Source organism: Glycine soja, chromosome 9 (genome assembly GCF_004193775.1).
Source record: "Glycine soja cultivar W05 chromosome 9, ASM419377v2, whole genome shotgun sequence".
In the NCBI taxonomy this organism is placed as follows: Eukaryota; Viridiplantae; Streptophyta; class Magnoliopsida; order Fabales; family Fabaceae; genus Glycine; species Glycine soja.
In genome coordinates this window covers 16,575,074-16,647,162 of record NC_041010.1, presented here as the reverse complement: position 1 = coordinate 16,647,162, position 72,089 = coordinate 16,575,074, and the positions used below count along the sequence as shown (strand labels likewise).

The 72,089-nt window shown below is 36.0% G+C and overlaps 2 protein-coding genes across 3 annotated transcripts; one reads left to right on the top strand and one right to left on the bottom strand.

Annotated features, from left to right (window-relative positions):
* The first annotated feature begins 32,695 nt into the window (after positions 1 to 32,695).
* Positions 32,696 to 37,186, top strand: LOC114367871 (calmodulin-binding protein 60 E-like). Of its 2 annotated transcripts, XM_028325104.1 has the most exons (7): positions 32,696 to 33,127; positions 33,596 to 33,671; positions 34,094 to 34,152; positions 34,402 to 34,895; positions 35,368 to 35,528; positions 35,638 to 35,841; positions 35,962 to 37,186. In XM_028325104.1, the coding sequence occupies exons 1-7, from the start codon at positions 33,009 to 33,011 to the stop codon at positions 36,688 to 36,690; spliced, it is 1,842 nt and encodes a 613-aa protein (XP_028180905.1). In that variant the 5' UTR covers positions 32,696 to 33,008; the 3' UTR covers positions 36,691 to 37,186. The 2 variants fall into 2 exon arrangements, with proteins under 2 accessions (XP_028180905.1, XP_028180906.1); XM_028325105.1 differs by lacking the exon at positions 34,094 to 34,152 and having other exon boundaries at positions 33,075 to 33,127; positions 35,962 to 37,114.
* Positions 37,187 to 38,742: 1,556 nt separating this feature from the next.
* Positions 38,743 to 43,650, bottom strand: LOC114367870 (two-component response regulator ARR12-like). The gene is made up of 6 exons (XM_028325103.1): positions 43,263 to 43,650; positions 42,667 to 42,819; positions 41,996 to 42,397; positions 41,798 to 41,874; positions 40,146 to 41,405; positions 38,743 to 39,083 (listed from the first exon to the last, which is right to left on the bottom strand). Exons 1-6 carry the CDS (start codon positions 43,393 to 43,395, stop codon positions 39,012 to 39,014), a joined length of 2,097 nt encoding a protein of 698 aa, XP_028180904.1. The 5' UTR covers positions 43,396 to 43,650; the 3' UTR covers positions 38,743 to 39,011.
* Positions 43,651 to 72,089: the final 28,439 nt, after the last annotated feature.

Genomic DNA, 72,089 nt, shown 5'->3' with positions numbered 1-72,089 from the left:
AAAGTACAGGGTGGTACACAGGGTATCCACACCATACCACCCCCAGACCAATGGACAGGCAGAAATTTCTAACCGAGAAATCAAGCGAATTTTAGAGAAGATTGTGCAGCCAAGCAGGAAAGATTGGAGTACCAGGCTTGATGATGCTCTCTGGGCACATCGGACTGCCTACAAAGCACCTATAGGAATGTCTCCTTATCGGGTTGTCTTTGGAAAAGCATGTCATCTTCCAGTAGAAATTGAGCACAAAGCATACTGGGCAGTGAAGACTTGCAACTTCTCTATGGATCAAGCTGGCGAGGAAAGGAAGTTGCAACTGAGTGAGTTAGATGAAATCCGCCTAGAAGCCTACGAGAATGCCAAGTTCTACAAAGAAAAGACCAAGAAGTTCCATGATAGTATGATAGTTAAAAAAGACTTCGTGGTTGGGCAAAAAGTGTTATTGTATAATTCTAGGCTTGGACTCATGAGTGGTAAGTTGAGGTCTAAGTGGATTGGTCCTTTTGTTGTTACTAATGTTTTTCCTTATAGTACAGTTGAGATCAAAAGCGACTCCACAAACAAGAGCTTCAAGGTCAACGGACATCGACTTAAGCCATTCCTCACGAACCCTTCTTTAGTGGACGTAGTGGTGGAAGAGACTTCCTTACTCCACCCTACTCTTCCTCCACCATGACTTCGGGAGTTTTTCTTTTCCTATCTCCTTCTTTGCTTTTATTACACTTGTCCGATTCTCTTTGATGATTTAATTGTTTTTAATCTTTTAATTGTGCTACATTGAGGACAATGTGTTGTTTAAGTATGGGGGGGGAGTGTTCTTTGGTTTTGCTAGTTTTGTTGGTTTTGTTAATTTGTTACTTGTGTTAATTTGTTAATGTTGTTAGTTTCGTCGGATTTTTAGTTTAATATTTTGGGTCAATTTTGTGTGCACGTACGACTTTGCATGTTTTTCTTTGAATTATAGGATATGTTCAAGAAATGGGTAATTGTTTTGAAAATAAAAGTTCTTGACATTTTGTGACTTGAAATCCTTGATTCTTCTCTACATGTCATGATAGTTTTGAAAGCTCAATTTGAAAGTGATGATTTTACCTTTGTGAGAATTTGAGCCATCCATCATCATAATCATTTGGTGTGTTTTGCCCCATTGATTGCTTGCACAATAGCCTTGGCATGATTCTTGTTGATGCGTCCTAATTCACATGCATATTTGGAAATGATTGAGGCAATTTTGTTCTTATAAGCTTCTAGCCAAATGGACTTACCTTGAATTAATTCCTTTGATAGCCCTTTTGAGCCTTGTTTCCCTTTCCTTGTTTTGAAGCTCACTACAAGCCTTAAGTGAAAAACCATGATATCACCATATCCTTAAGGAATTTTGGAGCTTTGGAATTGTTTTGGGAATAAGTATGGGGGGTTTTGTTTCATTGGACAACTTGTTTTGTTGGCTATGCTTCATGATGTATTTTGGGCCATACTTGATGTACATTGTATATTGGTTAAATGTTGGACATGCTGAATGAAATGTTGTTTCTCAAAGGCTATAGAGTAAAAAAAAAAAATATTCGAAAAAAAAAATTCGAAAAAAGAAAAAGAAAAGCAATAAAGTTGAGTGAATAAGATCTTAAATGGCACAAGAATGATGAAACTCTTGGTTCTACTCTTCATGTTTAATTTTTATCTTTACTTCTTTTTATTTTCTTATTTTTTTTCTTAATATGCACTTATTCTCCTTTGCTCCTCTATTCCTTTGGGATTTAGCCACTTATTCCATATTTATCCATACCTTGTCCTTGGCCCCATTACAACCTTAAAAGACCTTTTGATCCTCATGTGCTTGTGTTTGTAGGTTGATTGTCAATTTTAGAATCTTGCCAAGTCTATGTGGTGATTGCTTTCATGGGTGCTTTGAGGGTAAATAGTAGCCTAGACACTTGAGAGATAGAGTGTATATCTTGTGAGGCTTTATCATTTTTCATTCTTGAGCTGATTAACTATTTTGCCATGATTGGGTTGCTTGGATGATTTTCATGAATGTCTTGACTTTTTGGATCTCCTTATGTTAGATGTTACCCATTCCTTTCATTCCTTGATGTTCATTGAGAAATATATGAATGTGTTTGTTTGTCTCTCTTTGATATCCTTGGATTTTGTTCTTTGTTTCATTTTGCCCAGGAGTGCTAAAGGCTAAGTATGGGGGGTTTTGATGTGCCATCATTTTCTTCTATTTTCTAAACCCTTTTTGCACCATTTTAATTACTGATTGGTCTTAATTGTCAATTAATCAGGCAGTTTTATTATTTGGGCTCATTTAGCTAATTTGATGTTTTTAATCTAATTTCAGGAATTAATGAAACATTGGGCTTAATCCGGATTTTGGTTATGGACTTGAAGAGGGAAAATTAAGCAGCGCTTACCTTAGTTAATTTCTAATTAGGAAATTTCGCAATTTTATTTTATGTTGTTCAGTGTTTATTTCGTTTTGGGTCAGAGTATTGTAATAGGGCCCAGTGACTTTGAGTGACTCTTTTTAAATAGCAGCCTTGGGATTCGTGCAAGGCATTCTGTGATGCTATTCATTATTCAGAGCTTTTGTTTTAGGATTTTCGTTTTTCTGCTTAATGTTACTGTTCACGTAATACAATTTTACGTTTTCTGTTCCTAATTACAATTTCGTTCTTGCTTCTTCTTCTACTCTCATTTACGTTTCTGTTTCATCTACGTTTTTGTTCATTTACGTTTTTGTTCATTTACGTTTCTGCTTCATGTTTCATTTTCATTTTCTGTTTGAATCCATGGAAGGCTAGATTTTCTGGTGTTGTTTCCTTTTGAGGACGAAGCCCAACTCTCTTTGAGGTTTCGCTTGAAATATGGTTCCCTGGCAGTTTTCCCTTCACCAGTTATCCCAAATTCGTGAATATTAATCAGTGCACGCTTCGTGTTCGGTTAATTGCCTCTGAGCCTAACTTGCGTTCATGCTTAATGGACGAAGGGCTAACTGGTGTATGTGGTGCCTAATCACGTATTGACAACCCTAAGTTGATTTTCGCTTAGTAAATTGAAATAGGGTTGGATTAAGTGGTTGACTATTAGGGACGAATTCTCCATAACCCAGGATAAGAGAATGGCTTCTGAATCAAAGGAAACAACCCGTTTTTAATATTAGTAATTTCGTATTCCAGTTTACTTGTTCTGCTCTTTAATCATAAAACAAACAAACCCCCCCCCCCAATCGTTACTGTTACTGCAAGTATATTATGAACATTTGGTTTGTCACTGCTCGTTGGGAAACGACCTAGGATCACTTCCTAGTTACTGCATTTTCATGTTTATTTGATTCGGGTACGGCCTCGATCATGTTGTCAAAGAGAAAAACTTTAGATGAGGGTTCACTATAATCAAGCAAGTCGGAGACCTAGCATGATCACAGATTCACCTCCACTCCTTAAGTTCCCATGAAACCGGGTATAGGGCCCTTTTTTCAACTCACCGTGTGTGCTAATAGTGTTGGTGTTTGTGTGCATCACATGAATAAATATTTACCTCATGCATACATTTTAAAACACATTAAAAGCATCAAAAGAGTTTATATACACAAGAATATAAGAAAGAAAGAAGAAAAGACAAAGAACAAGAACAAAAAGGGAAGTCATAGTAAAGAAAGCGCACTGATTGATTGGCCTAACTCTCTAAAAAACAGTCCCTAGTGGAGTCGCCAACTGTCGCTACCTACCCTTTGGTGGGAGGGCGACGCGAGACTTACAGGAGCATCTTCCAATGAAGGAAAACGCGTGGAGTCGCCACCAATGTTTATTTGAGGAAAACGTCGGAAAAAACCGGAAAAGACGTGGTCTATGAACTTTAAGTGAAAGGTTCGGGAGTTGTATTTACGCACGGGGAAGGTATTAGCACCCCACGCGTCCGTCACAAAGGACGGCAACCTTTAATCAAGTGTGTGAATATAACTTCAATTTGTGTTATCTTCCCCTTTTTTTGCGTTCTTATGTCTTTTTATGCCTTTTTATATTTTTTATCTTTTTGTGGTCGACAAGGGTGTTTCCCTTGCTCCTACGTAACAATTGTGATAAGGAAATCAGACCTATATAGTTCTTTGAGAACTAAGCGTTGGTTAATTTGTTTTCATCCTTTTTTACAAGATATATTTTGGTTGAATGAAAGGTCATTTAAGGCGTTGAACCATTAAACAGTCTTTCGGTTCTTTCGAAAGGAGAGAAAACATTAAGGCATTGGACCATTAATGATCTCTTATTATTATTTTTTTTGAAAAAGGTGACAAAGCTACGTGTTGATTTTTGGCTTTAGAAATCCACGTTTATCCAATAAAAGCGGAAATGACCATTTCAAGGCGTTGGACCTTAAAAATGGCTTTCTAGGTGATGCCAAAAGTTTCATTTATGAATTGATTTTAGCCTTAGTTTCACTTTGGTTATTAGTCAATTCGATTAAGAAAGAAAAACCCCAAAGAAAAACGTCCAATTGATTTTTTTGATTGGTTTATTAAAAGATATTTCTTTATTATTATATTATTTTTTTTGCCTCTTTTTTTGGTTTTAAACGTGGTTACGGCATGGCCGAACGGTCGGATTTGATTTTAACAGAAATTAAAAGATGTTACAATTCAAATGTTGGGTTAGGCTATAAACCCACACAAGCGGACATAAGAAAAAGTGTTGTGGGAAGGAAGAGCGGAAGCCAAGGCTCGCAACTGGGATGAAAAGTCGAAGGGGGCCTGCCCTGCCACATCAGTAGGAGCTTTATAAGCGCGGGTCTAGGACACAAAGGCCAAGTCATTGCGATATGCGAAGATGACTCTCTGAGTGGATCGAATTTGGTACGACCATGCCCTCCTGGTTTCCGACTAGGAAATTGGCGAGTGGAGGAGCGCCCGGACATTTATGCGACAAGCATAATGTAACCCTTGGCTTTTAATCTCTATGGTTGGGCCTAGGCTTTAGAGTTTCCTTTTGTTAAGGCATTATGTCTTTTGTTCCTGAATTTATAATATAAAGATCTTTCTTCATCTGTTCCTACGTCTCTACCCATTCTCATTCATTTGCATGTTTATTTCTTTACGTTTAAAACGCCAGATCCGACGACGAGTCCCTCGAAGGTACTAATACCTGGGACCCGACCATCGATTTCAAGCAAGAAACAGATCAGACGGAGGGTGAAGAGGACGAAGATGTGGGACTTCCCCCGGAGTTGGAGAAGATATTCGCCCATGAGGACCAAGAGATGGGGCCTCATCAAGAAGAGACAGAACTAGTGGACTTAGGTGTAGAAGCAAAGCTTCATGGTGAATCAAAGATGATTCAAAAGTGTTTTGATGATAACAATGATGATAACAAAAGGTGACGACAAAAAGCTCAAAGATCAATCAAAGAACAACTCAAGTGAATCAAGAACAAGTCAAGAGTTCAAGATAAGAATCAAGAAGAATTCAAGACTCAAGAAGAAAGTCTAGAGTCAAGAATCAAGATTCAAGGTTTAAGATCTCAAGAATCAAGATCAAGATTCAAGACTCAAGATTCAAGAATAAAGAGAAGACTCAATCAAGATAAGTATTAAAAAGTTTTTCAAAACTTTGAATAGCACATGAGTTTTTGACAAAACCTTTTACCAAAGAGTTTTTACTCTCTGGTAATCGATTACCATATTGTTGTAATCGATTACCAGTAGCAAAATGAGTTTGAAAAAGTTTTCAAACTGAATTTACAACATTCCAATTATTTTCAAAAAGCTGTAATCGATTACAATGTTTTGGTAATCGATTACCAGTGCCTTTGAATGTTGAAATTCAAATTCAAATGTGAAGAGTCACATCCTTTCACTTAAAAGCCTTGTGTAATCGATTACACTAATTTGGTAATCGATTACCAGTGACTATTTCTGAATAAATCAAAAGTTGTAACTCTTCAAAAAGATTTTTGACTTTTTCAAATTGGTTTTAAGTTTTTCTAAAAGTTATAACTCTTCTAAATGGTCTTCTTGACCAGACATGAAGAGTCTATAAAAGTAAGACTTTGTTTTGCATTTCAAGTATCTTGAATACTTTTCCAATCATTTCATTACAATCCTTTACAAGCCTTGAATCTCTTTGAACTTCTTCTTCTTCTTTGTACCAAAAGCTTTCTGAAGTTTTCTGGTTTTCCAAACCTTGAAAACTTGTGCTATTCATCTTTTCATGCTCTTCTCCCTTTGCCAAAAAGAATTCGCCAAGGACTAACCACCTGAATTCTTTTTGTGTCTCTCTTCTCCCTTTTCCAAAAGAACAAAGGACTAACCGCCTGAATTCTTTTGTGTCTCCCTTCTCCCTTGTCAAAGAATTCAAAACAACATAGTCTGAGAATTCTTTTGATTCTTCCTATTCCCTAATACAAAAGTGTTCAAAGGACTAACCGCCTAAGAATTATTTTGCATCCCCATTCACAAAGTATCAAAGGTTTAATAGCCTGAGATCTTTGTCTCAACACATTGGAGGATACATCCTTTGTGGTACAAGTAGAGGGTACATCTACTTGGGTTTGACTGAGAACAAGAGAGGGTACATCTCTTGTGGATCAGTTCTAGTGGAGGGTACATCCACTAGGTTCAAAGAGAACAAGGGAGGGTACATCCCTTGTGGATCTTTTCTTGTAAAAGGATTTTTACAAGGTTGAAAGAAATCTCAAGGACCGCAGGTCGCTTGGGGACTGGATGTAGGCATGGGTTGTTTCCGAACCAGTATAAAAACTCTTGTGCATTTGTTTCCTTCTTCCCTACTCTTTTACTTTCCGCTGTGCATTTAATTTCCGCTTTTACTTTCTGTTAAGTTTCTCTTCTACTCCTCATTCTCTTAACAATTTAGTAAAAGCCTTAAAAGAGTAATTTTTAATTAGTAAAGGTTTAGGAATAATTAATTCAACCCCCCCTTCTTAATTATTCTGAGGCCACTCAATCCAATATTAGGAACCGGCAGTGGTAAAAAAGAAGTAAAGATAGGCACGGGTATGACCACACGCATCCATGAAGAATTGACAGCCCTTCTAAAAGACTACCAAGACATCTTTGCTTGGTCGTACCAAGACATGCCCGGTTTGAGTTTTGACATCGTATAGCACAAATTACCTCTAAATCCTGAGTGTTCCCCGGTAAAACAAAAGCTGAGGAGGATGAAGCCCGAGACATCCTTGAAAATAAAAGAAGAGGTAAAGAAACAATTTGACGCTGGTTTTTTGGCTGTCGCTCGGTACCCAGAATGGGTTGCCAACATTGTACCAGTCCCTAAGAAGGATGGGAAGGTGCGAATGTGCGTAGATTATCGGGACCTGAATCGAGCCAGTCCCAAGGACAATTTTCCTCTACCACACATCGATATCCTCGTGCATAATATGGCCAATTTCGCTTTGTTTTCCTTCATGGATGGGTTCTCCGGTTACAATCAGATAAAAATGGCGCCGGAGGATATGGAAAAGACTACCTTCATCACCCTGTGGGGGACGTTCTGTTATAAGGTGATGTCCTTTGGACTCAAGAATGCCGGGGCAACTTATCAACGGGCTATGGTGGCTCTGTTCCACGATATGATGCATCGAGAAATTGAGGTCTATGTGGATGACATAATTGCCAAGTCTAAGACCGAAGAGGAACACCTTGTCAACCTGTGGAAGTTGTTCGAAAGGCTTAGGAAATATCAATTAAGGTTAAACCCTGTAAGTGCACCTTCGGGGTCAAATCAGGGAAATTGCTAGGTTTCATCGTGAGCCAGAAAGGGATAGAGGTGGACCCCAAAAAGGTGAAAGCCATCCTTGAGATGCCGGAACCCCGTACCGAGTGGCAGGTCCGAGGTTTCCTGGGACGTTTGAATTATATTGCCAGATTCATATCACAGCTCACCGCTATTTGTGAGTCGTTGTTCAAACTCTTACGCAAAAACCAATCCGTCCGTTGGAATGAGGATTGTCAAGAGGCGTTTGGAAGGATCAAACAGTGTCTCATGAACCCTTTCGTGCTTATGCCGCCGGTACCCAGAAGGTCTCTCATCTTGTATATGACGATTTTGGACGAGTCGGTGGGATGTATGCTGGGACAACATGACGAGTATGGGAAGAGGGAATGTGCTGTCTACTACTTGAGTAAGAAGTTCACAGCCTGTGAAATGAACTACTCCCTGCTCGAAAGAACGTGTTATGCTTTAGTCTGGGCATCCCACCGTCTAAGACAATACATGCTGAGCCATACCACCTGGTTGATATCCAAGATGGACCCAGTTAAGTACATCTTTGAAAAGCCTGCTCGCACAGGGTGGATCGCCCGGTGGCAGGTGTTGCTATCCGAGTTCGACATAGTCTACGTCACCCAAAAGGCGATAAAAGGAAGCGTCTTGGAAGATTATTTGCCTCAGCAGCCTCTCAATGACTATCAACCCATGCATCCCGAATTCCTAGATGAGGACATCATGGCCTTGTTTGAGGAAAAGCTAGACGAGGACCGGGACAAGTGGATCGTATGGTTTGATGGAGCGTCAAACATTCTAGGCCATGGCATTGGAGCAGTATTGGTCTCTCTAGACAATCAATGGATACCTTTCACAGCCAGGCTGGGGTTTGACTGCACCAACAATATGGCTGAGTATAAAGCGTGCGCCCTGGCCGTTCAGGCGGCAATTGACTCCAATGTCAAGCTACTCAAAGTGTACGGGGACTCAGCACTGGTGATCCACCAGCTGAGAGGGGAATGGGAAACTAGAGACCCCAAGTTGATACCCTACCAAGCCTATATCAAGGAATTGGCTGGTTCTTTTGATGAGATCTCCTTCCATCACGTTCCCCGAGAGGAAAATCAAATGGCGGATGCGCTCGCCACTTTGGCATCCATGTTCCAGCTAACACCGCACGGGGACCTGCCGTACATTAAGTTCTAGTGTCGTGGCAGACCCGCACATTGTTGTTAGGTGGAAGAGGAGTGGGACGGTAAGCCTTGGTATTTCGATATCAAGCGATACGTTGAAAGCAAAGAGTACCCATCGGAGGCTTCCGACAACGACAAAAGGATATTGAGGAGATTGACGGCCGGTTTCTTCATGAGCGGAAGCATCCTATACAAGAGAAACCATGACATGACCCTCCTGTGATGCGTGGATTCCAAGGAGGTAAACCACATGATCAAGGAAGTCCACGAGGGTTCGTTTGGAACGCACGCCAATGGGCATGCTATGGCCAGGAAGATCCTTAGAGCAGGTTATTACTGGCTCACCATGGAAAGTGATTGCTGCACCCATGTAAGGAAATGCCATAAATGTCAAGCGTTCATGGACAATGTCAATGTTCCGCCACATCCTCTGAATGTGGGGGATAGACGTCATAGGGGCCATCAAACCCAAGGCTTCAAACGGTCATCGCTTCATTCTCGTGGCGATAGATTATTTCACCAAATGGGTCGAAGCGGCTTCCTACACCAATGTCACGAGGAGTGTGGTGGTCAAATTCATAAAGAAGGAGTTGATTTGTCGGTACGGACTCCCTAGGAAGATCATTACTAACAATGGCACCAATCTGAATAATAATATGATGCAGGAAATGTGCACGGATTTCAATATCCAGGATCACAATTCCATGCCCTACCGACCAAAGATGAACGGAGTCGTGGAAGCAGTCAATAAGAATATTAAGAAAATTATTCTAAAGATGGCAGTGTCATACAAAGATTGGCATGAGATGTTGCCTTTTTCCTTGCATGGATACCGAACTTCGGTACGAACTTCTACTGGGGCAACACCGTACTCCTTGGTTTATAGGATGGAAGCGATACTCCCGTTTGAGGTAGTGGTCCCTTCCCAGAGGATACTAGCGGAATCGGGCATAGAAGAATCAGAGTGGGCTCAAACACGCTACGACCAACTCAACCTTATTGAAGGTAAGCGCTTGACGGCCATGAGCCACGGGCGCCTGTATCAACAAAGGATGAAGAACGCATTTGACAAGAAGGTGCGCTCGCACAAGTTCCATGAGGGGGACCTTGTGCTGAAAAAGATGTCCCATGCTGTTAAAGATAATCGAGGGAAGTGGGCCCCGAACTATGAAGGGCCTTTCATTGTGAAAAGGGCTTTTTCTGGAAGGGCCCTGGTGCTTACCAACGTGGATGGCGAGGAGCTAGCTTCACCCGTGAACTCTGATGTTGTCAAGCGATACTATGCTTAGGATCTGGGGCAATTGAGGAAGTCGCTGCATGTTCTTTTATTTTTGTGTGTTCTTCTTGGTTTCCCCCAGGGATTCCTGTTCGCTGTAATTTTCTCGTCATAGTCTTTTAAAAGAAGAGAACATGGGATTGAGGCTTCAGTCTCACTTTGTGCTTTAAACCATGTGCAATTTGTGATAACCTGAGCCTTTTCGCTCAGTCCATAGGATGTCCCAAGCGCTTAATTAAAACTGGACCTGACCAACTTTCACTAAAAGGATTATTGCATTTGAAAACACTCATGCATACGCATACACATGCATATTTTGTTATGACAGGAGCAGAATCGTCTTAGGCAGTGGTCAAATGTCGAGATGGGGATAAAGGCAGAAACCAATCAAGGTAAAACGGTGACGCGGCCACAGTTTGCTGCGCGATGTCGATTTCAACTTTCAGGTACTTAGGGATGGACGCAAGTAGAGGCTAGGGTCACGATCAATAGATTGTCATCTTATGCCCAACACTGGACCAATAGGAAGCGCAGCTGGGGAACAACCTAGTATCCTTTAAACTCCCAGTAATTATTATTGTTGTGTCTTTAAAGTAAATATCGGATGCCTCATCTACCCTAAAGGGGGTTCGATAAGCGAACGCCGACCTGTAGAGAGCGCATACTTGTGTCTTCTCAAAAAAAATAATAAAATAAATACAGGTTAGCTCGCCTGGGCGAGCACCCCTGCACCTGGAAACATAAAAACGAGGGAGGGGGAGTTTTTCTCCACCCAAAACTCCCCCCCCCCCCTCTCATTCAAAAAACACAAACACCCACGGGATTTGTGGATTTTCACCCCTAGGCCACCATTTTTGCACTTTTGCTTCCATTCTTAGTGTTTTTGGTCACTCCATACAAGTAAGTGCACTACCCTTTGATTTTTAGCTTTCCATTGATGCCTTTTATGCTTTGAATGATATATAATTTGGCAAAATCCGTGAGACAATTTGGGGTAAATTTGTGCTTTGTTTCTTTGAATTAGGGGGTTGTAGGGGATGACCTTAGGCCTAGGTTGTGTTCTGAAATAATGGGGCAAGCCACATTGCCCCTATTCCCTTGTTATTGGCACCCAAAAGTGCGCCCACCAAGTGCTCGGTGAAATGCCTCAATGAAATTTGGGCGTGGTTTTGTGAACTTTGGATTGTGGGGCTGATTTATGTGTGTATGGACAGCATGTAGAGGTTAGAATAAGTGCCCAAATTAAGGACTTGAACCTAGGAATCCAAGCCTTTGGTTTTGAGTGCAAGAAAGCATGAAAATGAAAGCATTGTGATAGGGATTTCCCTTTTGGCCAGCGGCTGATTTTTTGGGCTGCACCTTGATGTTTTCTTTGCGCCTAGATGGTGTGAAGATGTTATTCACCATGTACATGTATATATAGAATAGGTAGCAAGAGACGAATACCCTTCAAATAAAGCGTGTATATGTTGAATAGGTGGTCAAGCGCTTTATAAATGTACACATGTTTGAATGTGGCTCGAGAATGCTTCCCAAAATGAACGTATGATGTGGAATTGCCTTTCAAAGTGTAGATAGATGGCATGAAAATTCCTTTTCAAATAAATGCAAGTGTGTGCATGACATGAAATTAGCTATCAAATGTGCATATATGTATAAATAAATGTGAATGAAACAACACAAAAAACTGTATTAATTTGTTTGTTAATTTAGGTAGTAAAATACCTTGAATGTGCGTATGTAATTTTTGGTAGCAAAATACTTTGAATACGGACATATGTAATTTTGGCACAATACCTTGAGCATGCATATATGAATTCTTTTCAAAAGGATATGTGTGGGATATAAGTAGCTAGAATGTTTTGAATATCCTTGTATATTGATATAGATAGCAGGATATTTTGCGCGTATGCACGTTCATAAATGTTCTTCTTCAGGGAAATATGTGCACAAGTTTGTTCTAAGTCGAAAAGATTAGTATGCCATTTTTGCTTTAAAATAGCATTTCCTTGTAAATTAACTTTCCAAATGTTTGTCCTCGCAGGAAATGGCTCCGAAAAAGCTTTCCGCGAAGAGGTCTAGGAGAGATGTCGCGGCTGAAGGGATCAGTGCCTCCCCCGAGTTTGATAGCCACTGTTTCCGGAGCGCCGAGCACCAGCAGCGCTTCGAGGCCATCAAAGGATGGTCGTTCCACAAAGAGAGGCGCGTCCAGCTAAGGGAGGATGAGTAAACAGATTTTCAGGAGGAGATAGCTCGCCGACATTGGACGCCGCTGGTGACTCCCATGGCTAAGTTTAACCCTGAGGTAGTCCTGGAGTTTTATGCTAATGCTTGGCCCACAGAGGAGGGAGTGTGAGACATGCATTCATGGGTGAGGGGTCAGTGGATTCCTTTTGACGCAGATGCCCTCAGCCAGTTCCTGGGTGACCCGCTAGTGTTGGAGGAAGGCCAGGAGTGCGAGTTCAGTCAGAGGAGGAACAGGGCCGACGGGTTCGACGAGGAAGCCATTGCCCAGTTGTTCTGCACACCAGGGCAGGATTTCGCCCGGACCACTGTAGGGAGGCGGGTGCGGATCATGCGCACCAGCATGACCACCCTGACCCAGATGTGGATGACATTGCTGCTCAGCAATGTCTTGCCTAGCAATCATAACTCCGATCTCGCTCTGCCGCAGTGTTAGTTGGTATATGCCATCCTGACACGGATGAGCGTCCGCGTGGCCCTGGTGATTGCTGACGCCTTCTATTTGATTGCAGGTATGCCACCCACCAGGCACCCTCTAGACCCAGATAAGTCTAACAGGGCCCTGGGGTTTTCGACATTGATCATGGGCCTCTGCCAGTCATTCGGAGTTCCCGTCACCCCTGGTAAGGTGATCCGACCGCCGATCACCTGGGCCTTCATCGAGAAGTATTGCACGCCTAGGCAGGCGCAGGGTGATGCACCTCAAGCCGCAGACGCACCGCCACCACCTCATCAGGCCGATCCCGCTGGATCACTAGGCATGGAGCGTTATCTACAGCACTTGGTTCGCCAGCAGGCGGCCAACCACCGGGGACAGGTGCAGATACATGAGTGTCTCTACCAGTTCAGCCTCAGTCAGCAGGGGCAGGGTTTCGCTACTTTTGTGTGCCCTACTCCAGAGCAGTTTGGGGCTGAGGTCGCATGGCCCGGAGAATGGCTCGAGGCCCAGGCAGGGGAGGCACCTGCAGGATCCCCCTACGATGCAGAGGAGGCCCGTATGGATGAGGAGATGACGAATTTGCTCGGTTTCTTGGGAGGAAGCGGAGCCACGTGACCGAGGTCACCGCACCTTTTTATTGACATTACTGTTTTCTGTTAGTTTGCTATTGACGTTTTCTGTTATTGTTTATATTGTTGTTGACATTACTATTTTCTATTTTTGTCTATATGGTTACTAACGTTGCTGTTATTATTTTTTGTTTGGTGTTATGGCTCTCAGTTATTTCGTCACCTTTTTTTTGTGACTTACCATTTCGGGCGTTCTTTTCGTTTACCTTGTGGTTAGACGTAAGTAGGTAGTGTGTGCCCCCGTCCGAACGATCTTTTTTTAGAGAAAAGGAAAAAAGGGAGAGAAAATGAATAAATGATAATGACTTAAAAAAGAAAATGGAAAAGGAAAAAAGAGCAAGCAAGAAAAAAAAAAGGAAGGAAGAAAAGAAAAAAAAAAGTTGTCTAGCTAGAAAAAAAAAAAGGAGATAACTTCCAACTTTGCTTTGAAAAAAAAATCATTGATCATAACCAGTTTTTGAAAAAATGTGTATACATTTGAAGGGTGAATGCTGTGAAAATTTTCCCAAACACCCAAAATAGACTCAGATGAATGCATGAATTGATAAAAGAGCATATTTTGGAAACACTGGGTTGACTAAAATAGAGAAAATGAATCCTGAGCCCTAGTATCACATGACCAAAAATTCTTCGACACTTGAGTATCCGCATAGGTGCATGCATGACTAGTTTTGCATAAAATTTCCAAATCATCATTGTTGCGTGTGTCATGGAAATAATGTGGGACATCCCTTTTATCCCTGAACCGCTAGCCAAACCCACGCCCTGACATATATCATGTTCAGCCGTTCTACAAGCCTTGAGCCAAAATCCCAACTTACCGTAAACCTTGACCCAGGGTGAGAATGTCCATCCTTGCTCTCAGAAGAAAACAAAAAAAAAAAGAAAAAAAAAAGAGGAGAAAAGGAGAAAATTCCCAATCAAAGAGTGGGAGAAAGCAAAAAAAAAGGAAAGAAAATTCCCGATCAAGGATCGGAAGAAAACAGAAGAAATATGCAGAAAGGTCTTTGGACCAGACAATATCTGAACAATACAGAATTGTCACCAAGTAAACAAGAAAAGAAAGGGGATCATGACCTAAAGTGGTTCTCTCCCTTTGATTGCCAACCAAAATCCTATGCGTCGATGGCTTGTCCACCTTGCATTGAACAAAAACAAAAAAAGGAAATGGACAAGAACACTCAAAGCCAAATTTCCCACAAGAAACAAAACATTCCCAAGAAAAAAGTCCTATTGATCCATGATCACGCATGTAATCTTTGATTTGATAGGAAATAATTTGCAAAGCCAAGTCATGACATATCTATGGTTCGGAATTAGGATGAAACACTTACATGTATGAGATCGATACACTTTGAGTGATTTTCTTCTATTTTTGTTGAACCCAGTGTTTCCTCTAAATGGTCATTTAGAAGCGAAATGCTAACATCCAAAATCTCATTTATGGTTATGAGAAAATTTCATCAGCATACTCTCCTTCCCCGGTAGACACATTGTTTTTCATCCAAAAAGCATATGTTACTCTGATCAGTTGGAAGTTTTGTCTCCTTACTAAAGCATGTTCGCATTTTAGTGAAGAAAACACCGAGACTATTTTAGTCTCATAGTTATCCAGAACTACATAGGTCTGAGTTCCTCATTGAGGATACGTAGGAGCAAGAGCCTCGCTTTTGTCGGCCGCCCCACAATCTTTGTCATACTGACCCTGAGGTCATGTGACATGCAGAGACAAATTATGGTCATTCCACTCATTTTTCGCCATTCAGACACAATCGTGTCTGATGGCACGCAGAGACAAATTATGGTCATTCTGAACCTTTTGTCATCCAGAGACGGCAGGCCCGATGACATGCGAAGACAAATTATGGTCATTCCGCTCACTTTTCGCCATTCAGACACAATCGTGTTCGATGGCACGCAGAGACAAATTATGGTCATTATGCGCCTTTTGTCATCCAGAGGCGGCGGGCCCGATGGCATGCGGAGACAAATTATGGTCATTCCGCTCACCTTTTCGCCATTCAGACACAATCGTGTCCGATGGCACACAGAGACAAATTATGGTTATTCTGCGCCTTTTTTCATCCAGAGGCGGTGGGCCCGATGGCATGCGGAGACAAATTATGGTCATTCCGCTCACCTTTTCACCATTTAGACACAATCGTGTTCGATGGCACGCAGAGACAAATTATGGTCATTCTACGCCCTTTTGTCATCCAGAGGCGATCGTGCCCGATGACACGCGGAGACAAATTATGGTCATCCGCACGCTTTGGCTATCTGTAAGACTCGATGCCTGATAAATGCGCAGAGGCAAATTATGGTCATTCCGCGCCCTTTGTCATTCAGGAGCAGCGAGTCGAGTGATAAATGCGCAGAGACAAATTATGGTCATTCTGCGCCATTTTTCATTCAGGAGCAGTGAGTCGAGTGGTGGGCAGAGACAAATTATGGTCATTCCGCACACCTTTTCGCCATTCAGACACAATTGTGTCCGATGGCGCGCGGAGACAAATTATGGTCATTCCGCACACCTTTTCGCCATCCAGAGGCGATCGTCTCCGATGGTGCACAGAGACAAATTATGGTCATTATGCGCCTTTCCATCCAGGCCCGATCATGTCCGATGGCACGCAGAGACAAATTATGGTCATTCTGCGCCTTGTGTCAACCAAGAGGAACAAATTCGGCAGTATCAGGATGATGTTGGTTGTTCGGTGCTGATCATTTTCAAAATTTTTGCAGGTACCGCTGGCGGGGAGATTGACTGGTCGAATGGTATTTCGCTCGAACGAAATTAGTGTCTTATCTTTACTTCCCTTTTATCTCCAATAAAAGACAAGTAAAGAGGGGCAACTGTCATACCCTAATTTCGTCCGGGGACCATCCGTTTGTTGGGATGCGACCCTCATTTGACCACTTCGAGGTACTTGGCACCCATCGTTAGGCAATCCGTGAAGTTTCGTGACATGCCGGAAGTCAAAAGGAAGCATTGTTGCACAATCCGTGAAGTTCTGTGACATGCCGGAAGTCAAAAGGAAGCATTGTTGCACAATCTATAAAGTTCCGTAACATCCCGGAAGTCAAAGAAGGGATGATTACGTAATCTGTAGGGTTTCGTGACATTACAGAAAGAAAACAAGTATCGTTATGTAATTTGTAAAGTTCCGTAACGTTACAGAGAAAGAATCAGCAAAAAAAGGCAAAGGGTGTGTTTAGTAAACAGGGGTGTGCAAATAGCAATCAGGCCCACTTGGGCCTTCCAGGAAGTTCCACCAGAAGGCGGTGCCTTCTGGAGGAAGCAAACTAGCTCACCTGGGCAAGCTGGGTGGCAAGCTCCTCCCTCTTTTCCCCTATAAATAGGGGAAGAAGGGCAGAACAAAAATGTTCAACACTCCTGGTATCTGAGAATCACTTAAAATTAGTGAGAAAAATTGTTTCCGTGAAGAAAATCCAAGCCGAGGCGCTTCCATAATGCTTCCGAGACGTTTCCATGGGCGATTTCGCGAAGGTTTTCCACCGTTCTTCATCGTTCTTCGTTCGTTCTTCATTGTTCTTCGGCCTTCAACCGGTAAGTTTCCGAAATTGAATTTTTCAATTCATTCTATGTACCCTTAGTGGTCCCCACTTATTTCGCGTGCTTTTATTTTTATTTCATTTACTTTCCGTACCCCCTTTTGACGTGCTTTAGTCATTTATTTAAGTCATTTTCTCGCCTAATCAAAAAATAAAATAAATTTTCACCGATCATTTGAATTGTAACATCTTTTAATTTTTGTTAAAATGAAATCCGACCGTTCAGCCATGTCGTAACCACGTTTAAAACCAAAAAAAGAGGCAAAAAAATAATATAAAAATAAAAATAAATATCTTTTAATAAACCAATCAAAAAAATCAATCAGACGTTTTTCTTTGGGGTTTTTCTTTCTTAATCGAATTGACTAATAACCAAAGTGAAACTAAGGCTAAAATCAATTCATAAATCAAACTTTTGTCATCACCTAAAAAGCCATTTTTAAGGTCCAACGCCTTGAAATGGTTTTTTCCACTTTTATTGGTTAAACGTGGATTTCTAAAGCCTAAAATCAACACATAGCTTTGTCACCTCTTTCAAAAAAAAAATAATTAGAGATCATTAATGGTCCAATGCCTTAATGTTTTCTCTCCTTTCAAAAGAACCGAAAGACTGTTTAATGGTTCGACGCCTTAAATGACCTTTCATTCAACCAAAATATATCTTGCAAAAAAGGATGAAAACAACTTAACCAACCCTTAGTTCTCAAAGAACTACGTAGGTCTGCTTTCCTTATCACAATTGAGGAATACGTAGGAGCAAGGGAAACACCCTTGTCGACCACAAAAAGATAAAAAATATAAAAAGGCATAAAAAGACATAAGAACACAAAAAAAGGGGAAGATAACACAAATTGAAGTCATATTCGCACACTTGATTAAAGGTTGTTGTCCTTTGTGACGGATGTGTGGGGTGCTAATACCTTCCTCGTACGTAAATACAACTCTCAAACCTTTCACTTAAAGTTCGTAGACCACGTCTTTTTCAGTTTTTTCTGACATTTTCCTCAAATAAACGTTGGTGGTGACTCCGCGCGTTTTCCTTCCTTGGAAGATGCTCCCGTAAGTCTCGCGTCGCCCTCCCACTGAAAGGTAGGTTGCGACACCTGGCCCAATCTTCCTAGAGTCTCCTAGCCATGGCTCTGGTGATGGGTCCCCTCCTTGGGAGGATTGCATCAAAAGCTCAGAAGAAAACCAAATCCTCAAAAAGGAAGCAAGAAGAGTGCTCTTAACAAGCTAGATACGTGGTTCACTAATGAAAGTAAAAAAGGCTAACTTTAAGATGATCTATGATGTGAAGAATGTGAGAATACCCAATTTTTTGGACTTGAAATGGTTCTTTCAGTAGGGATTTAATTTTCCCAACTTGCTCAAGGCACAGGTTTGTCAAGATTCATGCAGATGAAGGGAACCTTTTACCCAAAATTGGTAAAATTTTTATATACATGTGCTAATGCTGACATGGAAGGGAATATGTACTCTACTGTCAATGTTGTAGAGATGGTCATTGACGCAGAAGTTTGGAAAGCAGTTGTAGGACTAGATATGGTTGTAGTCCGCAAATTTAAGGAATCAATGGATGGCTACAGCAAGATGAAGACATACAGAGGTATGCTTATTGACCCAACAAGGAATCTAAGAAACCTCCTTGGAGTTGGTGGTTTAACAGCTGAAGATAGAATGTTAGTGTATCTCATTACCTACATTCTAGCACCAAGGTCCAACAATCATGCTCAAGTTACTGATGATGACTTACAAATCATATATGGTTGAAATCAGGTATTCAAATGAATTAGGTACTTCTGATTGAAGATATTATGTTAAAGAGCTATCACCTAGTGGATTATGAATTTCCATATGTTGTCTTAGCCTCTAGATTCATTGATTACTTCAATATCGATGTTTCTAATAAGATAGTATATTTCACCAAAGCCTCTAATGAGATAACTGAAAGGCATCAAAAGATGCTTAGGATGAAATATGTTGATCAAGAATGGATGATGGCCGGAGAGCCACCAGCAACAGAAAACATCAATCATATGGAAGAGGAGATGGAAGAAGAAGCTCAACAAGAGCCTACTCAACAATGGAACCCTTTTGAGTCTCTTATAATTCAGAACTTGGATGCTATCCTTCATCTCCATCAAGAGCACCAAGTCAAAGTTCACAGCTCCTTAGAAAACATTACAACTAGGCTTAAGAACATAAAAACTAGCCTATCCCTTAGTAACCTTCTGAACCCAGATGAGGATGAGGCGTAGTTGTGTTCGTGTGCTTGTTTTTGTTGTTTGGTGTTTTGTTTGTTATGTCATGTTTTTACTATCTATATCTTAAGATGTTAGTTAAGTTTGCTTGTCTTTTGATTAAAAGTTTATGTAATGCTTTATGTTTAATGAAATATGGTTTTATTTCTCTTTTTACTTGTAAATTCTATTTTGTGTATAATCACACTTTTTGGCCTTGCTAACTCCAAAAGGGGGAGAATAAACACTATTGCATATTGACTACACTACATACCATTGAGCACTGCATTACTATATATGATGATGGATTGATATATATGATGATGATGATGAAATAATCTCTTCTTAAGTGTTAAGAATTTTTCAAGATAAGACTAAGGATCAAGTCTCCAATCCAATCTCAAGACTCTCCAAATGCACTCAATGTCATATTAAAGTTTGGCATCATTAAAGCCAAAAAGGGGGAGATTGTTAGAGATAGGAGGAGTGATGCAATCCTATCCCGCAAGGGCATTGGGTAGAAGACTCCAAGTAGATTGGGCTAGAGATCCAAGGGTAGGCCCTAGGGTTCTCATGAGCCTTAGGGTATATTTTGAGCCCATGGGCTAAGTATGAGCCCGCTTATCTTTGTAAATATTAGAATAGAGTTTTCCTTCGTTTAGGCCTTGTATTTTGGCCATTCTAGTAGTATAGGGTTTTAGCCTTGTATTTCGGGGCATTTTGAGTAGTCTTTGTAGTAAGGACTTTTTTTTATATTTTCATGTTTTTTGTCATGGGGGTGAGCTTAGCTATTATAGGGGGTGTGTAGCTAAGTTCTAGCTTCTCATCTCAAGGAGGTGAGCTTAGCTATTAGAGAGGTATGTGTAGCTAAGCTCTAGCTTCTTTAGGAATCTTCTTAAGGAAGCTTCTCAAGGAGGTGAGCTTAGTTATGAGAGGGGTGTGTGTAGCTAAGCTCTAGCTTCTCAAGGAAGTTTTCTCAAAGAAGCTTCTCAAGGAAGTTTTCTCAAGAAAGCTTCTCAAGGAAGCTACCTAGTCTATAAATAGAAGCATGTGTAACACTTGTTGTAACTTTGATGAATGAGAGTCTTGTGAGACACAACTCAAAGTTCAACTTCTCTCTCTTTTTCTTCCTTCAATTTCGTGCTCCCCCCTCTCTCTTTCTCTCCCACTTTCTTTTCCTCCATTGAAGCATCCTCTCCAAGCTTCTTATCCAAGGCTCATCTTGGTGGTGAAGCTCCTTCTTCCATGGCTTATTCCCTAGTGGATGGCACCGCCTCTTACCTCTTCTCCTTTGTCTTCCGCTGCATCTCCATGGTGGAAAATCACCATTAAAGGACCTCATTGAAGCTCAAAGATCCAGCCTCCATAGAAGCTCCACAAGCAAGCTTCCATCAAGTGGTATCAGAGCACAAGAGCTTCAAGTAGGTGCTCCTTAAACCTCCATTAATTTTTTTTTCTTTACCTTCTCTTCCATTGTTGTTTCTTCATTTTTCTCCATGTATCTCCTTACATGTCTTGTTCTAAATGTTGTTAACATGATTCTTTAGAATTTTCCACCGATTAAACTTGCTATAGAAACTAGATTTGATTTTCAATGCTTCAAATTTCTTGTTCTTGTTCTTGAACCATGAATTGTGTTAAGTTTAGGTTCCTTTGAGTTTTGTCTTGTTATTTTTTGTGGCTGAAACCTAAACCATAAAATTCTTACAAAAATATTAAAGTAGAAGAAAACCTCAAAAATCTAGAGTGACTTGTTCACCTATTGTAGTTTTGTCATAGAAGTCATGTCTAGTCATGAAACTTGTCACATAAGATTTCTTATGTTGTGCTGAATTTTATTTTCTTGTTTCTTTGTCTAACTCATTTGTTCATGAGTGTATGAAATTCTTTTAGCCTACTATTTGATTTGAGTCAAATCTTTCATGTTAATTAGTGCTTAACATGTTCATGCAAAATTCTTAGAGAGTCTTTGATTGTGAACCTTTTCTTGAACTTTTAGGTTTCCTTATGATTGTGTCTATTGTGAATTTGAGTTTTGGTGATTGAATTGCTGGCTGAAATGTTGATCCTAAGTGAATATTGAACTCCTAAAACAGTGTTAAACAATCCTAGTGAGTTCAACATACATAGGAAGGTTGAAAGTAAGCCCAAGGCAATCAATATACCATGCTTAAAGAAACAAATCGCTGGTGCTGGCAGCTTGAACATACAAACTTGTAAAAATTACTGAGAATTGGTTACTTTGAATTTTGAGCTAAAATTTTTACTGAATTTTCTAGACATCTGGAAAAAATTTATAAAAATAGAAACAAGTGATTTGAATAAAAATAAAAAATACGAAAAATCACACAAGTTGGCAGGAAAATCAGTATCCAGAAAAAAAAAAAGGTGAAAAGGAAGTGTGCTTGTTGTTTTGGCTCAAAATTTATTCTATAATTGGAAATTTCAATTGAAAATTAGTGTGAAGACAAGTGCCAAAGCTAGAGGTTTGTTGAGTCTTTTTTTTCAGTTTTTTTACTCTACTCTAGAGCCATTCTAAGTTTCTCTTTGAGTCCTAGCTTGCTTCTATGTCCTTTTCATTGCTTTAATTGTTGAATAATCCTTGAAAAATTGTCTTGTTAAAACTCCATTGGTTTAGCTTTCATTTCATTTTTTTGGTCTTTGGTTATTGCTTGTCTCTTTGTTTCCTTGTTTGTGGGTTGCCATATAGGGAATTGGAAGGAGGATTGGTGCCATCCCTTGAAGAATTTGAGTCCAGAAGCAAGGGGCCAACCACCTTAAGAGCTATTGGACTAAGAAGCACTCCAAATTGAGTGAATCACCAAAGAGAGAACAACCACCAAAATTGAGGACCGTTTTGTAATTTTGTAATTTCCAATTTACTTACCTTCATTGCTTTCAAGTTTTGCAACAAAAAGGCCTTTCATTGGAAGTGTGTTGGGAGCCTTCAATAGGTTACCAAACTTCCATTTGTGTGTAATAATTTTAGGCAATTTTCCTTAGGATAGTGAGTGTTTTGTTGGGAACCTTGAATGTGGTCATCCAAACACTCTAAGGATTCGCCTAGTTTACATTTCTTGCTTACTTTCATAGCTTATTTCCTTTACCTTCCATTGTCAAACCGCCTAGATAGCTTTCCTTTTACCAATTAGTTTTTTTACCTTATCTTTCACACCTCTTTTAGTGTTTATTTGGCTAGTTTCAACCATAGTTTCTTTTACCTTTTGTTTTCAAACCTCCAACAAGAAAGAACCACAACTTAGGAACCAACATGAGTCATCATTCATCTAGTGTTAATGGCAAGGGTACTAGTCATAAAGACCCTTTATCTAGAATCTTAGATGAGTTGAGTTCCCTCAAGTTATGGAAAGAAAAACAAGAGAGAAAAGAAAAAGGAAAAAAAAGAGTGGAAGAAATAAGTCAAGATGAAAGAAAGAAAATAAGAGAGGAAGAAAGAAGAAAAATAATGAAAGAAATGAAAAGAGAAAAACATGCCTCCTATAGTAGTCATAACTCTTGCAAAAGCCTAAGTGAAGAACTTCGTGACTATTACGAAGGAAGGCATAGGTCACATCTTAGACCTCACTCCCATAGAAGAGAAAAGGAAAGAAAGCCTCAAGAGGCTAACATTAAACTCTCATACTTCCATGGGAAGGATAATGCAGAGGCTAACTTAGATTGGGAAATAAGGGTAGAGCAACAACTTAAAAAGAAGTCTACTTCAAAATCTTATGGCTCTCACTCTTATCCAAAAAAAGACCAAGTTCAAGGCATCTTAGGGGTGACACCTTCTAAGCCCAAAGATGATAAGGGGAAGACAATAGAAAAGCAAGCCCCTAAGGCTAGTATGCAAGAGAAAACTAGCTCTATAAAGTGCTTTAAATGTCTTGGAAGAGGACACATTACTTCTCAATGCCCCACCACAAAAACCATGATTATGAGGGGCCAAGACATTTATAGTAGCCAAGATGAGGCTACTACTTCACCTTCCTCTAGTGAAAGTGAAAAAGCAAAAGGGGAAGAATCTAGTGAAGAAATCTACCCCCAAGAAGAAGGACAACCATTAGTGGTTAAAGAGAAGTGTAAGGAGGTAAGTGTCTCCTCCAAGAGTTTAGCTAAGAAGGAAACTCATTTTACAATAAAGACAAACATTAAAGAAGTTTTCCCTCTTAGACAACCTCCACATTTTCTCTTTTGTAAAAAGGCACTTGCTAGCATTGCCACACCTCTTGGGCTTGAGTTTATTCCTCAAGTAAAGAAGTTGTTGGATGAGGGTTTGGTTCGCAAGAGCTTAAATCCTTGTGCTTTGTTGGTGCCCAAAATAGGTATTATTACGCACCAAGTCCCTAAAATAGGTGGTATGATGAATGTTTTGAGTGGTGCAACCCTCTTTTGTAAAATCACTCGTACACCTAACATCTTCATGGTGTGTGTACATAGGGACCCATTAGGTAGGTTTGTTCTTATTTTTAGTTTCAAAACAAACTTAGGTACTCATATGGGACACCTTAGGTTTGTCATACTTTTTGGTAGGAATAATCAATATGAAAATACAGAAAAAGGTATGTTTTATTGCGTTACTTTTCTTAATTTTTCAAATATGATCAAGGGGTTCCCATGAACCCTAAGAGAATAAAGGTCATTCCTGAGTGGCCCACTCCACCAAGTATAAGAAAAATTTGGGGCTTCCATGACTTAACAAACTTTTACAAAAGGTTTGTCCCATATTTTTCTATACTTGTAGCACCACTCATTGAGTTGGTGAGAAACCATGTTCCTTCATGGGAAGATGCCCAGGAAATGGGTTTTCAGACCTTACCTTACTTCAATATACCAAACACCACTAATACATATGTTTTTGTTCTTTTTACAGGTGTTGAGGGAAGGAGCCCAGAGTATGAAGAACCTCGGGATTTGAGGTCAAATCCTTTCCAAGGTGGAGGGAATGATGCAATCCTATCCCGCAAGGGCATTGGGTAGAAGACTCCAAGTAGATTGGGCTAGAGATCCAAGGGTAGGCCCTAGGGTTCTCATGAGCCTTAGGGTAGATTTCGAGCCCATGGGCTAAGTATGAGCCCGCTTATCTTTGTAAATATTAGAATAGGTTTTTCCTTCATTTGAGCCTTGTATTTTGGCCATTCTAGTAGTATAGGGTTTTAGCCTTATATTTCGGGGCATTTTGAGTAGTCTTTGTAGTAAGGACTTTTTTTTATATTTTCATGTTTTTTGTCATGGGGGTGAGCTTAGCTATTATAGGGGGTGTGTAGCTAAGTTCTAGCTTCTCATCTCAAGGAGGTGAGCTTAGCTATTAGAGAGGTATGTGTAGCTAAGCTCTAGCTTCTTTAGGAATCTTCTTAAGGAAGCTTCTCAAGGAGGTGAGCTTAGTTATGAAAGGGGTGTGTGTAGCTAAGCTCTAGCTTCTCAAGGAAGTTTTCTCAAAGAAGCTTCTCAAGGAAGTTTTCTCAAGAAAGCTTCTCAAGGAAGCTACCTAGTCTATAAATAGAAGCATGTGTAACACTTGTTGTAACTTTGATGAATGAGAGTCTTGTGAGACACAACTCAAAGTTCAACTTCTCTCTCTTTTTCTTCCTTCAATTTCGTGCTCCCCCCTCTCTCTTTCTCTCCCTCTTTCTTTTCCTCCATTGAAGCATCCTCTCCAAGCTTTTTATCCAAGGCTCATCTTGGTGGTGAAGCTCCTTCTTCCATGGCTTATTCCCTAGTGGATGGCGTCGCCTCTTACCTCTTCTCCTTTGTCTTCTGCTGCATCTCCATGGTGGAAAATCACCATTAAAGGACCTCATTGAAGCTCAAAGATCCAGCCTCCATAGAAGCTCCACAAGCAAGCTTCCATCAGGGAGCAACATGGTGAACAACCCAAAGGCTAAAGCTTGAAGTTCAAGGAAAAAGCTTGAAGATGTTTTGAAGAAGTTTTGGCTTTTACATGCCCAATTCCCTTGAGTGGCATTTCTATTGGGTGTTATCTTGGTTGTTACATCTTAGTACATTTGATTTTTGTGTTGCATCATGCATCATCATGGTTAGTGTGAAGAAAAGTTTTTAAGTTAGAAATTTTTCTTCAAAGGCAAAAACTCTATTTTAATCGATTATAGCCTCATCATAATCGATTAAAACAAGTTGTCTGCAGCTTGTAGAGTTGAGTCTCATATCGGTTTAATCGATTACAGCTGTCTTATAATCGATTACACAGTTATTTGAGACAATGACTTATTTATTTAGGAGACTCTGCTTTAATAGATTACCAACTAGATAAATTGATTACTTCTCTTTCGTTTAGTTGTTCAAAGGTGAACAAGAACACTTTAATTGATTACTTAGAGCATCTAATTGATTACATTGTTCTTGAGTTATTTATAGATGTTGGGAATAACACTTTAATCGATTACTTCAGTGAATTAATCAATTACTTTGTAGATTTAATCGATTACAGGAGGTTATAAATGTTTTCTCTATAAATAACCAGCTTGTGTTCACATCTATACATCGAGAGATCAATAAAGATTACTTAGCACATCTCGAAAATAACCCATTAGCCTATGAATGAGTAAAATCTCGTGTTGTCATTAGTGGATAAGAGAAGAAAAGAAAATAGTTTTTTTGGTAACTCACAACTTCTTAATCGTTTGGTTATGAAGATCTTTTCTTGGAAGTGAGTTGTATCTTTTGAATTGAAGAAAATCACCTCCTCAATTCAGCAAGGCTTTTGTGGAAAGATTGATCAGGTTGTATCTCTCTTACTCGGTTCTTTTTGTGTACACAATGTTTTTGGTTATGCATGAATCGCTTAAAGCATGCTAGAATATGGTTTTCTAGTTTGGGCTAAGAGTAGGATTCTCTTAGGATTATATTCACAAAGGACCCAAGTGTTGGGTGCCTTAGTCTCTTTTTTCGGGGTGGGAATTGTAGATAGGTTGTGATTGCTTGTAAGGATTCTTGATGCATAGTGAAAATCTAATTCTGGTTGTGGATTAGATAACTGGATTAGCTTCTCTAGAAATAGAAAGTCAACCAGTATAATAAGATTATGTCTTTCTTCTCTTATTCTGATCTTTTTCTCTCATTCAAGTATTAAACAAATTTTAAGTAAAGTTGCAAGTTTTATAATTGTGAATGAAAGGATGTTAATGAAGGATCGTGTTTAAGGAAGGATTAATTATGTTTGATTAATAAATAGATTTGTTTGTGATACGATCCATACAAAAGTTCTTTTGTGTAACTCTATTTTTTTTAAGTACATTTTGTTTGAAAACTAATTCACCCCCCCCCCCCCTCTTGGTTTATTGAGTTCCATCATCTTTTTTCACATCATAAACTAAAAGAACATTGCGACTTCCATTAAAAATCTTGAAGTTCAGGTTGGACAACTTGCAACACAACTCTCTGAGCATGGAAGTGGATCTTTCTCAGCAAACACACAGGTTAACCCAAAGGAACAATATAATTCAATTACAACAAGGTGTGGGACTGTGGTTGGTTTGAAGGATAATGGTGAGAAAAAGAATAAAGGAGTTGAAAAAGAAAAAGAGAAAATTGATAAAGTGGTGACTAGTGAAAAAGTGGTAAGTGAAGAGGAGAAGAAGAAAACAAAGAAACAAGCCACTAACAAAGGCAAAGCTATAGTAAACCATCCACCAGTTTAGCATTTTCCTTATCCGCATGCTCCGTCAAAGAAAGATAAGGAAAAGTAGTACAAGCGATTCTTAGACATTTTTAAACGGCTATAGATTAACATTCCTTTTTCTGTGGTATTGGAGCAAATGCCAACATATGCTAAATTCATGAAAGATTTGCTTACAAAGAAGAAAAAACTTATGGATTATAAAATAGTGGAGCCTAAGCCATAACAAGGGCGTTTAGCTTAAAAGACATTAAAGAAGCACTCCTGGGAGGCAACCTAGTGTTTCTAAACTTTGTCTTAATTTGTGTTACTTTAATGTTATGTCTTTTATTTTTGAATTTTACTTTTGAGTCTTTATTTGTGAATTATGTTTTTGAATGGATAATCTGCTTTGTTAGAGCTATCATTGCATGGCTTGGGGACAGGCCTATTTTTCAGGAGGAGGAAGAACAGAGGAGGATGAAGACATGGTAGATCCTATTGATTATTTCATTGGAGGATATTGAACTCCTCATCCATGATCATCAACAAATTCGTGAGCTTGTCTTTATGTTCATTTATCGTTTTGTATTAAACTTCAGTACTTTATTACTTTATTTATTGTTTTAGATTTTGCTTGAAAACTTACACGAGTTTTTGTTTTTGATTGATTTACGCATGCTTTGGTATATTTTGTTTTGTTAGCATAGTTGTAGATTATATATATCTTTTTTTGGGACTTAAATAGAAAATTTTTCTTGGACATAACATGCTTTGGAAAGAATCAGCAACTGGTGTTTTTGAGACTGACTTTTGAAATTGTATCGGAACACAACAAAATTGTTTTTGAAAACATTGAGAATGAAAAACAATGAATGGTTTTCCCAAATAATCAAATGAATTAAGATGTTTTTGCATGGACTTGATAAATAACATCTTTCAAAACACTGATTTGATTTGAACATGAAATCATGCCTTCAGCTTTAGTGACTTTGTCCAACCACAGATTTTACATTGAGAGTCTCCATTGATATGTTCTACAGTTGATCTTGCTTGAATTTCTAATTGTCATAACATATGAATCATGTATATGATTTAGGAATTCTTTCTTTCTTTGCATTTTAAGCCACTGGCCAAAAAGCTATCCCGATGTATATTGTTTTATCATTTGCAAGCCCTTTGAGCCAAACACTTCATATTTTGTTGGAACACTAACCTAGAATAAAATTTTCTTGCCTTACCTTAGGTTAGGAGAGCAAAGGTGTTTTGTTAAGGATTTCTATCATTTGGTGGCTAATGTGATGTAAATACTCTGTTTTTAAATATGGGTATTGAGGGAAATTAAATATTTAACAGAAAAGAAAAGAAGAGAAAAGAAAAAGGAAAACAAGTTCTTTGTTGATAAATAAATGTCTGAATCATGTACATTTTATCATAAACTATATAGAGTTGTTGTAAATATTTGAATAGAAAGTAGTGACAACTTGGTTGAAAAGAAAAAGGATAGAAAGTGATCATTCATTTGAGTTGCTAGATGGTTTTTTTGTTTGCTCTCCTATTTTGAAGGTATGTTTGAATATCCAGAAAAACCAAGATTTCCTTCAAGCCAAGATCAACCCCAAAATCCCTAAAGATCCATGACGATTATGCACTTTATCTTTGATTTGATGGGAAATGATTTGAAAAATTGATTTATGATATATCGGTGATTGGAATTGAGATGAAACACTTACCTTGTGAGAATTATACACCTTTGAGAGGTTTTCCTCTGTTTGAATGAATCACGTGTTTTCTTTTATGTTCTTTAGAAAAAAATGTAAATTAATCTTAATCTCATTTGGTTCTGTGAATTTCATCTTTGTGTTTTCATTTCTCATTGTTGCATTTTGAAAAAAATGTTGTTCTGATCAGTTTAGAGGTTGATTCTTTACAAATCATGCTCATAGTTTATGGTGTAGAAATAGTGAAGCATTTTTATTTTTATACCTATACTATTGTTATTTGTAATTTCCTTTCAATAATTTGCTTGAGGACAAGCAAGTTCTAGGTTGTAGGGAGTTGATAAGTGCCATAATTTAGTTGTTTTTTGGATTAAAAGGTTAGCACTTATCTTTTGATTGTAATAGTTTTCTTATAAACTTCCCTTAAATCTAATTATTTTATATATTATACATTTACTAATTTTTTTGTTTAAATACGAAAGATTTATCCATGATTCTATAGGTTTTGATGGTTGTTTGTTGGATCCATAAACCAAGTTAAAAGGAAGGGCACAATGGTCATTTTTCAAGATTCAAGGCATTCATTCGCCCAGGCTAACAACCAGCTCGCCTGGGCTAATCAAGTTTCTTCAGGCATAAGCAATCAACTCGCCTAGGCTAGCTACAACTTGCCTGAGTGAGTGAGTATCTTTAGCACTAAGCAAAAAGCTTGACTGGGCGAGTTCAACTCGCCTGGGTGAGTTGGTCCACACCTCTTGGCTCTTTTTTCTATAAAAAGTCATGCAAATGAGGGATAAACATATACAGAATGAAGGAGAAACCAGAGGAAGAATGCAGAAGGAAGAAGATATACAAAGTGGAGCCCGAGCATTGCAGAGTTGTGACCGTGGATCGCATCCTTCGTCATTTCTCTTATTGACCGTGTTCTCTACACAATGATCGGCTAGTTTCTCCAAAGGATTAGATGTAATCTTCGTACCCTTACGTATCTCTTTTAATATTTTATATATGTATGAATCTTTTCTACTCATTATTGGTGATTTCATTATATTCATAATGCTTGATTCTATTTGATCACTAGTTTCATGAAATTGGATTTTATGTTTGACTGGAAAGTACTCTTAGAATTTGAATTGAATAAATGTACTCTTTATGTTAAATTGCTAGGAATAGAACATAATGTTTTGATTGCAAATAGCATGAGATTATGATTGTAATGTTGGGGTATTTACTTCATATGCAAGGGATCGATATTCGGTAAATATTCTTAGGATTCTCGAGTGCAAGGCATCGATTCAAGGTAATTTAATGTATGCATTAGTATTGTTTGCAAATGATTCATATATGTTAATCTTATTTGGATATTGAGGGTATGAACGATGAAATCCAATCTTATGTTTTTCTTGAATTAATTAAATTTGTTATTATTGTTTCCGTAATTTTACGTATTTCCGACGCACTAAATTCCATTATTTTCGGTATTCCGTTACTTTAGTTATTTTTCGTTAGTCAGACAAACCCATGATATTTTGATTAAATTTGTATATAACTATTGAACTGTTTACTTTTATCCAGAGCAATTGAGTAATTCAAGTCCCTGTGGAGACGATCTTTTTTGAAAAATTTGTAACCTACAACAACATTGGTACACTTGCCAATAATCTAATAGTGCCAGTGTTCACGTCGAAAAACACCAAGGAAAGAGGACAAAGGGCTCTAGCTCAAAGCCAACACCAACATCTCCCCCTAGTTCTACCTAACCATGAACCTGAGATGAACCATACAGCTCACCTCTATTTATACAAGGTGTTCTCTGACATCATTGTTCATGTGTTGTAGTCTCATTAGCCTCTTTTCGCCACACCTCTGTGCATCCTCAGTCTTGTCCCCCTTGTACGTAGTATGGGGTGCGTTGTTGGGCACCCCTGACATACCAGACCGCGGTGAACCCGTGATCTTATTTCCATTTCTAAGATAATATCCTATACTGTACTTCCTATTGTTTCGCCTTCACGGTCATGGTGAGAGTTGGGTATCACTTCGCCTACTCGGTAATGTTGTGATGAGCCGACCATCCTAAATCCTTCCCTAGATGATGTTTGGCTCTTCAGATATGGGACTTTGTGGCATAGGTGCACATAAGAGCTAGTTGTCCTTTCCACTAAGGTCGGTATCCTGGGATATTCATTCCGAACATAGTACAACCTCTCAAGCATTGAGGCTTGTAGCATAAATGCGTACAGATGAGTCGATCATTCCTTCCTCTAGAGTGGTCACTCTCGGGTATCCATCCCACACGATGTACAAAAATAATTTCTATCTAAGTTATTTTTGGCTTAATAAAGCATTTCTTTTGTTATTAACACCTAAAAATATCATTTGAAATTTCAAGTAAAATTATCCTAAGTATATTTTTAATTGATTTTTTACATTTTGATTTTTGTTAATTATCGTTAAAAGAATTTCTTGAGAATAACTTTAAATAACATTTTAAAAAATATTAAAAACTACAAAAAAATTTATTTATCGAACAGTCAAACAAATTTCTCAACTAATAAAAAAAAACTAAAAATTAGATGAAATAACCTGACAAACATAACTTATATAGTATAGGTAAATATCTATTTTTTTATCCGTAAAATTCAAAAACATATATCAAATCATTTATAATAACTCACACCTACTCTACCCAACCAATTAAACTATATCCAACTCTCCATCCCTACTTTACAAATTAACTCCGAGTATAATAAAATAACACATACTAATAAAATAACACAAGATTTTAATGTGCAACTTACTAACAGTTGGCTCTGTTCTATATTATGTCAATTTCCTAATCTGATTGTATCTATCTAAAATCATTACACGTGGATGTTCAGTGATAATGACTTGGGATTCTCCATATCATGAAGATGCACATGAGTTAACTTAAAGATTCTTAGCAGGTGAAGCACATATAACACCATTTAATATTTTTGATCAAGCAGAGGGTGTCGGCAGCTATCATAACGATAAAAGGTAATGCTAAAACTAGATTTTATCCTCGGGCCTTTCTAAAAAGCCACTTTGCATCTTTTTTCTTTCTTTTTTTTTTTATGAGGGGATAAATGAACTGTTGAGAACTAGCATAACCTATAGAAGTCCTTGCCAACACATAAATTGGCTTGCCTTCTAATAAAACAGAATAAAAAGTATGGAAATTCGCTTATTAGCGTCCTTACACTACCTCGTTCCACTTTGCATCTTCTTAGTGCATAAATATTAGTGTTTTCATGATTTTTTTTAGAAAGGTTTTCATGAAATATTTTGAAAAAGATTTTTCGTACAAACATAATTTTGTTAGCATCAATCTTTAACTTTGATTAATTAAATTATTAAAAGTAGAAAACACAAATTATAATGCAAAGAGAAGAAAACACAAATTAGAATGGCATTTAACAAGCAAGAAGACTTGCTCCAAAACGTTTTTTGTAAACTTTATGATCCTTTTATGTGTCCTTAACTGAACCAGTGAATGACATTGACCGTTTCTCTCTTCTTCAATGTGTGCCGTATCACATTTACTTTCTTAGTACTAATACGCATTAGGGGCTAGCTAGCTAATAGTAGACAAATGTACTATAATCACCAATAACGTTGACATAGTACTCTCTTTCTCTTAATCTTTAATTAAATAATTTAAAATTTAAATTCTAATATTTAAATATAAAATAAATTATATTTAAAGAATAATACTTATGTTACGTGTACTCGAGCTCCCTAAAAAAATTAATCATTATTTTTAACAAAAATTATTTCCTACTAATATTATAAAAAAAATACTGTAATTAAGATACACACAGGGCTGATTCCGTCTTATCACCGCACCCACGAATATAAAGTCTAAGACAAATGAGACAAAAATAAACGCGGTTTCAATCTCATTCCAATGTTCATGCACACATCCAATCCAGCTGTGATCATCAATAATATCAATTATCAATTATATATTCTAATGCAAGGAACCTTTTTAATTTTTTATTTCGACAAAAAAAAAATTTATTATTTGTATAGTTATGCAGATCTATGCTACAGTAGTGTCCTCATTTTCATTGTCCTAATCTTGAAGATCTTCAGATATCAAACAAAAAAAAAAAAACCAAGAACCTCTCCTTATGTGTTTGTGAGCTCAAGTTGATGTTTTTAGTTCCAAGATTTTTACTCTCCACAGTCCACACTGTTGTGTTGTGCTTCTTCTGGGAAGGTTCTGGGGTGCAACTGTCCTACGGATCCCCTGCCCCCCAAGACAAGTCCAACAAGTTTCTAAAATTAGATAGAGTCCACAGATATCATTGGGATTGGATAAGTTTCTAGAAATGGAAAGTTCCAAGAACAATAGAGTGGAGAAGAGAGGGTATGAGCTAGTTGAGGAGGGTGATGATGTACAGCACCATCTTACACAGACAAAGAAACCAAAACTACCCGTTTTAGCCAGGTATTTTTCAATACAATTTTCAAATATTCCTTCTCTGATCATGACGTTTTTTAAAAAAAATTGGGTTATTTTGCTTCAAATTTATTGTGGAGTTTGGGTTCTGTATGCTTGTGTGTGTGTATGTTTGTGACAGCTTTTTTTGGATCGGCAAAAGTTAGTTGTTAGAATATTAGTTTATGACAGTCTTGTTACTTGTTTGGATTGATTTCCAATTTTGTGTGTTGCTGTTAAGATTATTTCTACATGATATTCCTGGAATACTAGATTTTTGGTAAAAGATGCAATTGGAACTTAGAAGAATGTCTATCTTATTTGGATTTTACAACAAATCTCATTTATTGGAATCTTTTATACAAGTGTTTTCTTGATGTTGATTACCTTCAATTTAAATGTTAGTTTTAGTCCCTTTTGTGTATTTTAATGCAAATTTAGTAGCACTCACTAATTTGTTACTCGAAATGCCTACAGTGTGATTGTGGAAGCTTTAAAGGTGGATAGTATGCAGAGACTTTGCTCATCTTTGGAACCCCTTCTCAGAAAAATTGTAAGCTACTTTTGCTTTCCTTGTATTAAATCCTGCATAATAGTAGACTGTAGACCCTCTGGGCAATTCTTCACAAAAGAAGTGGCATGAAAGTGTTATGTAATGACATTTAGTTACAGTCTGCAGTTTAAAATTTTTATTACAAAAAGAAAAGGAAAAGATAATATGTAAGGCACACCGAAACATGGAGTAAAATGAGTGATGCTCTTATTGAGAACCTGAATGTAAAATGTTTATTTACAGCCTTGTGGATGGTGCTTTTGTCAGAGTTAGATAGTTCAATATTATGTGTGTTGCTTTCATTTAGAAGTAAGTTATGTGTGGCTGAATCAATAAAAAAAAAAAAACCTGTTAATCAAGAGTCAAGACATACAATGTATAATAAGGTTATTATGTTGATCCTTCAAATTCCATGAAAATAGGTCAGTGAAGAAGTGGAGCGTGCTTTGGCAAAACTCGGCCATGCTAAACTGGCTGAAAGGTGTGTTTCCCTGTCAAATTAGAGTTTGGCAAGTCTTTATTTTTAGTTATAAATGTCTCTTTAGTAGGATCCTGATAGCTCATAAGTGATAATTGATTTAAAGATATTTGAGCATGTGCAGTCCTTAACAGTATGTTGTAAATTGATTGGTGCAAAATTGTATAAAAACGTGATGATCCTTCAAAAAAATTGAATAATAATAATTATACCTTAGCCATGGTTTGATGTTTTACATTCTACCAATGCCAGATCTCCACCACCAAGATTAGAAGGACCAGCGGCAAAGAATCTGCAGCTTCAGTTCAGAACAAGAATGCCACCTCATTTGTTCACTGGTGGAAAGGTTGAGGGAGAACAAGGATCAGCAATCCATGTTGTGTTAATGGATCCCAACACAGGCAGTATTGTCCAAGTTGGACCAGAATCTGTTGCGAAATTGAATGTGGTGGTACTTGAAGGTGACTTTAATGAGGAAGTAGACGATGATTGGACAAGAGAGCACTTTGAAAGCCACGAAGTAAAGGAACGTGAGGGGAAAAGGCCACTTCTAACTGGAGATTTGCAGGTTAGCCTAAAGGAAGGAGTAGGAACCTTTGGTGATCTTACTTTCACGGACAATTCTAGCTGGATAAGAAGCAGAAAATTCCGGCTTGGGGTTAAGGTGGCTTGTGGTTATTGTGAGGAGATTCGTATTCGTGAGGGAAAAACTGAAACCTTTGCTGTTAAAGATCATAGAGGAGAATGTGAGTTTTCTAATAGTTAGCACTTCATATTTTATACTTATGATCGAACAGTTTGAGATATTGGTTCACTAAAGTTATAATTGCATGGCATAGATTACAAAACTTGTTGGAAAAATAGAGATGTAAAAGATATTGTTTCTTCCCCTAACAGCATAACCTCTCGAGAGTTGGTTCTCTACACTTGTATTAATTCTCTATAGGACAAATCTTCATTTTTACAATGGATTTCCTTACATGTAGAGAAGCTATAGGATTTTCTTGAGTGGATACCACATTACAGATAACATGTGCATAAATGACAACCATTTGTATCCCAGCTACATGCATAATGAATATAGAAAATTTATCTCGATCTATAGTTGGTTGGTTTCTGTGCATAGTTTGCCAAGACAGCAATATTTTCAGTTTTTATACTTTTCAAAAATCTTGTTTAATGAAGTTCTCTAATCAAATTGTTTTCTGGAACTTGCAGTGTACAAGAAACACTACCCACCTGCTTTGCATGATGAAGTTTGGAGATTGGATCGGATAGCTAAGGATGGTGCACTTCACAAAAAATTGATTCAGGCAAAAATTGTAACTGTAGAAGATTTCCTACGTCTTCTTGTTCGTGAGCCACAGAAGTTAAGAAGTGTAAGAATTCAATGTTATTTGTTCACAAGCAACCATATCATTCTTCTCTAGTCCAATTTTTCCAAGTACTTATTTCTACAAACCTCTTTATTTGCCATCTTTGACACAGATACTTGGTAGTGGAATGTCCAATAGAATGTGGGAGAATACTGTGGAGCATGCCAAGACATGTGTCTTGGGTGGCAAGCTCTTTGTATACTACATTGATGAAACCAATAGTTCTGGCATTATGTTCAACAATATATACGAGCTGAGAGGCCTCATTTCTGATGGCCAATTTTTCTCTTTGGAATCACTTACTCCAAATCAGAAGGTCAATTTCCTGTGTTAATCGAAAACATTGAATTCCTAGATCAATTTGATATTTGACCAACATGTGTATTCATTTGACTAGTAACTACGTTAACTCATTTATTGAGAATTTGATTTACAGATGTCTGTGGATTCCTTGGTGAAGAAAGCATATGAAAATTGGCACCGAGTTGTAGAATATGATGGAAAAGTTTTAAATTCTCATACTAATTTGAAAAAGGAATCAAGAGCTGTGGCCACTCAAATAATGCACCATAACAGTTTCCCTGAGCAGCAGTATACCTCAGCAAAGAACAAGGTGTCATACGTCTCCTCTGAACCAAATCAACATTTGCAAATAACAAATAACTATTCGTCCTGTCCTGGTTTGGCCGATTATCCATTTGGGAGATCCGACAATCACATGGTAGGAATGTCTTTAACTGACTCTCAAATAGCATTGCCTGGCAGCATGAATTACATGTCGGGTGAAAATCATGAAATTGGCAGTACATATTTTGCTGGAGATTGGTCCCGGCCAAGAAATGCTCAAGGTTTGGAAGACATTGTCGCAGAAGAACTTCGTCTTAGAAGTTCGGAGATGTTGGAGAGTGATGATATGCAGAGGTTACTCAAGACTATTAATGCAGGAGTGAACATGTCGACTAATCTTGGTCATTCTAACGAGGGTTGCAACACTTATAGCCTTCAATATGAGCCTCAGATGTATCATTCATTCAGCGAGGACCAGGGGAAGTCTTCGGGGAAGGCTGTTGTTGGGTGGCTTAAGCTCAAAGCTGCTTTAAGGTGGGGCATATTTATCAGGAAAAAAGCTGCAGAAAGGAGAGCACAGCTCACTGAGCTGAATTGAGTTAAAAGGCTTGAAAGTGGGACATTTTCAACTCATTTCAAGCTAATAGGAAATAGCTTGCTGATTTTGCTTTTGGAATGTGTAACAAAGGAAATCCATTACATTGCATAGAAGACTTAGAAGAAAAAAAAAAGTGAAAAAAGTTGTGAAGATGTGGCATTTCAAGGTTCAACAGTGGGTTGAAGGTGGAACTAATGCATTATGTGTCAACAAATTCAGAAACTGCAACCTAAGACATGCTTATAGCCTTAATAGACCATACATCTTGTGAGATTAAATATCAGACAACACTGTCTTGTAACAGGCTCTCTTATTGTGGCATTTTTTCGATTATTATTGTATAATTTAATTATGAATTAATTTCATTTCTTACATTTTCAATTACTGATCAGAGGTTTGTATCTAATGTTTCTTATTATTTTTATTGTTTTTTGATACTGTATCATGACATATTTGTGAGCGCTTACCTCATGTAATAAAATAATTTAGTAAAGAATATTAGACTTATGTTCATAAGACTGAAATGTGATCCATCTTTATGAGAATTAAAAAATTTCTTAGGACAGATTCACTTTCCCAGTAATTTTTTAGTTAAACGAGTTGAATTTGGTAATTCCTCTTGTATGTGCTGGAAATTTCAAATGCAAGTAACTGTAACTATCCTTTTCAGGATATATTACACTCACATTATATCCCTCCTTTGTGACATTAGTTTGACCTTTTCCGTTCATATAACTGTGTAAGAAATCAGACAGATTTATATCAACGATGTTATGTTTTTATAGATTCATTCTTAACTTAATAGTTTTATTTTATTCTATATCTGGAAGAATATAAGTACAGGAAAAAAATTGTGAGTGACAACAAAAGTTGATTTAGCTGGAAAGGATTGAACTCACATCCTTCAAGAAGGACGTATTATTCTTAACTTAATAGTTTTATTTTATTCTTTATATTAAAGAATATAAATACTGGAAAAAAAAATTGTAAGTAACAACAAAGGTTGATTCAGTTGATAAGAATTGAACTCATTCAGTTGATGAGAATTGAACTCATATCTTTCAAGGACATAGGTTTATTTCTCGTTGTTGATGTAAAAATATTATTGATAAATAATTTGTAAGTACCTCTATAAGCGCTCTTTGAGCCTTGAGGCCTGTTTTAGTCCTGGTGAGTCCTCAAGATCCAACTCACCTAATCTTTTCCTAATAAAAAAAAAAAGAACGAAATTGTGGGTCTTACTATTTGTCTATGGAGAAATATGAATAAAGTATAATTTTAGTCCATGTCCTTTCAGTGAAATTTGATTTCAGTCCCTGGACTTCAACTTTGTTGATTAATTTTTTTCTTCAAATTGTCTATGATGAGAAACGAAAATCACTCACCAATTTGATCAAAGTTAAAATACAAAAACTAATACTATTTTTCAAGTATATAAACTAATCATATTTTATCCCAAAATATACAAGGACATATTAAGTGATAAACCAGGTAAAGAAATATATAAGTCTTCATTATGTAATATTTTATAGCCACAAAACAAAACACGGCATACAGAGTTTGACTTTTAGGGAAAGATGGAATTTTTCATGTTCACCTGAAATTACCTCAACTATTCATTGAAAACATAATGCAATTGCCAATATCATATAGTTGCCCGAACATAATTTTTTTTAATAGATCTTCTAGTGCACAAATATCATCGTGGGATAACGATTGTTTAAGCAAAAAGAGTGGAACATAAAAATTTTATTATTTCTTTTAAAAAGAAAAGTAGTCGTATAATTTAAAAAATTTAGGATAAATATGTTCTAAAAATGGTTTAAAAGTTCTCGTTAATTAAAGACAAAAGTAACATCAATAAATAACTATAAGGAAAGGCACCACAAAAACAATACCAGAAAAGTCCAAAATATACATTAATGTTTAATATCATATTCAAGCTACTGAAATTGTTAGCAGCCACAGAATATTACCTTTCCATTTTTAGTTTCTTCATACTTTTATATCAAGAATCTATGAAATAACATATAATAAAATTTATACCCAAGAGAAAGAAAGAGCACCAAGAAACATTCATATTACAATTATTTTATCTAAACCAAAGACAATTTTTATGGGGATACACTACAGATTGAAAGGAAAAAAAGATGGAACAGATCAGATGGCTAACAAAAGTCCATAAGTGAAACAACAAAATGTTGGCCAAGAAAATAAATTTAGTAGCAGAACATAAAAATAGGTGTACATTAATCGGTTTCAGAGACTGGAGCAAGTTTCACGATTTTATTGCTCCTGGATTCGTTCTGGTTAAGAAGAAATCAGTTGCATGATCCAACAGGGTAGGCATCAAATCCCATTTCTCCATCCAACAATGTCGACTCATTTTGCTCCTGCATAATAGTCTTGCATTAGATTAAATGATTAACACATAGGGTATTTTCTGTCATCATACAAGTTATTTATAGCTCTAGACACACACCGACACCCCAAATCAATTATTAAGGAGATAAATTTACCAAAGAAACCAAAGGTTATAATTGGTTAAATATGTACTACTATCAACCATTGAAAAACCTACCTCAACCTCAAAACAAGAGAGGGGGTGGTGGTAACTTGTAATTATTATACAATATAGTTTGAGGATTGTAAAAAGACAATACAGGCCACCTTGTGAAACAAGAGATGGAGTGATTGTAATTTAGATAATTTGTTGGAATAATGTAAATTACCATTTTTAAAACATTACAGCATTTATAACTGCAGAATCTGTGTTTATATTTGGTAACATTATATATAATGACTAATCACTTGTCATGTACTGTGAACTGAATTGACATTGGTTTGTCTTCAATTTCCAAGATTTGCATCACTAATTCATTCCATTACTAGCAATAGCTTAATACAGAAAAAAGATGCGCAGTTAACATTCCTTTCTTTCTAATACAAGATGGAGCAACATATGGAAGCCCTTACACAAGGCTCAAAACCTAAAATAAAAATTACTAGTTATAAGCTGCCTAAACCTTCAGGTTTTCCATTGCAAATGAAAAGGCACCTGATGTATTAAAAGAAACTGCAAAATGGCATCATCAGATAAAAGAAAACCATGGCAAGTATTTAGGTTTATGAGTTAATTTATTTTTTTCATAAACAGCTAGTCAAAACTTTATGTATATCAAAATATACAAAAAAAATTAATTATTTTTAAAGGTAGATTTCTATAATAAAATGCAGTTATTGATTATCTAGACCAAAGTGACAAACCGAGGCTACAGAAAGATCTAAAAGCAACTGTCAAATTCAAAGTTGGACAATTGTTCTTTCATTATAATAACAATCTAAAAACCAATCTGTTACGATCATATGCAATTCAATAGTTTCACGATAACCAGAAAAAGATGAAACATGTTGGTTTCTTTCGAAAAAAACAAAAGTAAGATATTTAATCATACCCTTTTGACCATTACACCCATTATGTCATCCAAGGTCCCAAAAGTATTCTGCATAAATCCATCTTGGGACTTCATTTGCTCCAAAATGTAGGCTTCATTTGGCTTCAGTCGAATGTCTGAAGAGAATTTCTCAACTTCAGTGCACCGGCTGATTGATGGGGATGCTCCATTTAGTTGGCCAACCAAAGATGATGCATCAACTCTATTGCTGCAAATTGTATTATTTTGGTTTAAAACATGCCCCATAGAACTTGTCACTCCACTGGAGGAAGCGTGTGAATTTACAGAATTAAAGGGACAGCTCATGTTTTGGTTATAATCCAGTTTATGTTCTTCCCACCTTTGTCGTGGTGTGTAACTTGAAGGCTGTACAATATTCCCAATCAAGCCCTCTTGGCATCTCAGCTCATTTCTGGTGTCCTCCAAAGGAACAGAAATTCCCATCCTAGAAGAAAAATCAACTGGACTGTTGTTGCCAATATGAGTACTTGAGTTCGAATCATTGATGCTAGTGGGAGGCAGTTGGTCATTGCTGAAAGCCTCACAAAGTGGCAAGGAATTGGCAGGAAATTTAGACAATTGAGCTGCATTCTGCCAGTTATCATTGCACCGATTATGATCCAACAAATTAGAAGAACCACATAAGCCCACGTCAAAAGATTCAGCACACAAAGAAGCCGCTCTGACAGAAGACTGATTGCTAAACGCTCCTGGGCCATGCGTTTGTGGATTTCCTTGTAACATTATATGATTATTTGAGACACACGGGAGAGAATTGTTTGGACCATTAACAGTAGCCCTATGGTCTGGGAAGCCAGAGGCAACTGTAAATCCACTTGAATCAACTTGGCTTAACTGTGATATTCCAGTTGTACAGTTTCTTTGCTTAGATTGGTTAAGCTCAATTGATGTTGGAATTCCTTGTAATAAACTTGAGCTTTGATTTGCAGGAAAAATGGATGGCTGAATGTTTCCAAGTGTGTTTAAGGAGCTGTTGATGTTTTGAGACTGAACAGGCCGGATAAGTGCAGAAGAACTAATTCCTCTCATGTTCAAGGCAGCTGGAGAATTCAGCCTACTGAAAATTCCAGTAGATGCATATGATGGTAATGTAGCGTTTGTAATCCTTCCAGACCCAGATGAGGTGCAAAAATCTCCATATCCATCTATTGAACCTATACGTAGGTAAGAATCACTACCACCCAATGCAGCAACCATGTTAGCTTGCTGGGCTGCCTTTTTCAGATAGAGTCTATATTTCTGCAATACATAATGACAACAGAATTAATATGGCACAGTAATGAAAAATATACTTTGCCGCATTAAATGAACAGGAACAGGTGCACAACCATCACCTAGCAAACACTTGGGTTAGAAGTCTTAAATGTCCCATTAGTAACAAGCCCTTTTTTTAATTTTATCTATCCATATTTTATCGAAACATATTATTACAAGAAAAAGAAATATCTAAAATACTTATACTATGTGCTATAAAGTTCTCAGAGTTATTAATTTTCGCTACAAACTATCTTTTCCTAATATTTCCATCACAAAAAATTTAAGGAATCATCCAATCTAAAAGATTTTCATTCCTTGATTTGTCAAAGACTGCATAGAACAATTATGATAACTACAAAACCAAGATTTTATACCTGTAGATGGCTTGCCACATTTTCCCTTGTAAGCCCTTCAACATTCATTAGGTCAAGTATTTTCTTGGGAACAGCCTCTGCAATAAAAGGTGAATAAACCTGACATTAGGAATTATAGTACTCATTTTGAGGTATGAAATTATACGGTACCAAGTCAAACAACTTGGAAACGTAAAATTTTTTCTTTCAGAAACTCACTATCTAGGCCCAGTTGATTAACTGCAGCAACAAATTTTCTATGCAGCTCAACAGACCAAACCACACGAGCTTTCTTCTGTGCTGAGGGGTCCTCATCATCTTCATTCTCTTCCCCACCTTCTTCTTCTTCATCACTTTGGTCCTTCCTTTTTTTACCAAGCCTTTTATTCTGGTCAGCACTGTTTTCTGATCTTAGGCCTTGACTACCTCCCCCAGCAAAATTAGGAGCCTTCTCCTCATTGGAAGCCTTGTTCTGATCCCTGCTATCAAAATTCTTTCTTCGAACCACATGTTGCCATATGTTCTTCAACTCTTCAATTCGAACAGGTTTCAGCAAATAGTCACATGCACCATGTGTAACACCCTTCATCACCAGCTTTGTATCACCGTGTGCTGACAACACTAGAACATCATAAACAAATAAACAATTGAAGTTTAAGTCAGTGAATTGATTCAACCCATTTTTGTAAGATTAGACATTTAATTCTTCACAAGTTCAGTTTTTGGATGACAATAATTAATTCTTGTATGGGTAAATCAACTCCCTAATTTTGGGGGAAACTAAAGTTGTAATTGGTATAACCTTCATCAATTATACAACAAAACCTCAGAATATGGATAAGTAAAGCTCAGGTCAAATGCATGTCAAGACAAAAGGAGTGTAAACTTACTGATGACAGGTAGGTCCATTTCAAGTCCCACCAACTCAAGGAGCTTAAATCCATCAATGTCAGGCATATTCACATCGCTGATAACGAGGTCAAACTTATTTCTGTTTTCCCTCAACATTGTCAGTGCCTCAACTGCCTGATTAGTTGTAGTAACTGCAACAACAACCACAAATCCGACATGAGATTTGGCAAAGTCAAAGGCATCATAAACTAACAAAGCAGATCAATTCACCCCATAACCAAAGCCTACACAGATTGATCCATTAATAGCTCTAAAATACAACAAACAAAGAATGTCATCAAAAAATATTCTAATTTGTTCCAAAGCCTTAAACTTTAGGAGAAGTAAGAATTTGCAAATCTTGCAAAAGAAAAAACCCAAATTTTAAATTGGAATTTGAAGGTAAGGTCAATATATACAAGCCACAAAACACAGTATCCATGATGCACGATGCATCTAAAGCATTAAAGTGACTGGGAATTACAGGTTCAATTCAACACAAGGATAAATCTTTACAAGTCAAGGCTACCAACATGGTCCTAAGTTGAGCACAAACGAATTTTTACTTAACCAAAAAGAATTAAAAGCAACGAACCATGATACTGGCATTTGCGAAGGAGATTCTCCAACACCTTGAGGCAAATTGGGTCGTCATCCACAGCAAGAACACGCATACCCACAGGAAAACGATCACAACCCCCATCTTCCCTTTGGTTTTCCACAGCCATATCGAGCCAGCAGAGGCAAAAGCAACACACCCAGATGAGAAAACAAGGTTCTTGTGCAGAGATCAAACCTCAGAGACCCAAAAGCTTCAATTTTGAAAACGGGAACTTTGTTCTCTAGGGCACTCTTTCACCAACAACAAAAAAGGGCAAGAAAAGGGAGAAGGAAAAAATGTGGAACGGAACAAGGTCACTAAACCTGTACAAAATGGACAGTGATGGATTTGAAGCCAGCAAAACAAAAACATAAAATCTTTGAAGTATTTTAGCAAAATATCTCTCTCTGCTGTTATTTGTCCTTCACTTCTTCCAAAAAAAAAAAAAAACAGGGGGAAAGAAGCCTTTGACTTTAATTAATGCCTTTAAAATATTAATTAAAAAATTAAAAAAAATATTCATTAAAATGTTTTTATTAAAATATATAGAATTATATTATTTATAGTTTTTTATATTTTTTTCATAATTTTCACACGAGATTTTTTTTTAATTTCTTAATTAATTTCTTACTAATTCTAGTTAGTGAGATTTTTTATGATAAATAATCATTTTTATCTTTAAATGTGTAATTTATCAACAAATATGTCCTTGAAAGATAAAAATACAAAACTTAATCTCCGAAAGTATAAAAAGTGTAACAAATATATCCGGTTGTTAACTTTTGTCTGTCACTATTACAATGTTTTATTTTTGGTAAACTGGTATAATGTTTATTTTGAATAATTTCTATTGTGATAAATAAATTATGGTTGATAATCAATATTATCGTTATTATTATGTTTGTTTTAAATTGTGTTTGTCGATATATTTTTAAGTGATTATTGTAATGTTATGTTTGTAATGATAAAAAATGACAAAAATTTATCTTAAAATTATATTTTATCTTTAAATAAAACAAAATTTTTTATCTAACAAATTAGTTCAATAGATACATACTGATATTTAAGTCCAATAAAAAATTATTGGCATTTTTCTTCAATAATGATAACTTATTAATATTTTTTGTCCAATAAAACATACTGACATCTAGATTAAAAAAAAATTGATATTTTCTTCTAATAAAAAAATATTGACATTTTTATTCAAAAAAAAATTACTGACATTTACATTCAAAAATAATATCTTACTAATATTTTTGTCCAATCTAATCGGTATGGTCACGTTGACAATAATTTTAATGATAAATTTGTCTTTAAGTAGACTGTTTTATAAACGTTAGTGATCATTTTTATTGGTATTTTCGTAAACTAAATTTTGTATTTTTATCTTTTAGAAATATATTTATCAATGAATTATAATGACACTTTTTGGAACAAAAATGATTTTTTTTTATACATGATCACATTCTCTCCAAGTTCTCTCTCCCTTCACGCCAATGCCAGAGTGACATGTTCCCAGTTACACCCTATTGGGGACTGATACGGTAATGCTTATTCGTGTGGCCAACTGATCAATGCAAATGCTTCTCCCAAACTCTCCCTCCTTATGCCCCATCCAACCCAAAACTAACGACATGATTTTCGCAAATGATTCCAATCACGCCTACGATGAATGTGTCCTATTATTATCATTATTATTATTATTCAAAAAAATAAATATTGGAATTTCTTTTTGGGGTTATTGAGGTTTAATGCAGTTTAAATTTGCGATTAATTACCCAAAATAGGTATACTTGTGGTCAACTTAGGAAACTACGCTGTCAAGAATTTTGATAAATAAAAATCTCAAGAATCTTGGTATTATGGTAATGTGCTATTATTGTTTCTTATTAAATGTATATTCCATTTTTTGTTTCTGTACACGGAATATGGTCAAAAACTTTTCAGTAGGAGAATAATTTCCTTTAAAAGTAATTTTTTTAAATCCCATAATTTTACACAGCTTTTTATGTAAAAAATTTCTTTCTTTTCCATAACTTAAATATAATTTTGATTTTCTGTTATTTTCCATAACTTAAATATAATTTTGATTTTCTGTTATAAAATAAAGATATTTAATTTCCATATTTTAAGAATTTATAATTTTTGTTCAATTCTTCATCTTTCTTACATTTTATTTATTTTATTTTAGTCTGATTGATTCACTCTGAAACACTTTTCTATCCCAAAATTTATACACTTATAATATTTTTTAACTATATTTATGGCAAAATTTAATTAAAAAGATGTATCAACTTTAAAAAACATTTATTTTGCAATAAGAATATAATATGTCAAATATATGTAAACATAAAAAAAACAAATCAATAAATAACATAATTCTATGTTCAACAAATCTTGGCACTTCAAAATTCATAAACCAATATTAAATAAAATATGGTAAAAATTATTCATTAATTTAATCCTTAGATAAATGAATAAAACCTATGTTCTAATGTTATATTATTCCAGAACATTTATAACCCTAAAATTAATAGTAATATAAAGTGGAGACCTAAACCTTTCATGTAGCATCATCATTATAATCTTACAGAGGTTCACCTGAAAGGTACATTTAACCTAAACACAAATAAGACAAATAGACGGAGAGTGATGTACATCTCACAATAAATTTAAAACATTAGGGAAGTCATAAAAATATAAGATACATTTATAAACAATTGTGTTCCAAACCACAAACATGTCTCATCCAAATCAAACATTCCATACACAAATTCTCACACAAATGTGATAAAGATTAGACCTCTAAACTCGTATGCATGTAGTACCATTTTGGAAAACATTGTGAATGTGACTCGAGAGTCCATGTAGTCGATAAATTGCCACACAATGGGCAACCTAATACTGTCACTCTCATTGATATGGCATCGCCGATGGCGCGTTAAGGTGTTTTGGTCTTGTGAGGATACTTAAAACACATGTGCTCAACATGAGCTTAAAGGAGATTCCAAATTGTTACACCCCTAAGGTCAGAGACATACATCAACTTATTTATGATCTCCCTTGTTAGGTTCATAAATGTCATTCACTTCAAAACACATGCACAACATGATGCATGGTTCATAGACAATATATACATGGTTTATTTTCAAATTCGCTTGGAGATTCCTATCTCGCAGGGATAGGTTCTCCTAATATTTTTCACAACACATACGCATACCATGACATATTACTTTCACATATACTCGTGGACATCATGCATTCAATCACAATATCAATCATGGACACATTCACTCATTTATGCAACAATATCATCACATCACTTCATCCATCAAATCATAATTATAAACATCATGCATTGTACTACCAGTCATTATGATATCAATATTACACACTCATTTTTCCTCCTATGTTACTATAACCTTCATAGAGTATAATAATCATGTCTAGAGTTGTATTTGTAGATGCATATGTTGTATGAAGCTTTTGATGATGCCAAATAGATTCAAGCTATTTCAACATTGATCCAAGTCAAGATCAAGAAATCAAGAGAAACGATTAACAATTAGCCCTTTATATGTTAAAAGAATCTCTTAAAGAGATTGCAAAGGTTTGGCCTTAAAAGTTAATCTTTCAAACACCTTACAAAGTTTTTAAGTAAATTTTAGTTTTGAAAAAATATGTTTTTTTCTCTGGTAATCGATTACCAGATGCTGTAATCGATTACCAGATGTTGTAATCGATTACTAGAAGCAAGAATAGTTTTAAACAGTTTTTAGAAAACATTTGAATTTGAATTTTAAATGTGTAATCGATTACTAAGAAACTGTAATCGATTATCTGAGGCAAAACTATTTTAAAACAACTTTCAGAAAGTTTTATATTTGAATTTGAAATATGTAATCGATTACAGCAATTGTGTAATTGATTACCAGTCACGAAAATTTTGAAATTCAAAACTGAAGAATTGTAACTCCTCAAAATTAACTATGTAATTGATCACCACGCATCTGTAATCGATTATCAGTGAGGAAATTTTTAAAATAACTCTGAAAAGTCATAACTATTCACAAGTTTTTGAAAGGTCATCAAAGACCTATAAATATGTGACTTGTACTCGAAATTCTTCAGAGTTTTTCAGAAGATTCATTGTCCTATCCTCTCACAAGAAAACCTTTGGCCAAACACTTGCAAAATCATTAAGGATTCTTATAAGTTTTTCAACTTGTATCATTCTTCTCTAAAAGAAAAAAACTTTCTTCTGTACTTCAAAGGGATCAATTGTTAATCAAGAGACAGTGAGTCTCTTGATTTGTAAAGTTCTCTAAACACAAGGGAAGGGTATCCCTGGGTGGTTCAGAATTTGTAGAAGGATTTACATGTTAGTGGAAATCTCAAGTGGGTTACTTGAGGACTGGACATAGGCACAGGACGTGGCCGAACCAGTATAAAATTGAGTTTGCAATTCTCTCTTCCCTAAACTCCTTTAATTTATTGCATTTTAATTTTACTTTGCAACATGTATCAAATTCAATTTCAAGAACATCAAAATGACAAAACATCAAAACATACAATAATAAAAATCACCAAAATCATAACAAAAGAAAGTGCTTCAGGGTATTCACAACCCACCCAAGAAAATAAACTTTCTATAATCATAAACCTAAGATCATACAATATACTTGTGGCTCATTACCAATCATACAACAAAAGAAAAAAAGAGAACTCACTCCCCTAATCTCAAATGAAGCAATTGCTCAACAAGGAAATGGAAAACAATCTCGTGACCACTCCCAAGAACATATTGACCCAATGGCTTCATCCACATGATCTCCATGATAGCTCTTATTGTGACAAAAACTTGTTTGTGATTTAAAACAATCTCAAGATATGGCATGGTCCATCTCATATTGTCATCATAAAACTAACTAAACTTAGACAACTTTTCAAGCATTTTAACTATAAAAAGTTAATTTAATACTTTTTTGACACCAAATATAATATAATATTAATGTAATATAATAAAAACAACAACAACTACAACAATAATAATAATATATACAAAATACACATGTGTATAGGAACACACACTATCACAACACATGTACCTGCTTAGTAAAAAATCAATGATATACAAATAATAATAACAAATATTTACAGAAAATATAATAGAAGGATCCTAATAAGAGTTCTTCTTGTGGTATATTTTTAGTCCTCAAAATTTGGGGTGTTACATCCTTAAAAATTATATTTGATTTGATTGACCCTTAGATTTAACGTATTTATTAAAAATTAAAAATTGAAAAAATTTGTGAATTTTTTAAAATAAAAAACAAATATTTTTATTTTAAAATGGGAAAACCAAATTTGTGGACCAAATAAAATAGGAGATCAAACTTACATTTAAGTTTTTTTTTTCCTTTTATTTTCAGTTTATTGCAATTTGAAAGCTGAGGTTTCCTCCTTGTTGAATTAGTTAATGCGGTTTGTTAGCTAAGATGGGGTGCTGTCACGGTTTTGTCTCCTGAAGTACAAGTTAGTGGCTAGACCCACCCAGGTGGAAAGTTCTTCTTAGTCAGTCACATATTTATTCCTTTGGCATATGCTCTTTCAAAAACTATTAAACAAATGTCAGTGATGCTGTTGAATGTGTAAATACATCTATTAATTTATTATTAATAATAAGAAATTTTTTCAAATTACCTATTAAAGTACACGTTTTTGTTGGTTGTTATGCAATATTCCAATTTCAAAGTGCTCTGATAACAGTTAATGACCTAGCAACTACCATTTTGTCACGAGGTTTTAAATCTTAGTAATTTTCTTCCTTTTCTTTCGTGTTAAGCAGACGTTTCGAGGCTTTAATTAAGGAATTAACTAAATAAAAATGTTTTAAAAATGATAGTATATTTTCTCATAATATTTTTCTAGTAATATCTTTATTTAATGGAGAAATTTTTAATTTTAAATAAATACATTTAATATTTTCAAAACATATAACAATTTGTATACCATCGTCATTCAAAATAATAAAGATATATTATTATGAAAAAATTAAGATATTACAAAAAAAATGTTTTAAAAAAATTAGATCAAAAAAGATATTGCAAATTTTTTTTATTAAAATGTTTAATAAAATAAAATATTTCTTATTTTAGGAACTTATTTTTTGTTTTTAAATTTAATGAGAATTTTAAAACACTTTATAAAATTTTATTATATTCTACTTGCTTATTGTTTATACAATATCTTATCTGGGTCACAATCAACTCCATCTCGCACATGCTCCTAAGAGTAAAACACAAATTGAAACAAAACGTTTTATATTAATAGTTCTATATTCAAATACAACAACGTAACTGGTTAGTTGTAATTAGTTTTTGAAGGCATGAATGTAATCCATCTTAAGAAATAAAATAATCGAGTCAGGTTTTTTAAACTACAAGGTACATGGCAGCATCACACAAAGTCACAAGATGCTTTTGGACAATTTCGGATTTTTTTTTTCTGAGAGTACTTCTTGACCGAAAGTCAAAAATAATTTTGGATTATTTTATCTACAAAATGTGGTATGAATGACTTATAATTTAAGCATTTTAAACATATGATAAAAGTTTGATCCATGATTATGTACATAGAGAAGTATATATGAATAGATGAGTTATCTCTAAACTGTTGCAATATCTTTTTGGATAATTAGTTCTATGATTTCTCAGGTCTAATTCCAATCTAAAAAAAATAATAGAATATTGTTATTATTATTGATTTTAAATTTAAGTAATTTTATAATTTATTATACATGTATATATATTCTCAAAAATTTTAAAATAAGAAACTAAACAAAATAGCCACATGATTTTGTTCCATACCCTAGAAAAATATATATGCCTCTCACCTTCAATGGAACCGAATCCATAAAGTTTGCTATTCTTCTAGCTTAATTTGCAAACAAAACTTTATGGTCAACTCATTAATTGAGATAGGCAAAGAACACTAAAGGGTTTTAGCATTGATCGCAGGGCATGCACATAGACAATTCTTCCACAAGAACAAAAAAGCAAACACCTGTCTTGGACATATTTATTTAACGTGGTTTGCTTATATGTATTGAATCTTGTTTCCTTTAGGGCAAGGACAAGATAGTCACCAGCACTTGTGGAAAATAATAATAATAATTTATATCCTTTAATCAAATGATAAAGAATTCAAATTTTGTTTTTAATATATATAAAATAAATTATATTAAAAGAAAATTATTTACCTTTAGTGGACGTTTATAATCTCTGAACAAAAATTAATTACTTTTTTTAACAATAAATATTTTATATTAATATCATAAAAAAAAAATAGAAGCACAAGATAGCCAATAATTTGGCTTTAGATGCATGAGCATTCAGCAATCAACCAACTAACTACAGCCCCAGCCCAAATGATGCTTTTCTAGATACAAAGAAGATAACGAAAGGACAAACAAACAATCGCTAGACGTTTACCAACCACGCCACTAAACCGATGATAGATGGATAGATGGGGTCATGAAGAAGAACCATTACTCTCAAAGATTACAAAGCAAAATGAATAATTATTATGATCAGCTACTCAAGTGGTCCATGATTAATGTGATTGTTTGTGACTGAGTACGTGAATGAGTACGTTACTAAAAAAAAGGGAAAAGTAAACGTACGTTTCATTCATTATTACTTTGGTTATTGAAAGGAATTTAATATTGATTACTGAGATTAAAAAAAAAAGGAAAAGTAAACGTACGTTTCATTCATTATTACTTTGGTTATTGAAAGGAATTTAATATTGATTACAATCTGTGACCCTAAAACTGTTCTTATGGGGCCCCGAGGAGAGAGCATCGGATTGATGGGATAAACAAATATCTCGATTGTTATATTGATGTATTTAAATTTAAAAGTATAAAAATAAAAGATTAAGTTACAAGAAAATATAGGTAATTAGTTTTTAGAGTAAATTACATTCACACTTCTTATTTATTTTTATGTATGAAAACATCTCCTAATTTTTAAAAGTTTGTTACATTTGCACCCAGTACGTAGGGGTGTGATGTGCCATCATTTTCTTCTATTTTCTAAACCTTTTTTGTACCATTTTAATTATTGATTGGTCAATTAATTAGACAGTTTTATTATTTGGGCCCATTCAGCTAATTTGATGTTTTTAGTCTAATTTCAGGAATTAATGAAGCATTGGGCTTGAATCAAACATTGGGCTTGAATCTAGAATTGGGCTTGGACTTGAAGAGGGCAGACTAATTTATTCTATAAAATTAGATCTTATCTTATCTAGATATTATTTAGATTTGATCTCATCTAGATATTATTTCATCTAGATCTTATCTTATCTTATCTAGATTTGATTTGATTTTACTTATGGGCTTGGATTTAAAACATATTTGTAAGCTTTGGGGCTGAAAAAAAACTATATAACAGCACCAAGGTTCTAGTTTAGGGGGCTTCCTCTCTCCCTCGCGGGAGACTCTCTCTCTCCTCTCTCTCTTCTATTTTTCGTTTTTAGTTTTAGTCTCTCTTCTCTTTCTCTTTTATTTTCGTTTTTTTTACAATTCCAGTTCAGACTTTTAGTTTTATCAATAAAATTTCATTCTCTATTTGATTAATGGAAGGCTAAGTCCGCAGCGTTGTTTTCCCTTGAGGATCAAGCACAGTTCTCTTTGAGGTTCTATTATTACTGTTAAATTCTGTTTAGTTTTTCCTCTTCACTAATTACTTTGAATTTGTTGCTTTTAATTCATGCATGCTTAGTGCTTGATTAATTGTCTCTACGCTTAATTTACGTTCATGCTTAATGATCGTTTATGAGTAATTGGTGTATGTGATGCTTAGTCACATAATGAATGCCTTATGTTGAATTTCGCTTAGTAATTTAATTTAGGGTTGGATTAAGTGGTTAAACTGATAAAGGATAAACTCTCGTAACCTAGGATAAGAGACTTGCTTGTGAATCAAGGGGAAGCAACGTGTTTTAATTCTGATATTTTCTAATTCACATATATTCGCTGTTTAATTTACAAAAGCAAACAACCCCCCATCATTACTGTTACTGTTACTGCAAGTATATTATGAACATTTGGCTTGTCACTGCTCGTTGGGAAACGACCTAGGATCACTTCCTAGTTACTACACTTTAATGTTTATTTGATTCGGGTACGGCCTCGATCAGGGTGAGTAAGCGGGCAGGCCCGCCCTGTGTAAGGTCCGCCCGCATAAGCTCGCATTGGCAGCAGATCGGACCAGTTTGTTCCGCTTCTTACGCGGACCAAATAAATTGGTCCGCCCCCGCCCGTGGATCCTGCGGGTCAAACGGGCTGGTCTGTGGACCTAGTTTTAAGAGAATTTTAATTTTAATAAAAATATAATATAATCAAATTAAATTCAATACAGATGTAACTAAAATCTCAATAATTAGTCAATTACATCAATAAAATAAATAATATCTTAACAAAAGAAAATCCAAGCAATAAATCTAAAATATGAAATTTAAACATTTCCAACAACAAATGATTTCATATTTGAGGTAGCTTGAGTCTTCTCCATGTGAGTCGCGTTTTGTTTTCCTTGTAAGGGAAAAAGTCGTATGATTTGTGCGCGTGCGTGACTACGTGGTGGAGAAAAAATTGTGAGGAGAAAAAATGTTTTTAGCCTGCTACAATGATAACTACTAAATATGATATGAGCTATTTTTTATAATAAAAATATATTGAAATATCTTTAAAAATATTTATTTAACAATTATTTTTAGCTTAAATGATAAGAAGTGATATTTTTATTATTTATGGCTTACAAATATAAAAATGATAGATTAAAAGAAAAAAAGATTGAGAAAATATCAAAAAAGGAATATTTTCAGCATGTTATCACTTATCTTTTTTTATCTTAATCTTTTATTTTTTCTTATCTTATCCTTTTTTATCGTTATCATCTTTTAATTTAAATCTTTTATTTTTATCTTTAAATCTTTATCTTATCTAATATATTTTTGTTATTTTAAAAGAAAAGTTTAAAGTGAAAAAGAGAAAATCAAACCTAATATAATTAGGTCAGGGTCACACAAATCAAATCTAATGCGGGCTGTGGGCAACCCGCGGACCCCGAGGGCCAAACCCACAAAGTCCACGGGTTAAGCGGGGCGGACCCAAAAATATGACATAACCATGGACCATTTAAAAAAATTGGTTTGTAACCCGCGCGGACCGTGGGCCCCGCAGGCCAATCCATGGACCTGGGTCTGTTTACCCACCCCTACCAGTACGTCATCACATAGCTGAATCCGTTAAAAAATGGATCAAGTTCATTACATGTGCTTGTTTAATAAAATATTTGGACATTTATGCCCTCATCTTTCTCATAGAACCTGTTAAACGGGAAGTCCATAAAATCAAAAAATTGAAAATGTTTTGACCCTAAAAAATTTGCTCGTGCTTTTTTTTTTCTTTTTTTTTTATGTTTCAGTGGGTCATTGAAGGTTTGTTTGTTTTTTATATCTCCATTTTTGCAATACCCCTCCTCTTCTTTTTTTTTTTTTTGTGATCTATATTTTCATCTTCTTCAAGTGCATTTCTTTTGTGTGTTTCATGGTGTGGATGACTCTTTTTTTTTGGGTTATGGAAGCACACTATTTTTTAGGTTTATGGTTTCTATTGGGTGTTGATGTTGTGTTTTTGTTCCCAAATGAAAAATGACATGTTTTATTGAAGAGTTTTTTTTTTTTTTTTGCATGTAGGGTGTTCTACAAAATGTCTCAGTCAAGGATTGCTTCTCGTGGCAATGTTAATGGTAGTGTAAGTGCAGTACGAGTAAAACACACAAAAAAAATTGTTCAGGTTGTGGAATACCAATGGAAGTCAAATGTAGTAGGACTGTTGTGATTCTAAATCGGCTATTCTATATGTGTATGAACATGCGTTGTAATAAGTTTGTGTGGGCGAAGAAACATGATGATGATGAGTATTATGCGTTGAAGGCGGAGATGGAAGACAAGAAATAAGAGTATCAGGTTTCTAAAAAAGGTCAAAGATACCTTTGAAGCAGGACAAACATGTGCTCGAAATGGTGCAAAAGCTCGAACTAGGAAGTTTGGGATAAAGATTCAAACCATTGCAAAATCTCTCTTCGAACGTTTAAGAGCAAGTTGGGAACCTCAATTAGGAATGTTTTTAGAGCGATTGAGAACTGTGATTATGAGTGATTTGAGTGTGTTTGGGAGTCATTTGGAAATTTCACAAACCCTAGCACGAGATTGATACATTTTCAAGTATGGAGTGGGTTTCTATCTACACGAGATTGATAAGGGTTCTTAGGAGATTTCACAAAAAATTAACAAAGTTGCTAACAATTACTATTTAGGGGAGGCAAAAGAAATGTGATTTTAGGAAAGGGGTATGAGTGTAATAAATGCTAACATAAGTGATTGAGTGTAATTTGCTCAAATTTTTATGAAGGATTGAAAATATATATCAAGAGAAAAATATTTAAGATTATAAAAATTAAGCATGGTTAAATTTGTAAAAAATGTAAATTGAAAACCAAGAATTAAAAAATGAATTTTCCATTTTTTAAAAGAAATATATACACTAAGAAATTAAGTTACGCTATAATTTAATATATGAAATGAAATTTTAAAATAATTAATTTGATTGTATAAGAAGTTATGATTTAGAGGGTAATATAGATAACAATAATAAAGCATGAATAGTTGAGAATTGGAGACAATCTTCCTTTTTTGGATAAAAATAAAAATGTGAAAGTAATTATGTTAAAAGTAATTTAAAATTTAAAAAATATATTTTTTGGCATTGAAAAAAAAAATTCAATAGTAAACAATTGTGTCTTAAGAAAAAGAAAAGGATAAAAACATTTGCAAAAAAAAATTAACTTATCTTTTCCAATCCCCCTTCCATTGGACTTTCTAAAGCCAACAATCAAATTAATTATTATTCAAGGAATGTTCCTTAAAATCATTAGGAATACTCCCACAAAAAGAATTCTCCCCTAAATTAATGGACCTCAAAAGCAAACAACTCCCAAACCCATAAGTAGCATTCCCAGTCAACCTGTTCCTTGCCACACTAACACTCTTTAAATTCTTCATCGCCTCAACCCCCTTAGAAATCTCTCCCTCGAACAAGTTATCAAACAAATCTAGAGACATGAGAGCACTTAAAGATCAAACCCTAAAGGAAACAAAATCAGAAACATTGTCATTCATAAAAAGGTTTAGATGATAAAAGGAGAAGAGCGATATCACACAAATGTTAGTTTATTGAGAATAAAAAAAATTTATAATGAAGGGGTTTAAAGCATTCTCTAGCTCTCTGAACTCAAAGTACAAAGTTTTCTAATAAAGCAAATAACAACTAACAGTCTAACCGAAAAATGGTTACAAATAAAAACAGTTACACTTTCAACACAACCTATGTTAATGAACCACCAAATTGAATGCTCCCTTCTACATAACTAGACGCTCCGCTCCACCAGACAACAGAACATTGGAAGACCAATACAGAAGACAAGAGTACTAGGCCAGATGACTAATGTTGTCATCCACCCTATCTCTATGTCTTACAAAAGACTTTGGGAAGTTTTTGGAAAGCTCAAATACATTAACCATGCTTTTAAATTTCCATCAACATTCCCATGATAAGTCTCGCCTAGGTCTAGAAAAGAGGGCATCATCCTCTAAGTCATAGTTTGATCCAAACAAATGTGACTTCTATGGTAAGTTTGGACACTCTAAGTTCAAATGCACCCTTAAGAAGAAGAAGATGTCTAAGGGTACTAATGTTGTTGGACCCAAAAATATTTGGGAACCAAAATCCCAGCTTGTTCTTGTTACAGATATCCTTGGCAGTTAAAGACCAGAGTTTAAGCTAGTACTTGGACAATGGCTATTCATGACACATGACGGGGGAAAGGTCTACGTTCCTTGATCTAAAGCCACTTGAAGGAGGAGAAGTTTCCTTTAGAGGCATGGGCAAATGAAAGATTATTGGTATAGGTAAAATTGGTATTCCTTCTCTAACCTCCATAGACAATGTCTTGTATGTTTAAGGTTTGAAGTGTAATTTGGTGAACATAAGTCAATTTTACGATAGTGGTTATATTGTCCTTCAACAAAGACAAGTCTATAATTAAGAAAGAAGATGACAAGTTCTTCTTCACTGCCAGACAACACCACAATCTATATGAGATTGATCTAATAGATCTTAGTAAGCAGAATGTAATGTGTATGTTGTAACACCCCAAATTTTGATTACTAGGAATATACCATAAGGAGAATTCTTATTAGGACCCTCCTTTTATATTTTATGTAAATATTTGTTATTATTATTTATATATTATTGGTCTTGTCCTAAGCATGTGATATTGTGTGTGTTCCTATATGTGTGTGTATTTTGTGTATATTATTATTATTATTATTATTATTATCATCATCATCATTGTTGTTGTTGTATGATGAAAACCTTATAAAGACCACATAGTATCTTGAGTTCCAGTTGTTTGTTTGAGATATTGTTTGTGTCATTGGAAAACTTGCTAGGGAAGTTACAATTCATCTCTACATATTAGAAACCAAAATTGGCTCCAAAGTAGGTCATTTGATCATGAAAAGCACCTTAAGTCCTATATTGGGCAAAATAACCTCATGAATCCCTTTCTTCCCCTATATATAGAGAAGACCACCAAGACTTAGGAGCACCACAGAATAGAGTGGGCTTAGCGTCAAGCACGAAGCCCCTCATAGTTAATATTTTTATCTTCTCAAGAGTTTTCAAACTTGGGGCATATAAGCGACGTGGGATTGTGTTTTAAGTCACACCCATGCGTCTTAGTAAGAGTTGAGGGAAGAGTTGAGGGGTCGTGGTGGATGACATCATCAAGTTCATGCAGGTTAGTTGGAGTTTGTCTCTCTGCTTTCTAGGTAAGTGTTTTCCCCTATCCTTTCTAAGCTATTTTCTTCTTTAATTTTTTGTGTTGGATCAAATGGCCTTGGAATAATTAAGAAGAGGGGGGGGGGTTGAATTAATTATGAATGTGTCTTGTCTAATTAAAAATCTATCCTTCTTAATGTTATTAGATTCAATTAGGCTTTTACTACTAAGTTAAGAAAGTAACGAACAAAAATAGAAACTTAACCAAAAGTAAAAGCGATAATTAAAAGTACACAGCGAAAATTAAAGAGTGTAGGGAAGAAGAAGACAAACACAAGATTTATACTGGTTCGGCCACAAACCGTGCCTACATCCAATCCCCAAGCAACCTGCGGTTCTTGAGATTTCTTTCAACCTTGTAAAATCCTTTACAAGCCAAAGATCCACAAGGGATGTACCCTCCCTTATTCACTTTGAAAAACCAAGTGGATGTACCCTCCACTTGAACTGATCCACAAGAGATGTACCCTCTCTTGTTCTCAGTATAACAATCCCCAAGTAGATGTACCCTCTACTTGTACCACAAAGGATGTACCCTCCAATGTGTTGGGACAAAGAATTCTCAGGCGGTTAGTCCTTTGAATCTTTGTAAAGGGGAAACAAAAGATATCTCAGGCGGCTAGTCCTTTGAAATCTTTTTCTTAAGGGGAAGGGAAGAATTAAAAGAATTCTCAGGCAGTTAGTCCTTTGAATCTTTTGTAAGGGAGAAGAGAGACACGAAAGAATTCAGGCGGTTAGTCCTTCGTTCTTTTGGCAAAGGGAGAAGAGAGACACAAAAGAATTCAGGTGGTCAGTCCTTCGTTCTTTTGGCAAAGGAAGAAGAGAATGAAAAAGATGAATAACACAAGTTTTTGATTAAAGAACTTTTCTTGAAAGAGAAAGTATTGAACAAAAACTTTTAGAAAGATGAAGAGAAGATGAATCAGAAAAATTCTGTAGAAAGAGTTGAAAGATATTGAATGATGTTGAGAGAAGATTGAAAGATAGATTATTCAAGGATGATTGATGATAGTTGAAACTCATGCCATGGTCACATATTTATAATCTCTTGATGACTCAAGTCAAAGCTTGTGACTCTAGGCAATTTCTTTAAAACTAGTCACTTAAAAAGTTGTGACTTTTGAAAAAATCTTCAGAAACAAGTCACTTGAAGAATTGTGACTTTTGGAAATGTATTTTTCGAAATCAGCCACTGGTAATCAATTACCATTAAGGTGTAATCGATGACACATCAACAGATGTGACTCTTCATTTTGAATTTTGAAAATTAAAACGTTTAGAGGCTCTGGTAATCGATTACAAATATTGTGTAATCGATTACACAAGTTTAAAATGATTTGAAAATGTTTAAACCCAAGTTGTGACTCTTGAAATTTGAAATCTAACATTTTAAAGACACTGGTAATCGATTACATGATTATGGTAATTGATTACAGCTTTGTAAGTCAGTTTTTGAAAATAATGCTGGCTACTGGTAATCGATTACTGATGAGGACATGAGGGTTCATATCAATTACTACCTTCTGGTAATCGATTACCAGAGAGTAAAACTCTTTGGTAATGATTTTGTGAAAACTTCTTGTGCTACTCAATGTTTTGAAAAACTTTTTTTTAGTACTTATCTTGATTGAGTCTTCTCTTGATTCTTGAATCTTGAGTCTTGAATCTTGATCTTGATTATTCTTGAATCTTGATTCTTTAGTCTTGATTCTTGAATCTTGAATATTGAGTCTTGAATCTTGAAACTTGATGCTTGATTCTTGAATCTTTGGATTTTGCTTGACTCTTGATTCTTTGGCATCATCAAAATAACCTTGGAAGACATTGCTTCCATAATCTCCCCCTTTTTGATGATGACAATCCTGAAATCAAGAGAATGCATACAATTTTTGTTCTACCGTTCACTCATCCCTTTCTCCCCCTTTCTTTTTGAATTTATGTTTAATTTTAAAGCTTTGAAAATATAATATCTTGATTTCTAAAATATATTTTGATTTCTTAAAATGCTTATTTTCTCTCCCCTTTTGGCAACATCAAAAAGGCCAAAGTGCGTAAAACATACATAATTTAAAAAACATACACAAAGCATTCATTGTAAAACAATCATAAAAGATTCTAAACCATTCATACAACAAGATATAATTAAAATGCAAACCAAATAGTCATATATCACAATCCATAAAAGTTCAGTCATTCTAAGCAAATATTAAAAATACTAAATGTTCAAATGTCATAAGCATATAGCCAAATACAAGGCTTTAGAAACAAAATATAATAATAATAATAAAGTCTAAACTGATGGTTGTGGAGGTAAATCAAGACAGTCGCGAATGATGGTGACATCTTCTTCAACCTTTGTGATCCTTGAGTCCATTGCATCGAATCACATGTCCACTTGTTGTTCCAAAGCATCAAACCTCTCACCAACATAGGTTTGGAGTCCATCAAACCTGTCCAAAATACTTTGAAGGAGAGAAGAGTCTCCTTTAACCGGTAATTGTCCTTCATCATCATTTGGTTGAGTACCCTTTTTTACCCAAGAGCCATCACGCTCTTTGCGGTAACCAAAGGATGCAACCACAGCAGCACCAATCAAGAAAGATCTCTTGATTGGAACATAAGGTTCAGAATCAAGAGGGATGTTGAAATGTTGAAGGAAAAAAGTGACTAAATGTGGATATGGTAAAGGAGGATTTAATCGCAATGCCTTATGCATGCGATACCGGACTAAATATGCCTAATCAATTTGTTGGCCGGTATGAAAAGTCCACATAACTATAAGATCTTCTTCAGAAACCTGAGCCATGTTTGAAGATCTTGGAAGTAAAATACGAACAATAAGATAGTGAAGGATGCGGCTTTCAAGAGCCAATGAACCGGCAAGCAGCCTTCCGGTCATATCCGCTTGGTTGGTGCAAACCAATCGATGGGCATCATGCACAGAAAAATCAAACTTCCAATCATCGTCTAGTGCACCATCAAATGGTACACCGTCACTAGACAATTCGGTCAAATCATAGAAAAGGGATTGGTCAATGACCATCTTTATCCCACAAACTTATGAAATCAAGGTACTTTCTTGAATTTCAAGATTAAAATAAAAAGCTTTTACCAATTCAGAATACACAAGCAGTTTTAAAGACATAAAGGGAATGAGATTTGAGTTTTGAAATGCTTGAATGCATTCAAAACTCTCATCAGAAAAGAAATCCATATCTATGAACTTAGGGTCAATGATAGAATGAGAGGAGAAGAGGTTTGTCTACTGTATACGTTGTTCTTCTGCAGATCACCATACAAATCTTTGTCCTTTTTTGAAGCAATCTGTAGTCAATGAGCAACTTGAAGCTTATGTTGCAAACATTTATAATAGACCCCCTCAGCAGCAAAACCAACAACAACAGAATAATTATGATCTTTCAAGCAAAAAATACAATCCAGGTTGGAGGAATCATCCAAATCTGAGATGGACAAGTCCTCTACAACAACAACAGCCTGTCCCTCCCTTCCAGAATGCTGCTGGTCCAAGCAAGCCATATGTTCCTCCTCCAATGCAGCAACAACAAAGACAACAAGCAACTGAGGCTCCTCCTCAAACTTCCTTAGAAGAGTTAGTGAGGCAAATGACCATCCAGAATATGCAATTTCAGCAAGAGACAAGAGCCTCCATTCAGAGTCTGACAAATCAAATGGGGCAGATGGCTACTCAGTTGAACCAAGCTCAGTCCCAAAATTCTGACAAATTGCCTTCACAGACTGTGTAGAATCCAAAAAATGTGAGTGCTATCACCTTGAGGTTTGGCAACCAAATTCAAGTGCCTCCACCAGTAGCAACACCTGCACCTGAACCTGTCAAGCTTCATTCTACACCTGAAAAAGAGGATGAGCTAGCTGCACAAAAGAGAAAGCTTCCTGATCATGAGGGAGCTAACACAAATTTTCATGCAGGTGGACCTTCTTTGAGTAGTTCTGACTTGTAGCAGTCTCCTATCCCTCTTCCATTTCCACCTAGAGCAATTCCAAACAAAAAGATGGAAGAAGTGGAAAAGGAGATCTTGGAGACCTTCAGGAAAGTAGAGGTGAACATACCTCTGCTAGATGCCATCAAGCAGATTCCAAGATATGCCAAGTTTCTAAAGGAGCTGTGCACCCACAAAAGGAAGCTCAAAGGCAATGAAAGGATTAGCATGGGCAGAAATGTGTCAGCATTGATAGGTAAATCTATTCCTCACATTCCTGAGAAATGTAAGGACCCAGGTACTTTATGTATACCTTGAATTATTGGGAACAGTAAATTTAAGAACGCCATGCTAGATCTAGGAGCATCAGTTAGTGTCATGCCTCTGTCCATTTTCAATTCTTTATCTCTTGGACCTTTGCAATCTACAGATGTGGTGATTCATTTGGCAAATAGAAGTGTTGCATACCTTGCAGGTTTCATAGAGGATGTGTTGGTTCGGGTTGGTGAACTTATTTTTCCTGTTGATTTTTATGTTCTTAATATGGAAGAGGGATTTTCCCATGGTTCAGTTCCAATTATTTTAGGCAGGCCATTTATGAAAATAGCCCGAACCAAGATAGATGTTTATGCTGGCACATTGTCTATGGAATTTGGTGATATTGTTGTTCATTTTAACATTCTTGATGCCATGAAACATCCATCTAAGGATCATTCTGTTTTTCGTGCTGAGATAATTGATCAGATTGTTGATGATTATATGTTTGATTTTGATTTTGTTCTTCATGGTAGGAAACATCCATTTTTATCTGATATGCATACTTGTCACTCCTTATGCATTGAATCTGAATCTGAGTTTGAATTTGATCTTGTATCTGATTTTTATGCTGAGAGTGAATTTGAATTTGAGTCTGGTTCTGATTTTCTGGGTGTTGTACCTCTTGATGTTGATTTTTTAGAGTCAGAATGCAATAACCATGTTGCAGGAAGTACATATACTTCTAACTTGCTTTATGAGTTACAGGCCGAGGAACCTTCTTCTTCTCCTACCCTGGTTCCTCCCATTGTTCATCCACCAACCACACTAGAGTTGAAGCCCTTACCAACAACCTTCAAATATGCTTACTTGGAGGACAAGGAAAAATTCCCAGTGATCATCTCTGCCTCCTTTGATGCTGAGCAAGAGGAGAAGTTGTTGCCAGTGCTCAAGAAGCACAAGAAGGCCATTGGATGGACTTTAGCAGACATTCCTGGTCTTAGCCCATCTACCTTCATGCATAGGATACTTTTAGAGGATGGAGCTGAGCCAGTGAGGCAGCCACAGCGGCGGCTCAACCCCGTCATTCTAGATGTGGTAAAAAAGGAAGTGACCAAGCTCTTACAGGCTGGAATCATCTACCCCATTTCTAACAGGCAGTGGGTGAGTCCGGTCCAAGTGGTTCCTAAGAAGACAGGCCTCACAGTGATCAAGAATGAAAAGGATGAGTTTATCCCCACAAGAGTGCAGAACAGTTGGCGAGTTTGCATTGATTATAGGAGGCTGAACCAGGTAACCAGAAAGGATCATTTTCCCCTGCCTTTCATTGATCAAATGCTTGAGTGCTTGGCAGGTAAGTCTCATTACTGCTTTCTTGATGGTTTTTCTGGTTATTTACAAATTCATATTGCTCCTGAGGATCAAGAAAAGACCACATTCACCTATCCCTTTGGCACTTTTGCCTATAGGAGGATGCCCTTTGGCCTATGCAACCTCCCTGGTACCTTCCAGCGGTGTATGCTTAGCATTTTTAGTGATTTTTTAGAGAGTTGCATAGAGGTGTTTATGGATGATTTTACTGTTTATGGATCCTTTTTTGATGCATGTTTGGATAGTCTGGATAGAGTTCTTAATAGATGCGTTGAAACTAACCTTGTGCTGAATTTTGAAAAATGTCACTTCATGGTAAAACAAGGTATAGTTTTAGGGCATATCATTTCCAGTAGGGGCATAGAGGTAGACCCTGCAAAAATACATGTTATTTCACAATTGCCTTACCCCTCTTGTGTGTGAGAGGTAAATTCTTTTCTTGGTCATGCAGGGTTTTATAGGCGCTTTATCAAAGATTTTAGCAAAGTGGCCCTTCCATTATCCAATTTGTTGCAAAGGGAGGTGGAGTTTGATTTTGATGACCGGTGCAAAGAGGCTTTTGATTGCCTCAAGCGTGTGGTGACTACCACCCTTATCATTCAAGCACCTGATTGGACAACCCCATTTGAGATAATGTGCGATGCATCCAATTATGCATTAGGGACTGTCCTTGCTCAAAAGATTGATAAGCTGCCTCGGGTGATCTACTACACTTCCAGAACTTTGGATGCTGCTTAAGCAAATTACACTACCACAGAGAAGGAGTTACTAGCGATAGTTTTTCTCTTGAAAAATTTCGTTCATATTTGCTTGGTACTCGTGTTACTGTTTATATTGACCATGCAGCTATGAAGTATCTGTTGAAGAAGGCTGAATCAAAGCCTAGATTGATCAGATGAATGCTTTGGCTCCAAGAGTATGATTTGGAGATCTGTGACCGGAGCGGTGCACAAAACCTCGTGGCTGACCATCTGAGTAGGATTGAGCATGCGTCTGAGGACTCACCCATTCGGGATGATTTTCCGGATGACCATTTGTACATTCTGTATAGTATTTCTGATTCCTTCCCCACTCCGTGGTTTGCTAATATTGTGAATTATTTGGTTGCTTCTGTTTTTCCTCCCTTCGCATCTAAAGCTCAAAATGATAAAATTAAGAGTGATGCTAAGCATTATAGTTGGGATGACCCCTATTTGTGGAAGTTGTGTAGTGACCAGGTTATTAGGAGATGCATTCCAGACCGTGAGATCGACTTGGTCCTGCAATTCTGTCATTCTTCCGCACCAGGTGGCCATCTTGGCATACAGAGGACAACTTGCAAGGTGCTTGACTGCGGTTTCTATTGGCCCACCATCTTCAAGGATGCGTGGAGAATCTGTAGCACTTGTGAGCCTTGTCAGAGAGCAGGTGACTCACTTTCATTGAGACAACAAATGCCTCAACAACTCATGTTATTCTATGAGGTGTTTGATGTCTGGGGTATAGATTTTATGGGGCCTTTCCCTGCCTCTTTTGGTTTTGTTTATATTCTCCTTGCTGTTGATTATGTTTCAAAATGGGTGGAAGCCAAACCCACCAGAACTAACGATGCTAAGGTTGTTGTGGATTTTGTTAGATCTAATCTTTTTTGTAGGTTTGGAGTCCCTAGAGCCATCGTTAGTGATCAAGGCACCCATTTTTGTAACAGGTCCATGTATGCCTTGCTCAAAAAGTATGGGGTCGTGCACAGAATTTCCACACCTTACCACCCCCAAACTAATGGGCAGACTGAGATTTCAAACAGGGAGATAAAAAGGATCTTGGAGAAGATTGTGCAGCCGAACAGAAAGGATTGGAGCACCAGGATGGATGATGCTCTTTGGGCACATAGGAATGCTTACAAAGCACCCATAGGAGTGTCTCCTTATCGGGTTGTCTTTGGCAAGGCATGTCATCTTCCTATAGAGATAGAGCACAAAGCCTACTGGGCTGTAAAGACCTGCAACTTCTCTATTGATCAGGCTGGAGAGGAAAGGAAGTTGCAACTAAGTGAACTAGATGAGATATGTTTGGAAGCCTATGAGAATTCCAAATTCTACAAGGAGAAGAGCAAGAAGTTTCATGATAGTTTGATAGCTAAGAAGGACTTCGTGGTTGGACAGAAAGTTTTATTGTATAACTCTAGGCTCGGACTCATGAGTGGTAAGTTGAGGTCAAAATGGATTGGTCCTTTTGTGGTGACTAATGTTTTTCCTTATGATATAGTTGAGATCAAAAGTGAATCCACAGATAAGACCTTCAAGGTCAATGGACACCGGCTGGAACCATTCCTCACAAATCCCTCATTAGTGGATGTAGTGGTGGAGGAGACCTCCTTACTTCACCCTACTTCTCTTCCGCCATGACTTAGGGAGTTTTCTTTTTTCTGTCTACTTCTTTACTTTTATTGCACTTGTCCAAATTTATTGATTGTTTTGTTTGTTCTTGATCTTATGATTGTGCTACATTGAGGACAATGTGTTGTTTAAGTGTGGGGGGGGAGGGGGGAGATTGTTCTTTAATTTAGATTGTTCTTTAATTTTGTTGGGTATTCTAGTTTGATTTTATTAGGTTTTTCTAGGTTAATTTTGTTATTTTGGTTTTATGTTTTGTGTACAACATTGCATGTTTCTCTTTGAATTTTGGGTTATGTACAGGTAATGGGTAATTGTTTTTGAAATAGGAGTTTCTTGGCATTTTGTGAATTGAAATCCTTGTTTTTCTTTACATGTCAAGTTAGTTTTGAAAGTTCGAATTGAAAGTGATAGATTTACCCTTGGTCAGAATTTGAGCCATCATCATCTATTTTATTCGGTGTGTTTTGCCCCATTGATTGCTTGCACAATAGCCTTGGCTTGACTCTTGTTGATACTTCTTGCTTCACATGCATGTTGGGAGATGATTTAGGAATTTTGTTCTTATAAGCCTCTAGCCAAATGAGCCTACCTTGAATTAATTCCTTTGATAGCCTCTTTGAGCCCATGTTCCCCTTTCTTTGTTTTGAAGCTCATTACAAGCCTTAAGTGAAAAACCATGATTTCACCCTACCCTTAAGAAATTTTGGAGCTTTGGAATTGTTTTGGGAATAAGTGTGTGTGTGTGTGGGGGGGGGGGGGGGGGGGGGAGGGGTATGTTTCATTGGATGATATGTTTTTGTTGGCCATGCTTGATGATGTATTTTGGCCATGCTTGATGTATATACATATATTGCCTAATTGTTGCTTTATTTTTCAAATGCTTTCAATTGATACTGTTCACGTTAAAAAAAATGAAAAAAAATAAAGAATGAAGTTGAATAAATGAGGTCTTGGTTTGAGGACTTGGATCGGTTTGAGGACTTGGTTGATTTTGTTTTGGGTTTACTTTTTATGCTTAATTTTTAACTTTGATTTTGGGGGATACTACTTTTTCTTACTTCCCACTTATTCCCCATTACACAAGTTTAAAATGATTTGAAAATGTTTAAACCCAAGTTGTGACTCTTGAAATTTGAAATCTAACATTTTAGAAACACTGGTAATCCATTACATGATTATGGTAATTGATTACAACTTTGTAAATCAGTTTTTGAAAACAATGCTGACTACTGGTAATCGATTACTACCTTCTGGTAATCGATTACTAGAGAGTAAAACTCTTTGGTAATGATTTTGTGAAAACTTCTTGTGCTACTCAATGTTTTGAAAAACTTTTTTTTAGTACTTATCTTGATTGAGTCTTCTCTTGATTCTTGAATCTTGAGTCTTGAATCTTGATCTTGATTATTCTTGAATCTTGATTCTTTAGTCTTGATTCTTGAATCTTGAATCTTGAGTCTTGAATCTTGAAACTTGAAGCTTAATTCTTGAATCTTTGGATTTTGCTTGACTCTTGATTCTTTGGCATCATCAAAATAACCTTGGAAGACATTGCTTCCACATTTTGTGAAAGTATTTTATCTTATCTTAGGAACTAGATATTTTATCTTAGTTTAGGAAAATGATATGGAAATCAAGATACGTGAAGAGAGTAACCAGAAACGTGATAATGTGAAAAATGAGTTAGAAAGGTGATCTAACTAGACTTAAGTGTCTGCATAAGAAATGTATGCCTATATTTTAGCTAACAAATGACATTGGTTTCACTTAATTTGGTCTTTTGGAACTCTATATATAGAACAATTAGTGAACAAAGGTTAAGCTTTCAGGATTGTGCAAGTAGCTCGTGTTCTTCCTAACTTTAGGCATAGTAAACGACTAAAATAGCTTTCAAGGTATATATATATATATATATATATAAGTTGTAGATGATTTGCCTTATGTTTCAAACAAGATAGGAGTAAGCTTTATTGAGTTAGTATAACTCTAGATATATCATGTACACCGTAAAGAGATCATAGGAGAGTAAAAGTAAATAAAGGAGGTAATACCCCAAGAACTTAAGAAATGATATACGGATTATATGTGTTAATAGATGATTGCTATAATAGGAAAATGATATAGAATTTGGATGGATTGAATAGTGTATTTCTTAGTCAAGTGTGCTTAAGGATGATTGTGATTGAATTATGTTTGGGAACATTGTTCCTTTTGACTATGAACACGATTTTATGTATATTGAAATGAGTGTGACATGTAATGTTATTCTGATGTCTATAAGATGTGGATGCCATGGTACATGAGTAAGATTTAAAATGTTAAGAGAATCTAGTCCATGTGGGATAGGATTCTACATGTGACTTGATAAGTGAAACCATGTGCATCCTATGTGATCATGCATCATAAATGTGCATATGTTTTCAAGACGGAGGATGTGGTTGAGCTTAATCAGGGATGGTATGAATGAGTTGTATTTTGTATAATACATGGAATCAAGTTGTAATTTTATAAGTTTATTTGTTAGCTTTTGGATGATGATGTCGTATGGATGCTTTTCATTTTCATGTCTTTAGAAATCTTAAGCTTAGTTATGGTAATACCCTTATGGTGTTATTCAAATGGTATAAGAGCAAACCTCTCTCATAGTACGGTGTGGTTTGTGGATGAACTAGGCGGAAATTGGTGGGCATGTAATACCCTGATGAATCACGCAAGAAAAAGAGGAATCTAAAGGTTGTGCAGGTATGAGACTGTACAATTGATAATGACTTAAACGAATTAATTGGTACTACCTATACCAGCAAGATGCATATACTTTTTGGTAGACTATCACTTAAGAATTCCACAACTAAGCATGCTTGGATTGGAGTAGTTATGGGATGGGTGACCTTCTAGGAAGTTTCTCAAAAAGTGTGTGAGTGAGGACAAAGCATGCTAAAAAGTCTCATGTTGGTTTGTGGGGACAATTATTAATCCTGAAAATAGTCAAAGCAAATTGTCAAGGTCTCAGAAAGGGCTACCTATGGAAAGTTTTGACCAACAAGGACATTGAGTGAAGTGTCATCGTGTGAAGTGTCGTTGAGTATGAGCTATTGAGCAGTCAACCATTAGGGACGTTACATATGCTATTCAAAGAAATATGTCAACAAGGGAAACAAATCAAAACCTCTTTTAAATCTAAAGATGTTGTTTCCACTTCTAGATTGTTACAACATCTGCACATGGATTTGTTTGGACCAACTAGAACATTGAGTCTGGGAGGAAAGAAATATGTTTTTGTCATAGTTGATGACTATTTCTAGATATGCATGAGTATACTTCCTTGCACATAAACATGAGACCTTTGTTCTTGAATCCAAGTGGTTTAGCTTGACTTGCTAAGGGATTAAGAGTTGAGTTAATCAACTTAGGCTCTCTTACATAAGGGATCATGGTTAGAGCATTATAGCCGGTTAAAGTAGCATTAGAGTGAACATTAGATAAAGAAAACCTTTATAACTACTGAGATTGTTAGCTTAATGTAGCCAAATCCCAAACATTTCAATTAATTTTCATTTGGCTCCTTTTGTCCACCAATTGTTTGTGTTTTTGCTCACCTTTTAATTGTTCTATTTTTATTTTTTTTCAATCATCTTATCTTAAAACATAAATTATCCTTTGCCTAGTTGTTGAATTTTCACAAATAGCTTGATACAAACAAGTCCATGTGGATATGATACTCAGGCTTTTCATTTTATACTATTTGCACGATACTTTGGTACGTTTGCCAAGGATTCAACATGTAGCTTGATCTAGTTTCCTAGAATAAGCAAATATTGCTCGTCTTTGTCTGATAGGATCAAAACTTACCATAATTGTCATTCATAACTCAATATGGTCATTAGACTTGTAAAATGAATTATAAGATTGATTCATAGATTTATTCCTTTTAAACAAAAACATATAAACTGGCATAAATTGATAATTCAAATAAATGTGCATATTTTAATTAGTTTTTGGATGGACTGGATGAGTACTTCATGCTTCTAGTAGACGAGGTATCCATTCATGGGCAAGTCTTACCTGTTGTCACTTCCAGTTGTCAAACCTATTGACTTACATGCAACATAATGGTTAACACAAATTTATATTTTTGTTTTCATCAAAATCTTAAGAGATGTCGTGGTCATCCAGTGATGGATCATCCAGTGTCTAACATATTCAATAAATTTTATTATTTGTGCACATGATTTTCTCAGGGGACATAGGAGAATAACAACCTAATCATTTTGTAAAGATTATTTATAAGAAGAAGAATCTTATATAACTTTTTCAAGGAGACTATATCGCTCTCATGCATTTGGAAAATGTTTGTGGGATCACTCCATGTGATGTAAGTATCTTCATGAATTTAGTATTGTTATTACGCAGAAATTTTACTGCTTAGACTTAATAGGTATGAATTTATCAGAATAATTATACAGGTCACCGCTCGTTGTAGTAGTAGTAGTTACAAATGAAGAAAATTTCAAGTAGTGGGCATATTAAACAAATGGTTGAATGAATCCTTTCTCGAAACTATGCTCTCTTAACTAATTTAAGAAATATGTCTTATATGAACTCAAGAAGACCCCTGAGAGAAAATATCACAACATCTATGGATAATCAAAATGTATCCAACTTATGAACTCGGTATGTACTTGAATAATCAAGATCCTCAACATAGTACAATACGACCTCCACGACTACGATGTGACTTAGAGGAGCAATTAATCAACAGTCCTTAATAACATAACCTCCCCCTGAGGTTAAGGACCTATTTATAAGCCCATTATAAACAATGAAAGTTACATTTTACTTATACAAAAAAAAATCTAAACACCTTAGGATTAATTGACTTCATCGTCAGAGTCCTATTTGCAAGTACTTCACCATATATATATTGTACAAGAAGATCAGAGACTTGACTTAGGCTCGATAAGGAAAGACATAAACCACTCATCTAGAACTTAGCTAGAACATTTGGTGCCCACCGTGGGGCTAAGGAAAATTTCTCCTTTGGCCACAAGAAAATGGTAGCAACTAGGAGAGGTGGTTCTAGTTCATTTGCACGTTCCACCAAAGCAGAAACATCAACAATGTAAGAAATTTGAGCACAAATAGAAAAATTATGTAAGAAAAGAAAGGCTGACTTAGAAGCCTTAAAACAAAAACATGAAGTGGACATGTGCCAGTTAAGGGAGAAGAATGCAAACCTAAGAGCATGGCTTACCATTCACCATCCACCTCTACCACCAACTCCACCATACTCTTCATCTTTTCAAACACCTACTCATGCCAAGACAAGGCACCAAGAAATTCACACTCAAATTTCTTCCCATAACACCAGAAAAGATACACCAATTCACTCCAGACTTAGGTCTTTCAACATCAACGACGAGGTCATTTGTTTACACCCATCTGTTGATGGCATTAAGGACATACCTTTTCTCATGACATGGAAGCCATTGAATTTTGAAAGATATGATAGTACATCGGATCAGAAAAACACCTAGACTCATTCACAACTCAGGTGAACTTATACTCTAATGACAACACTATGTTAGGCAAGGTATTTCCCACCTCCCTTAAAGGACCAACATTGATGTGGTAAAAATGCCTACCTCTGAGGTCAATCGATTCATTCACAACACTCGCCCAGCGCATCAAAGCGCAATACACAACCATTCATCCTCATCACACAAAGTCTGTAGTGTTGGTCAATCTTGGTCAGGCCAACAAAGAATCTCTAAGGTTGTTCATGGAAATGTATGCAGCCATCTCGATCAAGATTAAAGACCTTGACCCAGTTGTCATGCTACATTCCATTGTAATGGCGTTGAAACTAGGATCATTCGCCGATAATCTTTGCAAAAAACAACCCGAGGACTTGGATAAGTTAAAGGCAAGAGCAACATGATACATTCTAGAGAACAAAAAAGGGGAGAATTTAGCAACGAGGATAAAACCAAGCCCATCCATGATAAATCTTTAAAAAAATATGGCACCACACTGCACAAGTACAACCACTACACACCATTAAATGTCAGTTGAGCATGCTTATTGGAAGAAGCATTCAATGCCAAGATTCTATATTTGCCCCCTCCAGCCAGGTCATTCAACTTGGCTGACAGATCAAAGCAATCTAGATATCATCAAAACTTTGGTCGTACCACAGAGGAATATGTTGTAGTTAAAGAAAGAATAGAAGAGTTAATACAAGAAGGTGCCCTCACAAAATACATATATAGCCCTAACAACAATAGGGACAGAGACAGAGGTTGGGGAGAAGTTGAGGCAGCCATCATAGTGTTAAAGGTAAAAAAATATGTTGACGATAAACAAGAGCAGATAAAAGCCAAATCGGACCCAGCTAATAACTTATCAACAGGGGAAAGTGGCTTACACGTGGTTATTAACACCATTATAGGAGGTTTTGAAATACAATTAATCACACTAGAAGGGATTGAATAGTGTGTTAGTCAAAATATAAAACCTTTTCACAAGGAAAGATGTTATATTAAACAAGTTGATAAAAACCATCGTCCAGTGACTAAAAGTGGACTATTGTCCAATGATGTATAAAACTTATTTTTAGTGAAAACCTAGTGTGCAAAATGTGTCAATAATGGACTTTGAAATACTTTGATATGCTAAAGAAGAGTAGTAAAAATACTTTATTTTATACCGGTTCACTCAACCTGAGCTACATCCAGTTCTCCTTTATCAACCAGTAAAGGGTTCCACTAATCAAACTTAATTACAAAGTATTTTTTTCTACCACTTTTGGCTTACAAGTATTCTCAAGGCCACTACTAGCACAACTCTTAGACTCTCCCTAAATCTAAGAACACCCAATTATTGTTTT

What these genes read in the sequence shown, in the direction of transcription:
- LOC114367871 (XM_028325104.1), top strand. Translation starts at nt 33,009, where the DNA reads ATGGAAAGTTCCAAGAACAATAGAGTGGAGAAGAGAGGGTATGAGCTA. An exon ending in AAACTACCCGTTTTAGCCAG is followed by an intron (nt 33,128 to 33,595) that starts GTATTTTTCAAT and finishes AAATGCCTACAG; the next exon opens with TGTGATTGTGGAAGCTTTAA. An exon ending in CACTTACTCCAAATCAGAAG is followed by an intron (nt 35,842 to 35,961) that starts GTCAATTTCCTG and finishes TTTGATTTACAG; the next exon opens with ATGTCTGTGGATTCCTTGGT.
- LOC114367870 (XM_028325103.1), bottom strand. Translation starts at nt 43,395, where the DNA reads ATGGCTGTGGAAAACCAAAGGGAAGATGGGGGTTGTGATCGTTTTCCT. An exon ending in AATGGACCTACCTGTCATCA is followed by an intron (nt 42,398 to 42,666) that starts GTAAGTTTACAC and finishes ATGATGTTCTAG; the next exon opens with TGTTGTCAGCACACGGTGAT. An exon ending in ATGTGGCAAGCCATCTACAG is followed by an intron (nt 41,406 to 41,797) that starts GTATAAAATCTT and finishes TATGTATTGCAG; the next exon opens with AAATATAGACTCTATCTGAA.